The following is a 64,603-nucleotide window of genomic DNA, read 5'->3' on the forward strand; positions in this document are numbered from 1 at the left end:
TGAGGGCTCTAATGTTCTCTGCTACCATTTGGTAGTATGGCTGCATGTGCTCCTATTGATTTACTTGAAAGTTTGAATCAGGACCACAGGCACCATGGGTTCCACAGGTGCAGGGAGGGGAATTGAAGAAGGAGGCAATTGAAGGACTCAACAAAGAAGACTATATTTCAACGCAATCTAGCTACAACTCTTCAGGCTGGAGGTTTTAATGAGAGTTGTCACAGTTATCTGCACCCTAATGCAGGCTCTTTATTCTTGGACCTTTCTGAGAGTTATGATTTAATAGTCAATTTTCCTAGCCCCAGGATCATTACAGACAGCCTTGCTTGATGTATAGTATATCTCTCGGTTTGTCTCTCACCCACTATAAAAAAACCATATTCTGTGAGAAATGACTTTCTCTACTCCGCCTATCTAGTGCATCCATTGAAATACACTGGAATGTTGAGCCAACAGGCCTCGGTTTGTGAATTGGGGTCAGAATTCCTCTCCTGTTCCACCTCTTTCAATTCAGGTTTTAAAATAAATTGCAGTGTTGGCTTGTGAATTGCAGGGATCTTTAAAGAGCAGGAGCCCTGACATCTCCCCTTCATGGCAAAGTTCTTGCAGCTGCTCAAAACTCTGCCAAGTCATTGGAGGTTGATAGTTTCTTGATTAGTCAAAGTGTCAAAGGTTACAGGGAGAAGGCGGGAAAATGGGGTGGAGAGGGATAATGAATCAGCTATGATAGAATGGCGGAGCAGACTCGATGGGCTGAGTGGCAGCATTTGAGAAAAAATAAATTCCTTGCGTTGAGTTAGGGTCATGGTGTAGTCCTCTGAAAGGTTTGAAACCAGCAATAGTGTAACATCCCCTGTAATTTTAACAATACTATATGGGGCAAACGAACTTCTAGTCTTTACAGGTGAAATATATTTCAAAATGCATGGGATAGATAATGTACGAGGATGAAGATCATCTGTAAATGACATGATAAATAAGGGATTGGATAAACTGTAGCTCTCTAATAGCTATTAGAAAACAAAGATAAATGTAAAATGCTAGAAATTGATCAAAACACAAAGCTCAGAAAATGTGATGAAACAGTGAGCATTATTATCAGCAGTTACATTTAGACAATAGACAATAGGTGCAGAAATAGACCATTCGGCCCTTCGAGCCTGCACCGCCATTTTGAGATCATGGCTGATCATTTACTATCAATACCCGATTCCTGCCTTGTCCCCATATCCCTTGATTCCCCTATCCATAAGATACCTATCTAGCTCCTTCTTGAAAGCATCCATAGAATTGGCCTCCACTACCTTCCGAGGCAGTGCATTCCAGACCCCCACAACTCTCTGGGAGAAGAAGTTTTTCCTCAACTCTGTCCTAAATGACCTACCCCTTATTCTCAAACCATCCCCTCTGGTACTGGACTCTCCCAGCATCTGGGACATATTTCCTGCCTCTATCTTGCCCAATCCCTTAATAATCTTATATGTTTCAATCAGATCCCCTCTCAATCTCCTTAATTCCAGCGTGTACAAGCCCAGTCTCTCTAACCTCTCTGCGTAAGACAGTCCAGACATCCCAGGAATTAACCTCGTCAATCTACGCTGCACTTCCTCTACAGCCAGGATGTCCTTCCTTAACCCTGGAGACCAAAACTGTACACAAAACTCCTGGTGTGGTCTCACCAGGGCCCTGTACAAATGCAAGAGGATTTCCTTGCTCTTGTACTCAATTCCTTTTGTAATAAAGGCCAACATTCCATTAGCCTTCTTCACTGCCTGCTGCACTTGCTCATTCACCTTCAGTGACTGATGAACAAGGACTCCTAGATCTCTTTGTATTTCTCCCTTACCTAACTCTACACCGTTCAAATAATAATCTGCCTTCCTGTTCTTACTCCCAAAGTGGATAACCTCACACTTATTCACATTAAACGTCATCTGCCAAGTATCTGCCCACTCACCCAGCCTATCCAAGTCACCCTGAATTCTCCTAACATCCTCATCACATGTCACACTGCCACCCAGCTTAGTATCATCAGCAAATTTGAAAGGAAAAAAAGCCCATATATATTTGGAGAGGATAGGAAGCAGTTGCTTCACTTTTAGTGGAAGGTAAATGTATGTGTCAGTGTGACTGGGGATATAAGGGAAATATTTGTAAGTAAATTGCAGTTAAAAGGTTAATTGGACTAAAAATATCAAAATGACCAAGTTTGCTGGTATGCATTACGGAAAACTACAGAGGGCTTGAAAGGAAATAGCAGAGGTTGAATTCATAATTTTGGATTTTTTAATTGTCTAGCAAATGATAAGCCAGTTAGTCTTAATTTATTTGATCCTTTCTGCACTCATGCCAGCTAGAAAAAGTGCATCTAAATTATGCTGCTTTGTTGGGGCTCATTGTTCCTAAAAGCTGGGTCAGTCACTGAGACCAGGAAGTATAGTGTAATGGGGGGCTGGCTGTGGGCAGGGCTGAGGTTCTGATGTTGTTAATACCAAACGAGAATGTGATGAAGTACAACAGTAAATAAAGCTGTGGAAATGGTGTGTGAATAGCTAATGATTTTCAATATAGATAAGTGCAAGGTGGAATAATTAGATTCTGAATGGTGCAAAGGTGAGAAAACGTTTCGGGTACATGTTCACATCAGTATCTGAGAGTCTAAAACATGAGGTCATTGTTAATAAGTCAACTATTAATACAGATAAGAATTTTGACGTAATTTGGAGATCTGTCTTCTTCTGACCCAATCCTTACTCATATCTCTCTCATGAGATTTCTGAGCTTCTTTTAAACCATTAGACCCTAAGACATAGCAGCAGAATTAGACCATTCGTCCTATAGAATTTGCTCCGCTATTCCATCTTGGCTGATTGATTATCCCTCTCAACCCCATCCTTTTGCTTTCTCCCTGTAACCTTTGACACCCTTACTAATCAAGAACCTGTGAAACTCAGCTTTAAATTTACTCTTCATAGCTGTCTGTAGCAATGAATTCCACAGATTCATCACCCTCTGGGTAAAGAAATTCCTTCTCATTTTTGTTCAAAAGCAAAGTCACTCTATTCTGAGGCTATGCCTTTGGTCCTAGACTCCCACTATAGTAGACATCCTTTCCACATCCACTCTTTCTAGGCCTTTCAATATTTGATAGTTTTCAATGATATCCCCTATCATTCTTCATAACTCCAGCAAGTACAGGCTTTGAGCCATCATATGGTCCTCAAACAACAACCCTTTCATTCTTGGGATCATTCCTATGAACCTCCTCTGGATTGTCTCCAATGGCAGCATATCCTTTCTTAGACATGGGGCCCAAAACTGTTCACAATACTCCAAGTGCAGTCTGACCAATGCCTCAGCTTAATATCCTGGCTTTTATATTCTAGTCTTTTCAAAATGAATGCTAAAATTACATTTGCCTTCCTTACCACCTACTCAACCTAGCAATTATCCTTCAGGGAATTCTGCATGAGGACTCGCAAGTCCCTTTGCATCTCTAATTTGCTCCCCATTTAGAAAATAGTCTACGCATTTATTCCTTCTACCAAAGTGCATAACCATACACTTCCTGACACTATATTCCATCTGTCACTTCTTAGCTCGTTCTCCCAATCTGCCTAAGTCCTTCTGCAGACTCCCTGCTTTCTCCACACTTCCTAACCCTGGACTATCTTTGCATCATCTGCGAACCTGACCACAGAGCCATCATTCTTTTGAAGAAAGACTAGATGAGGTGATTTTCTTTTACCTTCCATCTAGCTTTTACCTCAAAGAATATTCTCTAGTGTGATCTGCAGCCACAGTTAAGTAGGACCATCTACACTTCATGATAGAGTGAGAAGACATTGGTACAAATTAGGTACCTGATTGTTAACTCTGTTCATTGTTCATTATTTGACTTAAATTCAATTTCTCATTGATAGATGCAATTATTCCACCACTAATACTGACAATCGTACACCCCCTTGTACAATTGGATCTTGGATTTCCTCAATTGTAGACACCCAGTCAGTTCAGATTGGCAAAAAATATCATTGACAATCTTCATCAACACATGAGCACCATAGGGACATGTACTTAGCCTCCTACTCTACTCACTTTACACCTATTCCTGTGTGGCTAACTACAGCTCCAACACCATATACAAGTTTGCTGATGACATACTGTGGTGGGCTGTATCAAAGGTGGTGATGAATCAGCATACAGGAGGGAGAATGAAAATTTGGCTGAGTGATGTAATAACAACAACCTTTCAATGTCAATAAGAACAAGAAACTGATTGTGGATTTCAGGAGAGGGAAGCCTGGGGTCCATGAGCCAGTAATCAACGGAGGATCAGAGACGGAGAGGATTAGTAATTTTTAATTCTTGGGTGTCACTTCTCAGAGGACCTGTCCTGGATTACCATATCAATATAATTGCAAAGAAAGCATGAGAATGCCTCTACTTCCTCAGGAGTCTTTGGAGATGGTCATGCACTTTAGCAGCAGAAAATGTGCAGACTATTTTCTAAATGGGGAAAAAATCCAAAATTCTGAGATGCAAAGAGTCCTTGTGCAGAACACCCTAAAGGTTAACTTGCAGGAAGAGTTGGTGATGAGGAGTGCAAATGCAATGTTAGCATTCATTTCAAGAGGTCTAGAATACAAGAGCAGGGATGTGATACTGAGGCTTTAGAAAACCTCACCTTAAATATTATGAACAGTTTTGGGCTCCTCATCTAAAAAACAATGTGCTGGCATCAGAGAGGGTTCAGAGGAGGTTCACAAGGATGTTCTGGGAACGAAAGGGTTTTCATACGATGTTAGTTTGATAACTCAGGGTCTGTACTCACTGGAATTTAGAAGGATGATGGGGGGATCTCATTGAAACCTTTCAAATATTGTAAGGCCTAGACAGAGTAGAAATGGTAAGGATGAATCCCATGTTGGGGGAGTCTAGGATAAGAAGGCACTGCCTCAGGGTAGAGGGTGTCCATTTGAAAAAGAAATGCGTAGAAATTTCTTTAGCCAGAAAGTGGTGTTACAAGTCACTCCCTGTAATAATGATCAGTGAGGCATAGAGGATCTGTATTTACTGGCTCAAGCAATAAAAGCAAGTGGGTTCACAAACTAACTGCCTGTGTGCACCCTACTAGAAGCATTGACCTTCTAACAACAGTCAGTGAAGGGAAAGGTATTACCAAGGAAAGGAGTCCATGCTGGCCAGGCACTCCTCCTGGTCCTGATCTCCATGTGTCCATGAGGTCCTCCTTATCCATGATAGTTGTCCTCTGGTCGCTGCAAGATTATCCCCCCCACGTATTTGGAGCTCCTGACACTAATATTGTTCCTCATCAATTGATCTGGTGGGTCTCCATCCCATTGGCTCAAGGTCACCTGACCTACCCAAGTCACCTTCTTACTGGTTTTTGTACAGGGCTACAACGACCATTGTTTCATGTTTCTGCTCACCCCAGACTGATGTATTTGTGTTTTTCAACTCTGAGTGGTCCAAACCAGTTAAATGAGGGTACCCAGATGGAGTCGAACAAGATTACAGATTGCTTCTTTGGTATGTCTGGCATTTTACATAACAAGTAGCTACTTATCTAAGACTGGTCTCAGGTTTAGCAGGTCATTACCTGAAGTTCCTTGTGTCCACATTCAATTGCTCTGATTAGATTTTCCAAGAGCAAGAATCAGTTCAGAGTCCACAAAATGGGGAGAAATAAAGACAACCGCTTTGTCTGCTTCCCTGTCCTTGATTCATCAAATCCATTAATTGCATACTATAGTTTCTGCTGGACAACATTGGTGAATTTGTGGAATGTGTTACCACAGGAAGTAGTGGAGGCTAACTTTTTGGGTGTATTTAAGGCAGAGCTCTTTAGGTTCTTGATTAGACACAGCATCAAAGGTTACTTGATGCTGTGTCCAAATGGTTACTTAAGAAAAAGAATCTCATGGTTGTAGGAGGTGATATGTATGTACTCTGATAATAAATTTTACCTTGCATTTTCAACTTTGTCATGTAACCCTCTGGGTACCAAGCTCTTGTGATGTGTGATCCCTTGGAAAACTACTCAAGGAGAACTTGCCCAAAAGAAGAAATATCCTTCACAGCTCCCCAGCAATAAAGTAGATAAGCTCAAGTCTTGAACATCAAAGGTTGCTTCATTCCTTCAGATGAGCCTCAAGCATTGGGGGTCCCCATCCCATGTGTGTTAGGGTCAGGTCCGGAGCTGCCTTCCGGGTCTTGCTCCGGTCCCCAGACCCCGGGCCTCGCAGCCAGCCCTCCTGTCACCCGGAGCCATTGGATCATCTTGGCTTAAGGAGGTACACGTGTCGCCTATTAGGGGGCAGGTGTTTATAAGGGGCTCGGGGACTGAGCCTAGTTTGGTGGCGGCAGCGTTGTTGTCCTGCTCTGAAGTTGGTTTAACCTGCTCCGTACCCAGTCTGCCAGCTCGGAACCCTGCTCGGTACCCGGCCTGCCGGCTCGCTCGGAACCCTGCTCTGCCCTGGTTGATGGCCTGCTCTGCATCTGCTCTGTCCGGTTGGTCTTGTTCCCCTGCTTCTCTCATGTGCACTGGTCCTGCTGTTCCATCTTATTTCCCTTGCCCGTGCTGTCATACTGTTGGTTGCCTTTCCCAATTTACTGGTGTATCACGGTAGTCCTGCTGCTCACCCTGGACCCAGCTCCCTTCTGTTCCCTTGCCTCCGTCGGGTAAGCCAGGCTATTGCTGTTACCCCTTGGGTGGTTCTGTCCCTTGCCTCTGTCGGGTAAGCCAGGCCATCTGCTGTTGCCTGGTGGAGGGACTCTGTTCCCCTCCTACCCCTCACCTCAGATGGGTTGTGCTCCGCACCTGCCCAGGTGTCCGTGCCTTGCCCAGGCCTCCATGTCTCCACCTGGGAGGCGGTCCTGCCCAGGATGCGGCCCGCCCTGAGGACTCCTACCCTTTCCACCCATTGCTCCCTGCCCGTACCTGCTCAGGGTTCTGCGTCTTGCCCGGGTTTCCGTGTTCCTGCCTGGGAGGCGGCCCTGCCCAGGAGTTATGCGCCCGCCCCAGGGGGCTCTTCTGCCTGCCTGAACTCTGGGATCCAGCCCCGCCTGCATTTCCCCTTGCATGCCATGGCAACCCCATCCTGTCCTACCCCTAGTACTTCAGTGCCTGTGTCCAGCATTTGGGTCCATTCCATGTCCACTCCTGACAGTGTGGTTCTGAAATGCACAGATCATTGTTGAAGTAATAGAAAGCAGCTGTACTTTTTTTGCTCCGAATCCCAACATCTGCAGTTTCTTGTGCCTCTGTATCAAAACAAACATTAGATTCCATTTGATATCCAATGGCCTCCATTTTACATATGAAGGACCTAAAATTGAGATCTGGAGCAACACTTGGGAGCTTTGATTCATTTCAGTTGTACTGTGTATCAAAATGTTAGGCTGAGGATATATTTAGTTGTTTTCTATTTTAGAGATTTAATGCGGAACAGACCCTTCAGGCCTAACAAACAGCACTACCCAGCAATCCTAGCCCAATCAGAGGATAATTTACAATGGCCAATTAACCTACTAACCAGTATGTCTTTGGAATGTGGGAGGAAACCAGAGCATCCAGAGGAAACCCATGTATTCCCAGAACTCTCACGTCCCGAGCCTTGAAGCAGCACGCTGTTAAACTACCGTGGCGCTCCATATAAACAAGATTACAAGAGGCATAGAAGGGATAGATTGTCAGAATCTTTTTCCAGTGACAGAGTATCAAACACAAGAGGGCATATACTGAAGTTGAAAGGAAGGAGATTTAAAGTGGGACTTTGGGTTATTTATTTTACAATATGTTGATATCTGAACATGTTGCCAGAGGAGGTAGTGGAATTAGATATAGTTCTTATGTTTAACAGGCATTTTGATAGACAATTACCGTGGCAAGGCATAGGATACAGTTCTGATGCAGGCAAGTGGCATTAGTGAAGATGCTCAAGTGGTTTGTATGGACCCACTTCTCTGCTGTACATTTTTATGTCTATAAAATTATGCACAAAAGGAAGGAATACTTTTTTTCTATGAGAATGCTGTGTTGAGTCAGCATTTAGACTTAAATAAGGCAAATCTATTGACTGCTATCTGCTACAATATGTTGTCTCAACCCTAAAAATTTCTATTGCTTAAAGTGGATTGTAACTTTTTGGCAAAGAAGAAAGGCAAGTGTTGAACATGCATCCTTCACATATTTTATGTATTTCAGGCAGTAAAAATAAGATTATTCTAAAATCTAAGTATATAAACTTGTACAGTAAATATGGCATTTCTGCATTGAAGACTTTAAGTGGTTAAACTATCCACAATGCATTTGCATGCATCATTGAACGAGGCACTTGGGACTTCTCAAATTGTCAATTGAAACCGTCTGTGGCTGACAATTACCATCAGTCTTTTGTTACACAGGAAAAAATGTGCATAATTCTCAAGTGTAGGCTTTTGGAGCTGTAACAGTGTGAAGAGGAGGTCAAACATTTCCTCGGAACTGACTGAGAAAATACCATGAGGACTGACACTCATGGGCTGTAGTCATTGGGAACTGAGGATCAATTAATAGAAACTATTGCTCCTTTTTGAAATTTTGAAATTTTGAAGCCAATGAAAATGTGGAGCTCTGTGTCATAACCTCAAGAAGCTGGCAAAATCTGTATCTTATTCTAAATTATTAAACTCTTCAAACATCCCTCTATTTGATAACCTATATTTTTCTTTGTGTTTAGATGGCTCTTGGCCCTCTAACTCTGAAACCTGTACGAAACTAACAACACACCTATGACTCTGTTTCAGGTGTGCATTCAACTTACATTGTCGTGGTTTCTCGTGCCCCACAAACGACCAGGAGACGCAGAAGATTATTCAAGAAGTATTAAACTTTAATTTGCAAATCAAAGCTGAGACAGTCATTGAGCTAGTCGCCGATTGCCCACCGATCCTTGTACATAGCATTTTTTATAGCAATCTCCTGGTTTAGTTGCATTAGCATATCCAATTGGTCTACAGTTGCGTATCACAAGTACATCCACCACTATTGTTTCTACCCATTGACTTAATCATGTTCTAATCTACATCTCTTAGCTACCTCTCATTAACACACCATTATCTTCTACATTCTTAAGATTTCATTCTCCTACTAAATTGGATACATGCATAGCAAATAGCAAACTCAAAGCTGACTACATAGTTTTGGTCACACAGCAAACAATGCAACTTTTATACTCCAATAACATCCACCCAATTTTTTCCCACTTTTTTTCCCCCTTCCTACCCTACCTCATTGGCAACCATGCCTACAGTAGTTGGTTCTTAATCTCTGAAACTGTCCATGAGATGATGAATGCTTTAAAACCATCTCCAATTTTGAAAATCCAGTTTCAAGACCAACCCTTTGACTAAACTTCTTGATTATACAGCTTTCCTCTGTACTTCCTATGTCTGAACTTGCATTCACTCCAGCCCGTCCATCCATACAGGCCCAGCATCCACCTCTGACTTGATGGTGGGGGTACAAATTTTGTAATCTTAGTAATGAAATAAATCTGAAATTAACACAGAAATTGCTGTAAAAACATACACATTAGGAACCACACAGTCCCTCAAGTCTGTACTACCATTCAGTAGTATTGTGATTGAACTATTTGTGACTTCAACCTCCCTTTCTTGTTTTTCCAGGATAACCTTTCACTTCTTAACATGGACCAATCCAACTTGACTCTCTCAAAGAGAGGAACAAAACCTCTTTGTTTTGAGTGATGTCCCCTTATTTTCTAGATTCTCCCGTAATTTTCTCAGCACTTATCTATTTAATATCCCTCAGGATAGTATGCTTCAACCTCGTTACGTCTCACTCTTCCAATGTACAGCAGATATAAGACAAGCTGTTCCAACCTTTCCTCTAAATGGTAAAGCTTTAATAAGCTGCTTCCAATTTTGCTTACCAGAAAAAAAGCACATTTATGCATACTTTCTATTTCCAGCCAAGCTCCCATATTCTTTAACACATTACTCCTACATGATGAGCTTTTATTTTCAGTAAACTGTGATGTAGCAGTATTTCAAATGCCTTTTGGGAATCTAAGTACAGGCATTAACCAGCTCCCCTATACCCACAGCAAGCATTACTACTCCAATAAACATGATTTTCACATAACCACATTGATCTTCTCTGATTACCTTGAACCTTTATATCTGCCTTGGTAGGTCTATAATAACAGCTTCTAACATTTTCCTGATAGCAGATTTAAGATGGAATTTCTTGCTTTCTGTTCCCCTCCATTTTTGAACTTGTAATTATATTTGCCATTTTACAATCTAATGGAATATGCCCTGTATCCAGAGAATTTTGGAAAATTAAAACCAATGTATCAACTAACTAATTAGCCACTTTTTTAAGCTCTGAGGATGTTGTCCTTGTTACGAACCCCGTAACTGGGTCACTTACCAGCAAAGATGGAGAGGTCCGTTGAAGTCTGATACTATTTTTAACAGTATTTATTAGTAAAAAGACACAAAAATAATATCAATGCAAACATACAGATAATATACGTCATCAATACTAAATCTGAAAGTACAGGTATAATAATAATCAATGAGAAATAAGCTCTATCATTGTCTAGGGGATAATGTATTGTCCGATGGAAATATAAAAGTCACTCAGTTCATGCAGGCTTCAGCCTTTGGTTTGCTGGCTTCAGCTGGGTTTGCAATTGTTGGAGAGAGAGAGATTTTGAGAAAAGAAACTTGCCGGCTTTCCTTGATCTGATCTTGATCTGTATTCGTCCTTTAGCGAGGCCGTTCCGTGGAGGACTTGTCATCCAGGGAAGGATGGACACACACACACAAGTCCCCACCGGTCTCATACATTTCTCCTGGTGTGTCTGAAGGGGTTGTTCCCCAGTCCCTCTTTTATCCTTAGTCACGGGGTCTCAGATGTCAATCAGGTTGGGATGATGCAATCCCTCAACCAGCCCACGCTGGTCATCCTCTGAGGGCTTCAATGAATAGTACAGTACTCAATACACAATTCCGTCTCCAAGAGACAATGGCTGTTATCTGTGGCTTTGTCTTGCTGAGGGGCCAGGACACATTCCAAAACCTTGAGGATTCTCTCTCATTTCCTGGGTCCCAGACCCGAATTAATAGCGATCTTGCGATTCTCAAGAAGGAGGGGGCGACTTTGTACCCTTCGGCCCCTCAGAGTTGTGGCACATTCGTAACATCCTTCATCAACCCACTGGATTATGATTTCCCTGTTTTCATTTCTCAGAATGAGAATCCGAATCAGGTTTAATATCATCGGCATCGTTCGTTTGTTATGTGCCGTACCGTATGATGTGGGCGATCCTGGTCTTTCCATCACCATAATTGTTCCTGGCAAATTTTTCTACCGAAATAGTTTGCCATTGCCTTCTGCTGGGCAGTCTCTTTACAAGACAGGCGATCCCATCCATTATCAATACACCTCAGAGCTTGTCTACCTGGCATCAATGGTCACATAACCAGGACTTGTGATATACACCGGTTGCTCACTCAACCATCCACCAGCTGTTCCCATGGCTTCATGTGACCCTGAATCAGGGAACAAAGCAGCTGTTACACCTTGCCCAAGGGTGACCTTCAGGCTAGTGGAGGGAAGGAGCACCTTACACCTTGTTGATTGAGACATATATCTACCCCTTCATCGGCATATGTCATAAAATTTGTTCCATTCCTTTCCCTCCCTTTCATTTCCTGATTTACTGACATTTCTTGAATGTTACTTGACTCCAATATAATGCATACTGTGCAAAATATCTGTCAAATTTTCAGAAATTAATTCCCAACAATTACTTTCTATTGGAACATTCTGTTTCTATTGGAATTTTAATCTGTGTGTTACTTTTCTAATATCTGTGAGAACTTACTGTTTTTACATTTCTTGCCAACTTTGTTTTCTATTTAACTTTCTTATTGATCTTTTGAATTATTCTCGGATTTTTATAAAATTCTATCCAATCTGACCCATTTATCCAGATTTTATGTTTATTCAAGTTATTATCTTTATTTATTTTTAAATGAGCATCTAATGGTGAGTCCTTTGCTTTCATATACTTATAATTCCATTAAAGTTGTAAATAACATCCTTGGACTCACTCTTTTCTCCCTCAGACTGAAAATAAAATAAAATCATGTAATGATTGCTCTTCCCTCTTGATGCTTTTTTTTAGTATCATCTCATTGCATAGTACCAGGTCTATTACAGTCTGTTCACTAGTTGGTTCCAAAATGTGTTTTTGCAAGAAACTATCACAAAACACTCTATTCCTTGGTTAAGCTGTTTTTGCCATCACTATGTACATATTTATTGTTACTGCAGTGAAGTTTCTGTTATTAATTTACATTTCTTCCTATCATGCACTTATTGGTAAGGACCCTGTATATTCCTCTGGTAGATCGACATTTGTCTTTATTGAAGACACTTGAGACTGCAGGTGCTGGAATGTGGAGCAAAAATCAAATGGCAGGAAGAATTAGAGGATCAAGGAACAGCTGTCAGGCAGACGGATAGGAAATGGCTCAGATCAAGATTCTCCATCAGGACTGAGAACGTAGAGATGGCCAGATTAAGTACCGAAATAATGCTTTAATATTATGTTTCACTCCATTTCTTTGAAATATCTCAGGATACTTTTCCACTTTTGAAAATCATTCTTCTGGACACATATGCAAAGAGGCCTCTTGACAGATAATTTAATTACTGTATTGTGGAATCTTGTTAGCATGCAGCTTATTCATTTTGTTCTGTATTTTCAGGGTCTCCTGTATGCTGAATTACATGGATGTCTTCCAGAGGTATTCTTTGTTACTCTTTCTGTAATCAACAAAACCCCAGTGGAATGGGGAAATTGTTTTGCAACATTTAGGAATATTTTTCAATCATAATTTTCTTCATAAGCAAGGGGCTAAGTGATACCAAGATTTATGAAACTCCTTAGATTATTATTCGAGATCCCACTCCAATAAACAATTTGCATTTGACACAGAGGAGATACAAGAGACTACTGGAATCTGGAGGAACTCATCGGGTCATGGAGGGAAATCAAGTTGATAGTTTGGGTAGAGACCCTTCATCCAGACTGAACCTTTTATTTGTTTCTATCAATGGGACCGATTATCCAATCTACCATTTACTTCCTTACTGTTTAAGAGTAATGGCTCAAACGAGGCCACCTGCCAAGCCCCATGGCACATTTCTGACAGACTCTGCAATGAATCATGTAGTACATTGGTCTCATAGTGAATGTGGGAGTTAACATAACTGACTGTCTCCCATGCCAGTGATGCCAGTATTAAAAGCATACTTCCCTAAAGCTGGTTTATCAACTTTGCCTGATGCATGAATTACTTTTATTAGTAATGAATGTGAGAATAAAAACATGTAGGCAAGAAGTTATTTTAATGGAGTAGAAAATTGTAAATTGAAACAAAATCAAACACATTGGGAAGTGAATTCATAAATTTGAAAGTTAGTCCATTAAACAAAAATCAGCAGCACCCTGAATGTTTCAAAACTATTGACCCCATTGCCCAGCCTGCTATTTGTTCACCACTGCCTTAACTGTCGGTAGTTGAGTCCTTTTCCATTTGGAAGGTGTCAGGGGCATTGAACTTGTTTACAGTTCACTGGAAACCATCCAACCTTCTTCTAGGGCAGATGTGTCCTGTACAAGAGGGACAGGTTACACCAGAATTTGAGAGGGACGAATATCCTGGCAGGCACATTTGCAAGTGCTACTAGGTGTGTTTAAACTAGTTTCAAAGTTCAAGATACATCTATTATCTAAGTAGGTACACTGTATACAACCTTGAGATTCATCTTCTTGCAGTCAGAAAACAAAGAAACACAAAGGAACCTATTAAAAACACACACACAACAAAGACCATCAAACACCCAATGTGTAAGAAAAAGAACAAATTGTGCAAACAATAAAAAGTAAACAAATAACACAGAACATAGCCATATAGACCCTGAAAGTGAGTCCACAGCCATGGAGTGTTGGCAGGGTGAGGGTGGGATCTGAAGCATCATTGAGGTAAATGACAGGCTGGAAAGTGATGCAGAAGTCAGTGTATAGGTGTATAGAAGTTGTATAGGTGTGACAGGCAGGAGAATGTTCCAGACTGAGGAAAATCTATTGGATTGAGTTGAATTTATTTCATTGCAAGATATCTGAAAAATAAGGAAGATGGACTAAGAGCATGAAAAGTTACATCAGACTGGGATATTATAGCCTTCAAGGAAACATGGCTAAGTTGCTTAATGATAGAAACTGTGACTATGAACAAAGTCACTGGAGAGATTCTGAAACCAGTGAATATTATTATTATTTCTTTATTCAGCTAAATAAGCAGCAGGCATCATATACAAGACACTTTTGAAAGAAGAGGCCTGCCTGACCTAATATTACATGACATTTTATATGCTAAAGTTCAAAGGTATTCGATTCCCACTGACTTGGTGCCACATTCATGCATATGCAGGCATGTAAGGTCAAATGAAATGTTTCTTCATTTGCCATCAACCCCAAACTGCAGCTCCAGGAAGACCATTGTTCAGAGCTGCATTTTAAATTCAATCTGCAATCCATGTTCAAATCTGAAGACTGGCTGCGATTGAAATAAGTAATTGCTATATACCATAACTCCAGAATATGCCCTAGCAATCCAGGATACAGGTGCTTCAAATGAGACAGAGTTGGAAGAAAGAGAGGAGGGGGAGTCACACTTCTGATTAAAGGTGGTATTTACATAGAACCAGCTGCCGGAGGAAGTTGTTTGATCAGGTACAATAAAAACTTTTAAAGACCATTGGACACGTACATGGATTGGAAAGGTTTAGAAGGCTATGGGCCAAATGGGACTAGCTTGGATGAGGCATCTTGTTTGAGGTTGGGCTGAAGGGCATGTTTCTATACTATACAAATATGACTCTAGGATAACTGCCCCCATATGGGTGAAACAAGTATCTCACCAGCTAATCTGGTCCCAGGCTGGGCTGCAGGAAGTGAGAAATCGCCTGCCCTTTGCACTAGTGGACAAATTCACACGCAGGGTAACCAGGTTCTGTCAGGATCATCTTTAGCTCCTGTACTTTGGAGAGGTAAGGGGGTCTTGATCTGTGCTCTTCTGATAATGAACAGTGATGTTATCTATAACTTAGGCAGTGTTGAGTTTGTGTGCATTGATGAGATAGGGGTAGCGAGGGGATTGATGGAGAATGGTACAAGGCTTGACATATTCAATTAGAAGATAGTAAACTTAGCAATGCATGTCATTCATATTTTGAAAAATAAATGTTTTAAAGGAAGAGACTTCTTGTGCTGTTTTTCATAATTCACCAACTTCTTAAAGGCAAGAGGGAATGACTTTTATGGTAGCTCTGAACTGAAAATTAAATTTCTAAATTTCTCTTAGTAAGATAATTGGGCTTCAAAAGGACTTGGCTGTGTATCTGATCGTAGCCCTTCTCCAAAGGGAGTATGAAGACAGTCTGGAGGTCAGGCTGTTCACTAGTCCACTGCATGGGAAGGCAGATTAAACATAGCTATGCTTGGGGAGTGGACTGCTTTGCTGTTTCCCCACTTGCAACATGTACAGAGAGGAGTATCTGCATCATTAAGATAATTTGACCGCTTAACTATAGACCACACTGGATGGGATGATTGTATGTCCTTTCAGGAAATCCATTATGTCCTGCAGAATGAATTATCTTGCACTGTCTCCACACATTAAGTGTTTTCCTGGTAGATGAATGCCACACAAGGGAGAAATGATTTCTCTCTGTGGGGCATGGAGAAACTGGGTGGACTGCAGTAGGGCAGGAGATCAAAAAGGATATCTAGAAATTGATAAGAAGGTTGTCCAGGTCTTTGGGGTTGATGTTGGAGTCAGAAACCTCTTGCTAAGTGTAGACTCTGGGAAGAAATGTCAGGGTCCGGTCTGGAACCGCGTTCTGGGTCTCTATCCGGTCCGAGGGCTCCGGACTCCGGGTCCTGCAGTTGTCCCTCCCATCACCCGTGAACTAGTTAGGACCCTCCTGGTTCAAGGAGGCACACCTGTGACTCATTGAGCTGCAGGTGTTTATAAGGGGCCTTGGGACTGGGACCAGGCAGGTGGTCGTTTTGTTCTGTTTCCTGTTTCTCCGCTGACTCCGAACTCTTCTCTGCATTCTGTTATACCACCCGGGCTCAGATCCACTCCTCATCGTGCTTCTCTGCCCCGTACCAGTACTGCCAGGTTGGTCCGCTCTCCCACCTTTCCTCCCATGCGCTGGTCCCGCTTCTTCGGGAGCCGCTCCGCTCCGCCTGCCTGAACTCCGGGAGCCGCTCCGCTCCGCCTGCCTGAACTTTGGGAGCCGCTCCACTCCGCCTGCCTGAACTTTGGGAGCCGCTCCGCTCCGCCTGCCTGGACTCTGGGAGCCGCTCTGCTCCGCCTGCCGGAACTCCGGGAGTCCGCTCCGCTCCGCCTGCCTGAACTTTGGGAGCCGCTCCGCTCCACCTGCCTGGACTCTGGGAGCCGCTCCGCTCTGCCTGCCTGGACTCTGGGAGCCGCTCTGCTCCGCCTGCCTGGACTTTGGGAGCCGCTATGCTCTGCCTGCCTGAACTCCGGGAGTCCGCTCCGCTCCGCCTGCCTGAACTCCGGGAGCCGCTCCGCTCTGCCTGCCCGAACTTCGGGAGCCGCTCCGCTCCGCCTGCCTGAACTCCGGGAGCCCGCTCCGCTCCGCCTGCCTGAACTCCGGGAGTCCGCTCCGCTCCGCCTGCCTGAACTTTGGGAGCCGCTCCGCTCCGCCTGCCTGAACTCTGGGAGCCGCTCCGCTCCGCCTGCCTGGACTCTGGGAGCCGCTCTGCTCCGCCTGCCTGAACTCCGGGAGTCCGCTCCGCTCTGCCTGCCTGAACTCCGGGAGTCCGCTCCGCTCTGCCTGCCCGAACTCCGGGAGCCGCTCCGCTCCGCCTGCCCGGACTCCGGGAGCCGCTCCGCTCCGCCTGCCCGGACTCCGGGAGTCCGCTCCGCTCCGCCTGCCCGGACTCCAGGAGCCCGCTCCGCTCCGCCTGCCTGGACTCCGGGAGCCGCTCCGCTCCGCCTGCCTGAACTCCGGGAGCCGCTCCGCTCTGCCTGCCTGAACCCCAGCTACCCTTAAGTGCCATGGCATCCCCATCCTGTCCTCCCCCTAGTACTTCAGTGCCTGCGTCCTGTATTTGGGTCCATCCGGCCCCTCCTGACAAGAAATTTCCCCCGGCTTCGGGAAGTAGAGAGGAACAGAAGCAATGATATCTTGAGAATCTGTTACCTTCAAAATAGTGATGGATGAGAAAGAGCTGATTAAAGCTGTCGAACAATCTGTTTGCTCGTTCACACTAAAAGAGGCTACGGAGACTTATCTTCAGTCTAATTCAAGACGCACAGAGCTGATGAGACCTGATGGCAAACATCAATCTTCGTTCAAAGATTCGGCTTCCTCTTTGCCATTGAACCTCTTAAGAAACTTTCTACTTTTAGACAGAAGGAATGCACCAAAATACATCTTAACCCCTAACACTGAAAATATCAGGTGTAGTTTTATGAATGAAGGAGTATGTCACTAGTTATCATTCATTAAGAGGATTCATTTGATGCTACATTGGAACGTTAAATCTGCAGATCTAATAGCAATGCACACATAAGTATATTTTGTTTTAATTTGCCGTAAGAAACATTAAGTTTTCATATTCCCTCAGCATTTACTTTGCCTTCATCCCTTCCATCTGCCTGAAGTCTTAGCTGGATCCAGAGACCCACCACCCCACCCCAGTCCTTCCTGAACAGAAGCCAAAGATCATCACCACTCAGCTCGATCCCCTCTGTCATTATGGTTGAGGGATTCCTTGCTCCCAGTGAGTAAGACCATGAAACTTCATCCAAGAGTTATTGTTTGGAAGATCATTGGCTCAGCAAATCATCTCAGCAAATCACAGTCTTGAGACTGTGCCCTGAAATTAGTGGACTTCTGGATTGGCTGCAGTGATGCCTGGCTTTGTGAACTTCGGTTCTGAATGCTGTTAATTGTTTTTACTGTTTGTGCCATTTGCTTTTTTTCCCTCTCTACACACTGGCTGTTTGACGGTCTTCTTTTGTTTTCAGTGGGTCCTATTGGGTTCCTTTGCTTTGTTTCTGCCTGTAAGGAGAAGACAACAAAAAGATAAAGATAACAAGTGTATGAAACCTTGGTTTTCAAGAGATATTGAGGCCCTGGTTAGGAATAATAAAAGGAGGTGCATAGCAGGTTTGTGCAATTAGGAGCAAATGAGGTGCTTACGGAGTATAAGAAATGCAAGAGAAAACTCACAAAGGGAATCCGAAGGGCTAAAAGAAGACGTAAGTTTGCCCTAGCAGAGAAGGTGAAGGAAAATCCTAAAGGATTCTACAGATATATTGTTAGTAAAAGAATCGTAAGGGACAAAATTGGTCATCTGGAAGATCAGAATGGTAATAGATGTGTAACCCTTGTGTTCATCTAGGGGAAACAGCCTTTGGCCCCGCCAAACTGGGAAATCACATTTGTGTGGATGTTGTGTAATGTACCGCCCAATTACAAACCCACAACACAAATATCAGACAGTACACCATATGCAATTCAATGATTGAACTTTATGAATCTTAATCTGAATATAGGGTTATTAATGAAAATAAAGGGCCCAATGCAAGAAAAAGTCAAAAGTTCACGTTGGAGCTCACTTAGTAGTCGTTCTTCCACCACCAATCTCCCCTGAGGATCGCTGACCTTCGGACCCTCAGATCCTAGTCCACTCTGTCTGGTGGTCTACCAGCACTCTCCACAAGCATTTTCCCTCTTCATCTCTCCTTGACAAAAGACCATGAAAAAACATCCTTCCAGATTCACAAGACAAAGCAACAATCTCTGATTGGATAACATGCATACCACAGTCCTGTTATCTCCAACCATAACCTAAACATTGTTGCTACAGAGAAACCGCTACCTCAGCAGTGAACATTACAGAGAAGCCATTACATTACAGTGAATCCTTACAGCGGATTACAGATGGGTGGAGCCAAAACAGATGGGAGAAATCTTAAATAATTTTTTTTTCATCTGTATTTACTCAGGAGATGGACAAAATAAGAAGTTTCACAAACAAGGCAGAGAGCCGAACTAGTAGATATAAAAGTAGTATGGTATGTGTGGGCATGTGTGTTTATGTAAGAGTCTAAACATTTCTGTGTTTGTTTTGTGAGATGTGTCCACCAGTTGTGAAAGGTGTTTACTGATGATTTGCGACACCAGTGGGGGTGTGTATATTCATTCCGAGAACTATACTTCGGCAGATGCATTTGTGAGTGTGTATGTGTTTTAACAATATGTCTGTAACCTTGATGTAACAGTTAGATGCAAAGGAATATAACAGGCATTATGTATTCAGACGCATATAATTAGCAGATTGCAGAACACTTTCTCTGTGGTCTTAAATATGTACTGTTTAATTTTTACTCATCATTTATATTTTGCATAGTACGAGAATTAGTGTGGAGATATTTGTGGGAGAGGTTTGACTCATATATATGTCGAGATGGCACTGACTGAGGTCAAGCAAGTCAGGTCAAGAATCCTGACAATGTGAGCCAGGCCTTGTCTTTGATTACAACTGCCCATAAGCCCTTCACCCCCGGGGAGAAGCAATGCGTTTTGTCAGAATTGCCCTCATCAGAACATAAGAGCATAAAAATAGCAGGAGTAGGCCATCTGGTCCACAGAGCCTGCCCCATCATTTAATAAGGTCATGGCTGATCTGGCCATTGACTCATCTTCACCTACCTGCCTTTTCCGCATAACCCTTAATACCCCTGCTATGCAAAAATCTATCCAACCTTGTCTTAAATATATTTACTGAGGTAGCCTCCACTGCTTCATTGGGCAGAGGATTCCAGATTCACCACCCTCTGGAAAAAACAGTTTCTCCTCATTTCCATCCTAAATCTACTCCCCTGAATCTAGAGGTTATGTCCCCTAGTTCTTGTCTCACCTACCAGTGGAAACAACTTTCCTGCTTCTATCTTATCTATCCCTTTCATAATTTTATATGTTTCTATAAGATCTCCTTTCATTCTTCTGAATTCCAATGAGTACAGTTCCAGGTGAATCAATCTCTCCTCATGGTCTAACCCCCTTATCTCTGGAATCAACCTGGTGAAGCTCCCCTGCACCACCTCCAGAGCCAGTATATCCTTCTTCAAGTAAGGAGACCAGAACTGCACGCAGTACTGCAGGTGTGGCCTCACCAGAACCCTGTACAGTTGCAGCATAGCCTCCCTGCTCTTAAATTCAATCCCTCTAGCAATGAAGGCCAACATTCCATTTGCCTTCTTCATAGCCTGCTGCACCTGCAATCCAACCTTTTGTAATTCATGCACAAGCACCCCAACTCCCTCTGCACAGCAGCATGCTGCAATTTTTTACTATTTAAATAATACCTTGTTTAAGGTCGCCTGTGGGAATGCGGAATTCTGGCTCAAGCTCAAGGAAGTGATTGAAATTCACCAGATGCATCCTACGTGCATTGGTAAAAGTGAAGTGTCCAACGAATATGTGGGACACTATAGCCCGGGGTGCAGAATGGTACATTAGCAACTACCAAGAACATCAGCAATGAGGAGAGATACAGTTTAATTCTGCCTGTACATCTTAAAGTTTAAAAGGGACTGGAAGAAGTCAGTTGGTCAGGCAACATCTATAGAGGGAAATGAACAGCCGATGTTTCAAGCCGAAACCTTTCATCTAGTCTCATAGAAATCCTTATTGCATGCTATTTACCGCCTCTATTGCATTGCTACATGGTAGTAATCAGAATTCTAGATAATTAAGTGTTAACTAATAAAAACTTGATACATATTTAACAGAATGTATTCTCCCAATGGACATAGTTTCAGAATAAGGAGAGGTTAAGGAGGAGTTGAAGGAGGAATTTCTTCCCTCGGAGAACCATTAATCTTTGGATTCCCTACACCACAGAGCCATAGAAATTGAGTCACTAAGTAGAAGCAAATCTAAGGTAAGAATAATTTTGGATTATAGAGTATCAAGCCTAATGGAAAACAAGTACAAAAGTGGTTCTAAAGCTTATAAGAGAGGAATTCCAATAGTCGTATGTTCTAGTATATGTAATGAAATCTTGTAAGGTTGTACATGTCTTATCTCATAACTTGTGCTGGACATCAGGATGAGAACGTCCAAGAGGAATGAACGAAAATGACACTGTTCTATTTTAGTTTTGGTGGGGTTGGAGGGGTGTTGTGTTGGATGGCTACAGGGTATAAGTTCCACAGTTTGTTTTGTTGAAAATCCAGAGTGAGCTTGGTTGAAAACTGAGTAACTTCCATTCTACAGTTTCTTCCAGTGTCTTTTCTCCAAAAAAAAACTCAATTCTTGTGAATGTTTAGCACCAGACAAGATGCTGCAGGAACTCAATGGGTCGGGCTGCCTCTGTGGAAGAAAATGGACAGTCAAAATTTTGGGTCAAGACCCCAGTCCTGCTTCCTGCTCAGGCGAGTATCTGGAGTCACTCCAGATGAAGGGTCTCATCCTGAAATGTTGACCATCCAATTCCTCCCATAGAGGCCGTTTGGCCCGCTGAACTCCTCCACCTGTTCTGTTGCACTGTGAAAACATTCCTGTCTTCTCTACAGACATAATATGAACAGTATTTTCTTTCCCATAAAGCTATTTGTATTTCATGCACTTCCTTACAATATAGAAGACAGCCATTTAGCTTATCAAATACATTCCTTCTCTCAGAACATTACTATCAATTTCATTTCCCATTTCTTTCCCTGCAACTTTTTCTCTTTCACAAGCCCTCCATTAACAACACCTTCCTTTTCTCCTACCTGAGACTTACTCTAAGAATAACTACTGCAGATAATTAACCCACCGGCTTGCATGTCTTCAGAACATGAGTACCAAACAATAACATCGGTTGTGTAAAGTCCATATGTACACCACCCAAGGTCAGGATTGAACCTGAATCACTGGAAATATGCAGCAGCAGCACTAAGTGCTGTGTCGTTATGCCATTCTTTATTTCACTGTGTTATAACTCTGTCATTAGTCAGTTAAAGTCAATTTAAATGCTCATATACCCATCAAAACAGTTCACTAATGGTGCCTTCTGCACACTTACACTCAGTGGCCACTTTATTTGGTATCTCCTGTATTTGGTCTTCTGCTCCAGTCACACATCCACTTTGAGCTTCGATGTTTGTGCATTCAGAGATGCTCTTCTGCACATCGCTATTGTAGCACATGGTGAATTGACTAACTGTCATCTTCCTGTTGGTTTGAGCCAGTCTGGCCTCTCTCATTAACAATACATTTTCCCCCACAAAGCAGCCACTCACTGGATTTTTTTTTTGTCTTTTGCACCATTCCCTGTAAATTCTAGAGACTGGTGTGCGTGAAAATCCCAGGAGGTCAGCAGTCTCTCAGGTACTTAAGCCACCCAGTCTGGCACCAACAATCATTTCATGGTCAAAGTCACTTAGATCATTTTTCTTCCTTGTACTGATGTTTGGTCTGAACAACAAATGAACCTCTTGACCATGTCTGTATGTTTTTATGCATTGAGTTGCTGCTGCATGATTGGATGATTAGATATTTTTGTTAATTGGCAAGTGTACATAATAAAGTGGCCACTGAATGTATTACAACATGACAGTCATTGATTTTTCTTCTTAAACCATCAGCCCACAGGCTGTATGCCCAGCTAAACTCTTGCCAATTCACAAATGTTTCTTGCTGGAGCATACAGTAGATATTGACTGTTTGTATTTCATTTTGTTGTGTTTATTACTTTCCTTCTATCCTTTTGCTGCTTTCATAATTCCCCCAGTGTCCTCCAGTTCCACATATTTGTTTTCAGTTTAATGCTGTCGCTTGTCTCAGCTATATAATTAATTACACTAATTCATGAAGCACACAGGTTTTTATCATACAAAATACTTTGAATACCAATTGAATGTCTGTTGGTTTATCCATTTCAGTTCAGTTATTTGCTGCCAGGTTACTTATTATCTGTTCAAATCCCTGGGGGTCCAGCAATCATCCATACGTCCTCCTGAAGGTCTAATGTAGCTTTCATCAACTCTCAGGAGTTTGGCAGTTTGGACAGGAGCTTGGGACTGAGTGTGGAATATTTCAAAGCTTATGCCAAGATGCAGACGCATGCAGAGTTTTCTTTAGCACTCAACTGGTTATATTCAATTTGGAGATTCCAGCTTTTAGTCATCTTGAATTGTCTGATTGTATTCTCCTTATGCACTCATCTGGTAGCCATACATACACAAAGGACTTTTGGCAATTGTGTATTTTCAATAAAAGATTACATTTTTGAATAATTTAAGGTCATATCTAACATTTCTGACATTGCAGAGCACAGGTCAAAATGAGTATGAATTAAAGTAATATCTTAAATTGAAACATTGTTTATCATTATTTTAGGTGGACAGAATTCATACGTAAAGATTTCCCTCCCAACATCAATCCCCCATATCTTTTTGAGCAGTCCCTTGGAATTGAGAATGACCTACACCCAACGGCTCTGTAGATACTAATGTGGCTAATGATGCCACCGTGAGATCTGCATACTCTACTCTAGATCATAATCAGAATTAGGTTTATTATCATTGGTTTATTATATATGGCAGCAGTATGTGCAATACATAAAAAATACTAAAAATTACAATAAGAATATATATATAATTAAATAATAGTGCGTATGAGAACAAAAATAGTAAGGTAGTGTTCATAGGCCATTCAGAAATCTGATGACAGAGGAGCAGAGCTGTTGGTAAAATGGTGAGTGTGTCTTTGGGGTCCTGTACCTCCTCACTGATGGCAGTAATGAGATGAGGGTATGTCCTGGGTTCTGGGAGGCCTTGATGATAGATGCCACTTTTTTTGAGGCATTACCTTTTGAAGATACCCTCGATGATGGGGAGGCTAGTGCCTATAATGGAGATGACTGAGTTTACAACCCTCAGCAACTTTTTCTTATCCAATGAAGAGATCCCTCTATACTAAACTATGATGAAATCCATTAGAATATTCCCCATTCTGCATCTGTAAAGAATCTAGCAAATGTCCAATAGGAAGGTCATGCTGGACCTTCCTTTGGTCCAACCTCTTAATACCATGTTCCCAATTCCAAACCCAAACTCTCCCTGTCCACTTCGAATGTTAATGCGGCAGGGATTTTAAGGGAGCCAGGAAGTTTTCAGTCAGGGTTTTATGCTTTGACATTTGGTAGGGTCACCCATGCCAAACAGATAAAAGCGTAGAGGCCAAAGAGTGGTCCAACAGTCCTCCAGGCTCAGGGGTTCAGATCAACCTTGACTGGTAAAAAAAAAGTCATTCTACAACTGAGTGTGATGGCATTCCCGAGTCACTACCTGGGACTTGGATGACAGACAGTAGTGGAAACGAAGAGGAAGCTCGGTTGCATGATGATGGAAGCAGTAAACACAGCCAGAGACGGAGGAACTTCATTGCTGCCCTAAACGGCAGTGGTGTAACAGGCAGCAAGTAAGTAAGTAAGGAGGTTTTCAAAGCCCTTTCTATATTCTCATAAAGTCATAAACTAGTGGAGAAATACATCATGGAATCAGGCCCTAGATCCTGATGTGCTGACAATGAAACATCATTCCTTTCTGCTGTTTCCTTATTCTTTGTTGATGCTTTCTAATGCAGGGCTCAGATAGTGTCTCTTTCTCAGAATTTGATCTTGGACAGGTAAACAAGATGTCCAAATGGAGCTTGCTTTGGTTTGCTTATCCTTCAGTGATTTGGAGGACTTTACAGACACACTGTTAGTGGATTGATCTGAGTACCTTGCCATGTCTCCTTTTGGCAGCATAAGTCTCGGAAGTATCAAGTAGCTAGTAGACTGTAAGGTTTGCACTGGGCCTGAGGTTTCCATCTCAATATTTTATTCCTTAGTCAGCTACAAGCTGTGCTGGCACACTGATGGAAATGCCATGTTTGAATTATCGATCCTTGCCTTTGCTGAGAGGTAGCTTTCGAGACACAGCAAGATTTCCAAAGTCTCAGCTAACCTTTACTGCCAGAGGTAGATTATTACCCATGGGGATTAGATTGTTAGAGGGCCTACATGTTGTGGATGTTGCTTGTGCTTCAGTCATTAAGTCAACACTGAGTTGACACTGAGCCAAATGTATGCAATGCAGCAATCATCTGCAGAGTAGCTTTCATTCTACTGGACTTCCTGTCAGATCACCGACAAGTGTTAAGAATGGGCTCCTTCACCTCTGCCCCTCTGACCCTCAATACAGGTGCCCCTCAGGACTGTGTCCTAAGCTCCCTTCTTCACTCTTGGTATACCCATGACTGTGTCACCACCCACAGCTCCAATCTGCTAATTAAATTTGCTGACGACACTACACTGATTGGCCTAATCTCAAATAGTAATGAGGCAGCCTATAGAGAAGGCATCACCCTGACACATTGGTGTCAAGAGAACAACCTTTCCCTCAGTGTTGCAAAAACAAGGAGGTGGTCGTGGACTACAGGAGGAATGGAGACAGGCTAACCCCTATTGACATCAATGGATCTGGGGTTGAGTGTGTGAACAGCTTTAAATTCCTCGGCATACACATCACCGAGGATTCCACGTGGTCTGTACACACTGGCTGTGTGGTGAAAAAAGCACAACAGCGCCTCTTTCACCTCAGAAGGTTGAAGAAGTTTGGTGTGGGCCCCCAAATCCTAAGAACTTTCTACAGGGGCACAATTGAGAGCATCCTGACTGGCTGCATCACTACCTGGTATGGGAACTGTACTTCCCTCAATCGCAGGGCTGTGCAGACAGAGTGGTGCAGACAGCTCAGCACATCTGTATTTCTGAACTTTCCACTATTCAGGACAGATGAAGTGCTAAATGCGGGCTCACTTTTAACATTTAAGAAAAACTTGGACAGGTACATGGATGAGAGGTGTATGGAGGGATATGGTCCAGGTGCGGTCAGTGGGGCTAGGCAGAAAGATGGTTCAGCACAGCCAAGAAGGGCCAAAAGGCCTGTTTCTGTGCTGTAATGTTCTATGGTTCTATGGTTTACAAAGACAGACGTGTAAAAAGGGCCCGAAGGATCATTGGAGACCCGAGTCACCCCAACCACAAACCATTCCAGCTGCTACCATTTGGGAAATGGTACTGCAGTATAAAAGCCAGAACCAACAGGCTCCAGGACAGCTTCTTCCACCAGGCCATCAGACTGATTAATTCATGCTGACGCAACTGTATTTCAATGTTATATTGACTATCCTGCTGTACATACTATTTATCATAAATTACTATAAATTGTACATTGAATGTTCAGAGAGACGTAACGTAAAGATTTTTACTCCTCATGTATATGAAGGATGTAAGTAATAAAATCAATTCAATTGAATTCAATTCAGTATTGTGGCTGAGGTGAACATGGTTCTAGAGAGAGGTATTATAGATTGAACTTCCTGTAAATTGGTGGAGGCAAATACATTAGAAGCACTTAAAAGTCTATTAGATAGCCACATGCATATGCAGAGAATGGAAAGGTATGGACATTGTGTAAACAGGAGGGATTGCTTTAGTTAGGCAAAACATCATGGGCTGAAGGGACTGCTCCTGTGCTCTACTGTTCCATATTCTTTCTTTTATTCCTCTGCATGTCAGTTCTCATTAGGATCTTGCCACTTGCTAGATACTTTCCTCTTGCATTTGACTTTCTAAACCTCACACTTGTCTGGACTAAGCTCCATCTGTCATTTCTCCATGCTAGGTTCCAACCGATCTACACTACTTCATTAGGTACACCTGCTTGTTAATGCAAGTATCTAATCAGCCCATTGTGTGGCAGCCACTCAATGCATAAAAGCGAACAGTCATGGTCAGGAGGTTCAGGTGTTATTCAGAACAAATATCAGAATGGGGAAGAAGTGTGATCTAAGTGACTTTGACAGTGGAATAATTGTTGCGCCAGAAGGAGCGGTTTGAGTACCTCAGAAGCAGCTGATCTCCTGTGACTTTCACACACAGCAGTTTCTAGAGTTTACAGAGAATTGTGTGATAAACCAAAAATGCATTCTTAATGAGAGAGGTCAGAGGAGAATTGCTAAACTGGTTCAGGCTAACAGGGTGGCAACAGTACACAAATACGAGAAAATCTAATGCTGGAAATCCAAGCAACCTCATGCACACAATGCTGGAGGAAACCATCAGTCCAGGCAGCATGACGTTTCAGGCCAAGACCTTTCATCAATTCCTCCATGATTCTGTGTATGTTCGTTGGAAGGCAAAAGTAACACAAATTACCAGCAGTTACAACAGTGATGTGGTAAAGAGCATCTCTGAATGCACAACACTTCAAACCTTGAAGTAGATGGGCTACAGCAGAAGACCATGAACATATAAGTACCTAATAAATTGACTACTGAGTTTATATTCTTCTGTATCCTTTGACAACTATGCTCAGTATTCACCACTGTACTAATATCCGTATTGTCTGCATGTCCAAATCATGTATATATACACACGTCCCTGCATTATTCTACATGGGACACCCCGGACTCAGATCTCCAGTCAGTAAAGCACTCCAACAAAACTACCCTCTGTCTTCTATTCACTAGTAAAATGTATGAAATTAGAGCTGTAACATCTTGGTAGAAGCATGACTTAACTCTAGTGATATTTTATAATTGTTTGTTCTCTATTAGTTTAATTGGATGGGCAATCTGGGCAGCCTCACCAAGGATGTGTGACTATCTGTCCAGTTCTCTGCCCCCGCCCTCCTCATCCTCTAGCTGTATTGTAATTTATAATGTTCTTCTGTCCTCAGTGGCCATGTCTGTAATCAGGTTTAAAGACCTGCAATGCAAAGTAAGGAACAGGAGAATTAAATTAATGTCTGCATTTCAGGCTGGGAATCTCATCTGCTGGCAGAGCATATCACAAATCTGGATGTGAACTGCCCATTATTTCTCAATGATTCTCCCAAAAGCAACTCAGACTCAAAATTTCCCCTGGGATACCAAGCTAATCCAATACCTTCTTACGGAGCCATGCACAGAATTATTGAAATGTTCATTTCAATAAACAAATGCTATGAACATTCCACATAATAGGACTCTCAGGAAGATTCAAATTAATACAGTTTTATTATCTATTATAGAATAGGAAATGCGTACACGAATACTGCACAGCTTCAATTGAATGAGATTGTCCCTGTAGTGCATGATGATGAGTGTCAGAGAGTTAGGAAATGAGATTCAGTCTATCCCTCCAATCCCCATCCCAGCCATTACACATTGATCAAATAAATATTTCATGAATGTCAGACTGCTTTTTATATAGATGGTGCTCAGGCTCGCTTGGCTTCCTGTGCTGTTTCCAAGCCGTATCTCAGGATCCCCAGATAGCAGGAAATGACAATGAAACTGAAGCATAACTTGTTAGTCTTCACACTAAATCAGTTCCTGCTGATTCTCTTGCCCTGTGAAGGTCACAGAGGGTGGGGTATGAGGATGGGGGATGTGGGGAAGGTACCTATTATGCTTCTACCAGCCAATGTGCCTGCACCAAATATTTTTAAGACAATAATCAGGTTTAAATTAATCTTTTTTTAAATTGAGAAATACTCACACAGCCAATACTCTGATCTAATTTGGGACATCAACACAAGGTATAGTGTTCCGCTCTCTTTCTACAATGCTTATAGTTTGTTTCTGATTGTCCCTTTGTTCAGAATTCATTTGGTGCATGATTATGTGCTTCAGGTGATCTCCTGGTGTCAACATCAGTCACCCCATACTGACCTCACTCATTTTACCCTGAAGTAATTTCCTGCAATGTAAATTGAAATTCTTGAATACAGAGATGACTAAATTTTGCAGTTACTTTGTTGCTGGGCCTGCAAATGCAATGTGGGAGCAGGGGGTGGGGGGAGAAGGAAGAGTTAATTCTAGTTTATTGACTGTAAAACCCAATACAATCCAATTACTGGACAAGACAGGCTTGAAATAAACCTCCAGCAATCACTGATATCTCATGTGGTGCGAGTGCTCTCTTGCCTCTAGTCTGATATTTACTTCTGACAGAATTGCAAAAAGCCTTCTAATTTACCTACATTTCCATTTCTGTTGCCAGAACACTGCAGAATGGCTTTGCTCCTACATAATCATACAAACGTAAAACAATGTTTAATTTGGAGTCAGTGACTGCAGTTTGCTAGTTTCTCAGTTTCTTTTCAGTGTCTAGTCAGTACCTTTCATGACCTTTAATCTCAAAGTCATGTGCCAAGATTAAGCATTTTAAAAGGAACGATGCATCTTACTTTGTAAATTTGTAAATATTCAGCGGCTTTGTACAAGTAGGGCCAGAGTCGCCTCTACTTCCTGGGGAGGCTGAGGTCCTTAGGGGTACGCAGGCCTCTGCTTCACATGTTCTACCAGTCTGTTGTTGCCAGTATAATCTTCAATGTGGTGGTGTACTAGGGCAATGATATCAACACGGGTGATGCCTACAGGCTCAATAAACTGATTAGAAAGGCTGCTTCTTTGTAGGAGTCAAACTGGACACACTCGAGGCTATGGTAGAACAAAGGACCCTACAAACAATCCTAGCAATTCTGAACAATGTTTCTCACCCGAGCATGCCACCCTGGCTGAACAGAGGAGCAATTTAGTAATAGGCTAAGACAACTGTGCAGCTCCAAAGAGCGCGATATGAGGTCATTCTTACCCTGGCCATTAGGCTCTATAATGAGTCAGCCTACAGCCTGGGAAATGATGACCCCCCCCCCCCCCCCCCCGTTAGACTGTTTGAGGTAACTTATTTTTTTATTCATTCTTACTTCTCTTCTAACATTTGTATATTTATATATGCACTTGTAATGCTACTGCGACACTGTAATTTCCCTTGGGATCAATAAAGTATCTATCTACAAATTCATAGTTGAATTTAGAAGATATAAATAAATTAGCTGGAATACATCACATTCTGGGCTGTATTTATTCATATTTCTGCTTACATTTTGTGTCCTTTAAGGTAATAAATGTTAGTGTTGGCTGCTTGCACTTTTTTGTGGCCTCCTAGGCTAGAACTCCAACATGGATTATTGCAAAGTAATGTGGCCTGGTTTCCTTCTCATCAACAGTTGAAATGAGGTCTTGAGTAGTATTATTGGGAATGGTTTAGACCTAGATTTACAAAAATTATCATACAAAGGAACTACACAATCCAAATATTGCATAATACTACTGAAATTGGTTGAAATAAGAGTCTGCTATTACATTATAATAGTGATGACTTGTTGCATCAGAGCCTGATATGGGAATCCCAATGCATAAGAATGCAACAAGCTGCCGGGAGCAGAGGACGCAACCAGGTCCATCACGGATACAGCCCTTTTCAACTTTGACAGTATTGACAGGAGGCACTGCCACTAGAAGGTGTCATCTATCATCAAAGATTCTCACCATCCGGGTCGTGCCCTCTTCTTGCTGTGGAGGCCAAGTCACTATGTATATTTAAGGCAGAGTTTGATTAGTCAGAGCATGAAGGGATAGAGGGAGAAGGCAGGAGATTGGGGCTGAGAGGAAAAATGGAACAGCCATGATGAAATGGTGAAGCAGAGACGATGATCCAAATGGCCTAATTCTGTTCCTATATCTTTTGGTTTTATGGTTACATCCGGCAGGAACTACAGAAGCCTGAAGCCCTGCATGACCACGTTCAGAAACAGTTACTTTCCTGCACCATTATGTTCTTTGACTAACCTGCACATCTCTCATTCCTATCTCAACAATGGAACATTATGGGTCACCTCTTACGAGACCATGGACTTGCCTCATTTTTTCACACTGATGTCTTGTTTTGCACAGTCATTTTCTTTCTCTTCATTCTCTTGTTTAATTTGTATTCTGTGTGTTGTCTGATGCCTACGATGCCGCTACAAGGAATTTGTTTCCATTGGAGCTGTACCTTGCTATACTTGTGCACATGAGAATTAACTCAATATAATTTAAAGTTCCTTATCTTAGTGCGGCAATAAACAATCTGCTGGAGGAACTCAGTGGGTCAAGCGGCATTTGTAGGTGGGGAAGGAATTTACTATATCTCTTCCCACAGATGCTCCTCCACACGCGGAGTTCTTCCAGCAGATTGTTTGTTGCCCCAGATCCTGTCACCTGCAGATGATTATGCCTTCCAATAGTAGTAGTTTGATACCTAAGTTCCTTTTTCATTTTTAACTGATGTGAACAAAGCTAATTTTCCCAATCGAATGAATTGTTGAGCACCTCCGCTATCTTCCTTCACGGGTGCCAATGAAATGTTTTGGGAGATTGTGCAAGAATAGATAGAAGGGGCACAGGTTTCCCCTCCCTCTCCCACCCTTCCCCCACAAATTACTTGGTGAGGTTATTGGCAGATGCAAACATATTTACCTGATAACATTAAAGCTTTTCCCTCCAAGGGCTGTAATATTTAAATTCCTGCACCTGCTCGTGCTTTGGCTGCTCCATACCAGTATTATGCAAAAAAAGCAATCCGTTCTTTTCACAGTCACCTGAGAACAAAGCATAGAAAGCCAAATTAAAATCAAACAGATGACAAGCTATAGTGAATATTATGGCAGTTCCTTCATAAAATTGACACCACGAAGAGGTGGAGTGGGCTGGTAGTAGTGTCAGTTAACTGTGAAGCAAATCAAAGGGATGCTGTTGACAGTCCACCATAAAGCAATGTTTAATGACATACCGGGGGTGGGGGAAGCGAGTGAAACAAGTGAGCGGCAGGTCAATTAAAGCTGCGAATGTCCACAGTGGCTATTCGGGAACCTTGCTGCAATCTATGATGTGCATGCCATTTTTCACTGCCTTGTGTTAGACTGTACATCTCCTTTGTGCGTGCGCATCGATTCATGGAAGCCTGAGCAAGTGTTAGGATCGCACTGTTAAGAAATTTTGCATGGCATTTGTTGAATTCAAATACAATCTTGCCGGTGTTAATACAACTCAACACATTTGCATCAGGATTTTGAGTTCTTATTAGGTTAGGAGAAACAGAGCATAACTAATAAGGTCTTCGATAAACTAATTCTGCTCTGACTCTAAGCTCAGGCTCTATTTCATTATGTAGTTCTAACATCTGCAACAAAGATTTAAGATAAGAAGCATGAATATCAGATATCTAAGTATGCTTCTCCCTTACTGATCCAGAAACATTACACCACCTCTTGCTAGGTCAATTTAGTTCATTCATGTGCAGCCTATTTGACAGGATCACACAATAGAGTCCCTGAAGTCAGTGCAGTAATCCGCCTGTTGAATGATCACTTAGAATTGGATTTGGGGTTTAAGTTTTAAAACCTTTTCAGTCTGTATTGGTTTAACACCCTACTGTGGAGATTGAATCAATCCATTTACCTCTCCTCAGGTTATAATACCACATCTATTTTCCTCAGACCATATGTTACCTGATATGCGTTTTGTATTTCTGTTATTTCTCCTTTACATGGAATAGTCTAAATATCAGTGTTCCCAGTAAGACCTCTTAAAGACAAAAGTTTGGAATTGCAATATTCATATGAGGTCCAGCTCATGAGATACTGACTTTAAAAAATATACCCCTTGCATATTTTCTCTAAGGTTTGGGAAATTTGGAATGAAATGGAGGCAGGATTGAGTGATGCATCACAGTGACTTTCAAAGCTCAGAGCCTGCCAGTATGAAATAGCAATCAGTTTTCATCTTTCTCTGTTTTGTCCAGGAGCTGATCTGGTGTGAGTCCTTTGTTCCAGTAGGGCTATTGGTACAGGTTCAGACTCAAAGTTAGTGGTACAGAAGAACATAAATCAAATCAAATCAAATTCAACCATATTATTCAACCATGCATGAATACAGCTGATCAAAATAGTGTTCCTCCGGGGCCAAGGTAAATAAAACATACACAAGATAGCGATAAAAAAAACACAGTCACACAAAAAAAACCACGTATATAGTCCAAGACCCTGAGCGACCTGGCCTGAGTAAATTAATTGTCCTGGCAGTGCACAGCCACTGCAATCCAGCCTAACATTCCACCCATTGAACATTGGAGAGCAGCACTGATGGGAGAGGCCGGCCTTCAAGTGAGCAGTGAAACCACGCTACGCTGCCTCAGGCATCTCCCTCCTGGACTGCACCAGGCCAGCCCATGGCTTGAGAACAAGTCCTTGCTACAACCGAGATCACACAGCTCCCATGTTATCTGTCACACCACCAAAGGAAACAGGCCTGTGGCATCTTACATTATCAATGTCCAATAGTGTCTCGTGATTGCAAGATAAACATCCAAGACAATCAACCGTGGTTACACTGTACGCTGCCTTTACCACCAACTCTGATGCCTTTGAGTGCCAGGCAGCAACACGGTCTGCACCCAGGCCCGCTCCTCTGAACTCAGTCCAGCTCCCCTGACATGCCAGCTGGCTCCATCAGCTCCCCTGACACCCTGGACACCCCGGCCAGTTCCTCCAATCAACAAGCAGCTCGCTGATGGGGTAGACCCGCAGCATCAGGAGCTTTTGGAGATCATATGATCATAAAAAAACACATTTAGCAAAGGAAAAAAAAACACCTTTGGTTGCCCCCAAGAGTCTGCTACAACCAAACGTACCGCTATCTTACTGGAAGTCAAAAGAAATAAAAGCAGGATTAGAGAATTTGGGTCCACATATTTTGTCCACAATTCAATGAGTCCATAGGTGATCATTTTTCTTTCATTAACCTTGATAGTCTCAATATTCAAAAGTTAGGTGGTCTCTGCCCTGAACACACTTGGTGAGTGTGACCTTGGCAGATATTTCCAAAGATTCACTACTCCCTGAGTGAAGAAACTTGTTCTTGTGTCTGTTCTGAATGGATAAACCCTAATTTTAATGTTGTAAGTTTTGATTCTGGACACTTGATCTAGTGGAAACATTGTCCCTGCTTCTAACCTATTAAGGTCAGGAAGAATTGTGTATGTTTCACTGAGATCACCTCTCATTCTTTTAAACTCAAGACAGTATAGGTCTAACAACACACTCAAAATGCTGGTGGAACACAGCAGGCCAGGCAGCATCCATAGGAAGAAGCACTGTCGACATTTCGGGCCGAGACCCTTCGTTAAGACGAATGGTCCTGACGAAGGGTCTCGACCCGAAACGTCAACTGTGCTCCTTCCTATAGATGCTGCCTGGCCTGCTGTGTTCCACCAGCATTTTGTGTGTGTTGTTTGAATTTCCAGCATCTGCAGATTTCCTCGTGTTTAAACAGTATAGGTCTAATTTGCTTAATCCTTCCTCATAGGACAGTGTAACATTGATTCGATCACATTTCAGTACCCACAGCATGTATGGAGTCCTAGACACAAGGAGAAAACTCCATCATCTGACCAGCTATAAATTGCGCATGGCATGAATAAAATCCTTCACTGTTATCTTTTGCAAGGGAGGAGGCTAGGGATTAGATATTATTGTCACTGTTTTTTTTTGTGAAGAATGGGTAGAGGGTTTGATGTTCCAGCTGCCGTTTTCCATGTGGGCGATCTGTTAGCTTTCTGTGTGAGGGACAGGTTCAGAGTCTGAGAGTTTTGCTTCTTTTCCTCTTTTGTGCCTGTGGAGAGTTGGTGTCTTTCCTTTCAACAACTCTCACAGTCTTTCTGTGTTTCATGACTATCTGGAGACGACGAATATCAGAGTTGTATTGTACATGCATACTTTGACAATAAACTGAACCTTTGAACCTTTTAAAAATTGGGCAAATATTCAGCAGTTCACACAGCATCTATGGAGAGAGAGTAAAAAGAAACAAAAATTTCATTACAACTGAGAATATCAGAAAATCTGAGGAATCCCAGTTTTGAATCTGCTCTGAGTTTATCTGGTTTAGAACGACAGTGAAGACACAATTATGTTAGAGTATGTTCTCTTTAAGAAGATGGAACTTCATCTGTTTGAGCACTGTGTGGTGCTTACCAACAGTCCTACCAACACGCTCATCGATAATGCAAACACAACATCGAAGGGGATATGGCCAAATATGTTTATTCTTTGTGCACTAACCACATGTCCAGACCACAGCCAGTTGTCATTAATGTTACTGTCATGACACTGATAAGCATTGAAAACCATTCATGCAAAAGTTTCTGCCCATCTGTGCACACCCAATGACTTTTTCTACACTCAGTGGCCACTTTATTAGAACCGGAGTGGAATCTGGTGTAGTCTTCTGCTGCTGTAACCCATTAATGTCAAGCTTCAATGTGTTGTGCATTCAGAGATGTTTTTCTGTGTATCAATATTGTAATGCATGGTTATTTGAGTTACTGTCACCTTCCTGTCAGTTTGAACCAGTCGGGCCATTCTCCTCTGAACTCTCATTAACAAGGCATTTTCACCCACAGAACTGCTGCTCACTAGATGTTTTTTTGGTTTTCATACCATCCTCTGCAAACTCTAGAGACTGTTGCATGTGAAAATCCCAGGAGATCAGCAGATTCTGAAATACGCAAACCACCCCTTCTGGCACCAACAATCATTCCACAGTCAAAATCACTTAGATCACATTTCTTCCCCCATTCTGGCATTTGGTCTGAACAACAACTCAACTTCTTGACCATGTCTGCAAGTTGCTGCCACATAATTGGCTGATTTGAGATTTGCATTAATGAGCAAGTGTACGGGTGTACTCAATAAAGTAGCCACTGAACGTAAATAGTGCTCCACATGGAAAAATGCTTGATTCATCAGTAGGGTGAGTGTTGTAGATGAACAATCAATAGGAAATTTCCTTGACTATGTTTCACCTAATGACTGAAACTTTCTGGCACAATTCTTCTTGCATTGAAACTACAGGCCAGATTCTCCACCTCCCACAGTGTCCTTTAAATACTTTCAGGCAACTTCCTAGCCTCACCACTCAGGTTCTCGAGGTGAAGTTCTATAGGTATGTATAGTATACCTCATGCTTCAAATGCGAGGGATAAGGTGGATAAACAGATGGAAGTAATCTGATAATCCTGCACAGATTAACCTTGTAAATTTAGGTAAATATTGAAGAATACCTTTTGGCTTGAATAGGGGATAGATATTCATAGAATTTCATTTAGAAAATTAATACTATTCTCCACAGCAGAGCAGATCCCTTACCAAGTGTTCTTAGGAATGGATAACTGGAGTAGTTGTCATTATGCAGCCCATCCAAGCTTTGCCTTTAACTTATATTCAGGGGATACATGGCACAGTGGTGCAGCTGGTAGACCTGCTGTTTCACTGCTCCAGTGATGTGTTTCAGTCAGTATCCCATGTGGGCTTCGCATATCTTCACTGTGATCGAGTCGATTCTCCCAGGTGCTCTACTTTCCTCCCACTTTCCAACAATGTGCAGGTGTTTATGTCAATTGACCAATGTAAATTACATTGAGGAGATTACACATAGGATAGATAAAGGGAATGCAGTGGATGTTGTATATTTGGACTTTCACAAGGCCTTTGACAAGGTGTCACATATGAGGCTGCTTACCAAGTTAAGAGCCCATGCTATTACAGGAAAGTTATTAACATGGTTAGAGTATTGGTTGACTGGTAGAAGGCAGCAAGTGGGAATAATTGGATCCTTTTCTGGTTGGCTGTCAGTGACTAGTTGTGTTCCACAGGGGTTGGGGATGGAACCACTTTTTTAATGCTGTATATCAGTGATTTAGATGATGGAATGAATGGCTTTGTTGCCAAGTTTGCAGATGATATGAAGATTGGTAGAGGAGCAGGTAGAGTTGAAGAAACAGGCAGGCTGCAGGACTTAGATAGATTAGGAGAATGGGCAAGAGAGAGGCAAATGAAATACAATGTTGGAAACTTTGGTAGTAGAAATAAACGTGTGGACTATTTTCTAAACAGAGAGAAAATCCAAAAATCTGAGAAGCAAAATGACTTGGGAGTCTTTGGTTAACTTGCAGGTTGGGTTGGTAGTGAGGAAGGCAAATGCAATGTTAGCATTCATTTCAAGAAGTCTAGAATACAAAAGCAGGGATGTGATGCTGAAACTTTATAAGGCACTGGTGAGGCCTCACTTTGAGTATTATGAACAGTTTTGGGCTCCTCACCTAAGAAAAGATGTGTTGGCATTGCAGAGGGTTCAGAGGAAGTTCATAAGGATGATTCCAGGAATGAAAGGGTTTTCATATGAGAAATGTTTAATAGCTCTGGGTCTGTACTCGCTGGAATTTAGAAAGATGAGGGGGGATCTCATTGAAACCTTTCGAATGTTGAAAGGCCAAGACAGAGTATATGCGGAAAGGATGTTTCCCATGGTGGGGGATTTTAGGACAAGAAGACACAGCCTCAGGATAGAGGGACGTCCATTTAAAGTAGAGATGCAAAGAAATTTTTTTAGCCAAAGGGTGGTGAATTTCTGGAATTTATTATCACGGGCAGCTGTGGAAGCCAGGTCGTTGGCTGTATTTAAGAGAGATTGATAGGTTCTTGATTGGACATGGCATCAAAGGTTATGGGGGGGGATGGCTGGAAAATGGGGTTCAGAAGGAGGAAAAAGAGGATTAGCCATGATTGAATGGTAGAGCAGACTCAATGGGCCAAATGGCCTAATTCTGCTCCTATCTCTTATGGTCGTATGGTCTAAATTAGTCCTGATGTAGATGGGTGATAGAATTGTAGGCAATTTGAGGGGATAAAAAGTTACATGGATAATTGGTGGGGGAATGGGACTGCTCATAGACTTGATTGGCCATATGGTCTTCTTCTGTGTAATGTGGAAATATAAAGATAAGGAATGTTGATGGAGTGAAATGGTACCCAAAGGTGTGGAATATCAAGGTTATATTGGGTTTCACAACATGATTTTCTTTTCATTTTCTGTAATTATTTTGTCTAATTGCATGCCGTTTATCAATCCAGAACTTAGCCCATCCAACTTCCATGGGCAGCAACAAACACATTCTCAGATCTGATTTCAAAATGTCAAAAGGTAATTGAACTCTCCCTAGTTCCTGAGATTTTAAAATTTACTTCTGTCATATTCATTCAAGGATTGTGAACTTTGCAGGCTGACCCAGAATTTAGCAATATTGTCCCATTCCTTTTTAGTCCTGATGAAGGATCGCAAGCCAAAACATTGATTGCTTAAAGCTTCAATTGTTCACTGATTAAAGCAATGAGGGTGATTGTATCATTGAAGTGAGTGTGGAGGGTGGAGTACCGGCTGCCTGTCTTTTGATTACTCTGCTACACTATCAGAAAGAGAAGAGCCTGCCACTGCAGAGAGTGTTGCCCAGGTTTTTTCTGCGTTTGTCATATGGACTTGGACCATAACATCTCTTTTTCAGTCTTATAATTTTTTTCGTCTGATCTCCTTGTTTTTTTTTGTGCGGGGAGGAGGATTTAGGGGTCGATGTGCCTGATCTATTTTGTTTGTTTTTTTGTGCGGGAGGGGGTATTTAGGGGTCGATGTGCCTGATCTATTTTGTTTGTTTTTTTGAGCGGGGAGGGGGATTTAGGGGTCGATGTGCCTGATCTATTTTGTTTGTTTTTTTGTGTGGGAGGGGGTATTTAGGGGTCGATGTACCTGGTCTATTTTTGCTCTGTTTATGTGCTGGAGAAGGGATTTGGGGTTGATGTGCCTATTCCATTTTTGTCCGTGTGTCTGTGTTTATTTTTGCGGAGAGGTGGATTTGGGGATTGATAATTGCGCTTCTTTTTTTTCTTTTTTGGTTTCATGGCTATCCAGAGAACTGAAGAATTTCAGAATTGTATACTTTGATAATAAAATGAACCTTTGAGTTCCTCCAGCATTTTGTGTGTGTTACCCAAGATTCCCAGCATCTGTAGAATCTCTTGTGTTTATGGTCTAGTATTTAACCTCCCATCCCGACCTGCCCTCGAGAAGGTGGTGGTGAGCTGATTTCCGGAATCCATGAGGTGTGGGTATATCCACAGTGGTATTAGGAAGAGTGTTCCACAATTTTGACCCAAGATTTCCATCTTGTTTCTCTTCCTTTCTTCAGATGGGGTGACATGGTTACCCAGTGTTTAACTCCATGCTTTACAGCACCAACTGTAAGATCAAAGTTCTCCCTGTTACTGTGTGGGTTTGCTCTGGTGCTTCAGTTTCCTCCAACGTTCCAAAAAGATGTATGGTTAGGCTAAGTGAGTTGTTGGTCTGTTGGTGCTCTAAGTGTGGTGACACTCTTGGGCTGTCTAGCACAGTCCTTTTGATGCCTAGTCCAATCTTCGCTGACATTAAACAACACAATTCACTCTACATTTCTGTTATGTTTTGCAACTTAAAAACGTTAAACCAATTAGAAGGAAAACAAGAGAACCAGGAATACAAGTCTAACTCTGTTCTTTAAGCGAGGCCTGTACATATCACAAGTAGCATTATGATGTAGGCAAATCACGTATTTTACATATAACCCATAATGAATTATTTAAATGAACAAGAATACTGAATCAAACAATATACTTACAGTACTGCTCTGAAATATTAAAACACAATCCTCCTTCCTACCTAGCTATAAATTCCAATTCAATACAGAAAGCATCTCAACTATGTACACAGTATACTATATAATACAATTACTTTAAAAATTTCACAGCAGAGGAAATTTTAGATTGTCCCTTTCAAGGTGGAGACTTTCTTATGCTTGTGGGATAACCATCTTTCCTGACAAGATGGATCACTCTGCTTGGCAGGTGAGACTTGAGGCTGTGAAACAACATCTCTGGTTCTGGGGCCTCCTCCATGGTGGTTGTAGGAGTTGACTCTGAGTCTGCAAGAAGTCATTCAGACAGAAGTAGCCACCTTACTTCTCTTAAAAAATGATGCTGCTCTCCTCAACTGATTGATGTGCTGTCTCAAGATGATATCAAACAAAATCTCCACTGTGTAGTAGAGTGGTCCAGTTCTGTCCTTAATCTTTCTGACTCCCCACTTTTGATCAGCTCTGTAACCTCGTTGCTAGCACTGTTTGTCCAGGAGTGAAACAGTGAGTCTCCTTGTTTGAAGAAGCTTCAATTTGTCTGAGCCGTGTATCCTGCATACTCTTTTTGAGCTTAGGTTTGAGGAAGTAGAAAGGTGGGTTGAAAATTTGGGGGTGTTGTGGATAGTCTGGAGGGTTGTCAGATGTTACAGTAGGATATCAATAGGATGCAGAACTGGGCTGAGAAGTGGTAGGTGGAGTTCAACCCACATAAGTCTGAAGTGGTTCTTTTTGGTAGGTCAAATTTGAAGACAGAATATAATATTAATAGACAGAATAGACTCTTGGCAATGTGGAGGATCAGAGGGATCTTGGGGGGTCCATGTCCATAGGACACTCAAAGCTGCTGTGCAGGTTGACAGTGTTGTTAAGGAGGTGTATGGTGTTGGCCTTCATCAACCATGGGATTGAGTTCAAGAGCCATGAGGCAGTCTTACAGCTATATAATACCTTAGTTAGACCCCACTTGGAGTACTGTGTTCATTTCTGGTCACCTCATTACAGAAAGGACGTGGCTACTATAGAGAGGGTGCAGAGGAGATTTACAACAATGTTGGCTGGATTGGAGAGCATGCCTTATGAGAATAGTTTGAGTGAACTTGGCCTTTTCTCCTTGGAGCGAAAGAGGATGAGAGGTGACCTGATAGACAAGTATAAGATGGTGAGAGGCATTGATCATGTGGATAATCAGAGGCTTTTTCCCAGGGCTGAAATGGCAAACATGAAGGGGCATAGTTTTAAGGTGCTTGGAAGGAGGTACAAGGGGGATATCAGAGGTAAGTTGTTCACACAGAGAGTGGTGGGTGCATGGGATGCACTGCCAGTGACGGTGGTAGAGGCGAATACAATAGGGTCTTTTAAGAGCCTCTTAGATAGGTACATGGAGCTTAGAAAATTAGAGGACAGTGCAGTAGGGAAATTCTAGGCAGTTTCTAGAGTAGATTTCATGGTTGGCACAACATTGAGGGCCGAAGGGCCTGTAATGTGCTATAGATTTTCTATGTTCTATGAGCTCCAAGTGTGAAAGCAATACACAACATAGAAACAACATAGCTGGTGTGTTGTTGGTTGTGGAGTATGCGGCATTACAATATATAAGGAAGAAAGTAGCGGGCTTCTGATTCAGTGTCAGTGTAGTGTGTTCTGCTGGCATTGCTAACAGTGCATTCTTTAGATTTGTAGACAAACATTTCTGTCAAGATATTAGTAGCTAGGTGGTATGGTGCAGATGTAATATGAGTTATTCCATTCATTTTCAGGAATGACTGAAATTGACTGACTGAGTGCTTGAGAACACCTCTCATTGAGAAGAGGATTCTCAACACATGAACAGTGTGTGAGCCTGTAGTGGAGACTATTGGGAACTCTTTGGGCCACTTTGTAGCTGCATCCACTGATACCAAGAAATGTGTACCAATGAATGATCCCACAAAATCTACACAAATCTTCTGCCAGGGCAGTGCAGGCCATTGGCAGGGATGGAGAGGCGCTGCTCTGGGCATTTCTAAATGTGTTGGCATCCCAAACAGTGTATGGTAAGCTGCTCAATCTGCTAATGTGTCCCGGGACAGCAGACAAAGCTTTAGGCCAAGGCTTCCATTTTAATTACTCCTAGATTTTACTGGCACACAGCTCCTCCAAAGCTTCAGCTCTCAGCTTTGATGGTACAAAGACTCGCAATCCCCGCAGAAGGCAAACCAAGTCAAGGACAAGTTGATCCCAGCCATGGTAAAAATGGGGGAGCTGCAGTTTCTGCTGCACATTCCAGCCATGTTGGTTGTCAGTGTAGAGCTGAGACAATGAAAGGGTCCTTTCTAGTTTCTCTGACATATTAGGGAGGCCTTCGATTTGCATTAAGAAGAATATGTCAAAAGGAGTGTTCTATTTTGTAAATTTTTCAGATACTTCCTTTCCCAAGGGTAAACAGGACAATCTATCAGCATTTCCAAGATTAATAGTCCCCTTGAATTGGATCTTGTAATTGTATCCTTCAAGAAACAGAGCCAATCTCTGCATTTGTGCTGTTCTTGTTAGTGTAACACCCTTCTGTGGATTGAAAATGGACACCAGTGTTTGATGATGAGTGATGTTGATGCACCATCAATAACTCTAGGAAACTGGAAGTGAACGATAGGCTTTTATTAACAGCGAAAAAGGGACTAAGACCATGTCGAGACTGAGGGAGGAGCAGTGCCCCCAATCACCTTTATACAGGGGTCTGTGGGAGGAGCCACAGGAGCAGTCAGGGGGGGGGCGTGTCCAGACAGGTATACATAGTTTACCACATTCACCCCTCTTTTGTTTTGAAAGAGAGTCCCCACGGGGCAAAGTTTCTGACAAATATATTTACCGAAGTTTCTGACAAGTATTTTCACAGGTCGAGTCTATCAGGCGGCTGAGTCCGTCACTGCGATCTACGTAGCACCGGTGGTGATTGCACCGGTGATGGTGGTTGTGCTGGCTCCGGCCTGACTTGAGGTGCCAGCCCGTTAGGCATCAGTAATCCCTCATGTGTGTGCGTGGCACCCGGTATGGGAGTGTCAGGAGGAGTCGGTGTAGGGCTGGGCGTGTGCGGTGTCTCATGGGTAGGTGTCTCGTGGGCATATACATTGGTGGGTACGGGGTCCATAGTCACCATGGAGCGTTCAGGGTAGGGGTCTGGTACTCCTGCGGGCACCAGGTGGCGGATTGCAACCGTGTCCTCCCGCCCATCAGGTAAGATCACGTAGGCGTACTGGGGGTTCGCATGAAGTAGGTGAACCCTCTCGACCATCGGAGAGTATTTATTGCTCCTTGCATGTTTCCGGAGCAGCACTGGCCCTGGGGACGTCAGCCAAGCTGGTAGGGTGGTCCCAGTGGCAGACTTCCTGGGAAAAGAAAAGAGTCGCTCATGAGGGGTGGCATTGGTGGACGTGCATAACAGGGAGTGGATGGAGTGGAGTGCCTCGGGGAGGACCTCCTGCCAGTGAGAGACCAGCAGTCCCTTTGACTGAAGGGCTAAGAGTGTGACCTTCCACACTGTGACATTCTCCCTTTCCACCTGTCCATTCCCCCGGGGATTATAGCTCGTGGTCCTACTAGTAGCAATGCCCCTAGCCAGCAGGTATTGGCGCAGCTCATCACTCATAAACGAGGACCCTCTATCACTGTGGATATAGCAGGGATACCCGAACAGAGTGAAGAGCTGCGCAGGGCCTTTATGATGGACGTGGCGGTGGTATCGGGGCAGGGGATGGCAAAGGGGAACCGCGAGTACTCGTCGATTATGTTAAGAAAGTACACATTGCAGTCGGTGGAGGGAAGGGGGCCCTTAAAGTCGACACTCAGTTGCTCAAAGGGGCGGATGGCCTTGATAAGTTGCGCCTTTGCTGGACGGTAGAAGTGCGGTTTGCACTCAGTGCAGACTTGGCAGTCCCTGGTCATCGTCCTGATCTCCTCGAGGGAGTACGGCAGGTTCCGTGCTTTCACGGTGGAAAAGCCGGGTCACCCCTGGGAGGCAAACATCCGCATGGAGGGTGTATAGCTGGTTGAGCTGTGCGCTGGCACACGTTCCCCAGGATAGGGCATCAGGGGGCTCATTGAGCCTTCCAGGCCAGTACAGGATGTCATAGTTGTAGATGAAGAGTTCGATTCTCCACCTCAAAATTTTATCATTTTTGATTTTGCCCCCGCTGTTGGTTGCTGAACATGAACACCACTGAGTGCTGGTCGGTCAGCAAGGTGAACCTTTTGCTGGCAAGATAGTGCCTCCAGTGCCTAATAGCTTCCACTATGGCCTGAGCTTCTTTCTCCACCACGGAGTGCCGAAGTTCAGAGCCTTGAAGGGTATGAGAAAAGAATGCTACTGGCCTGCCTGCCTGATTGAGGGTAGCAGCCAGCGCAAAGTCAGAGGTGTCACTCTCTACCTGGAAGGGAATGGTCTCGTCCACCGCATGCATCATTGGTTTGGCAATGTCCCATTTAATGCAGCTGAAGGCTGCGCGGGCCTCGGCTGAGAGGAGAAATGCAATGGACTTGACCGGGGGTGGGCCTTGTCTGCGTAGTGAGGGACCCACTGGGTGTAATAGGAAAAGGGTAATTGGGTGGTTCCGAACACACACTTGTCCCTGTTATAGGTAAGGTTAAAAGCTTTGGCCGCTTGGAAAAATTGTTGGAGATTGGTATCGTGATCCTGCTGGTCGTGACCGCAGATGGTGATGTTATCCAGGTATGGGAACATGGCCTTCAGTTGGCACTGGTCCACCATCCGGTCCATTTCCCGCTGGAAGACAGAGACACCATTCGTGACACCGAAGGAGACGCGCAGGAAGTGATAAAGCCTGCTGCCTGCCTCGAAGGCGGTGTAGGGGCGGTCCTCCGGGCGGATGGGGAGCTGATGGTAAGCGGATTTTAGGGCTATGGTCGAGTACACCTTGTACTGAGCTATCTGATTGACCATATCCGCAATGCGGGGTAGGGGGTACGTGTCAAGCTGCGTGAACCTATTGATGGTCTGGCTATAGTCCATGACCATCCTATTTTTCTGCCCGGTCCGAACAACAACCACCTGGGCCCTCCAAGGACTTGTGCTTGCCTCAATGATCCCCTCCCTGAGCAGCCGCTGCACCTCTGACTGAATGAAGGCCCTGTCCCCCGCGCTGTACCTCCTGCTTTTAGTTGCCACAGGTTTACAGTCAGGGGTCAGGTTGGCGAACAGCGGTGGGGGTGGGATCTTGAGGGTGGAGAGGCTGCAAGTGGTGTCCGTAGCACGGCTGTTGGCATGGTGCTGGGTGGGATGTGCGGGATGTGCGGGTCGGTGTGTGTGTGTGGTCAATAGTGGGGTATATGACGAAGTCCCACAAAACTGAGGATTTCTGATAGTGATTGGTGGGTGGGGCCCGTCATACTCCATTGTATTTCACACGTTTTTCAGGTGGCTCTGGAAGTCGAGCCCCAATAGCACAGGGGCACACAGTTGAGGCATGACCAGTAGCGCAAAGTCCCGATATTCTGTGCCCTGCACCACCAGTGTTGCTACACAACCCCCCCCCCCCCCCCCGGGTGTCTGTGGAGTATGACCCAGAAGCCATGGTGACTCTCTGGCTTACCGGCTGTGTCACGAGTCCGCAGCGTTGCACTGTGTCCGGGTGGATAAAACTCTCAGTGCTGCCCGTGTCAAGCAGGCAGCTAGTCCTGTGCCCCTCCACCAGGATGTTCATCATTGACCTTGCCAGCTGGTGGGGAGCACTTTGGTCGAGGGTCACGGAGGTGGCGCCGGCCAAGATGGCCGCCCCCATGCCTTGCACATGGCGGGCAGGCAAGATGGCAGCGACCAAGATGACGACCCCCATGCCTCGCATGTGGCGCTGCTCGATCCCGTTCGCAGTTTGGACTTATAGGCTTTGGCGAAGTGGTCCTTCTTTCGGCAGCTGGAGCAGGTAATTTCTTGGGCTGGGCAGCGTTTTCGGGGGTGATTTGAGAGTCCGCAAAAGTAACACTGCACGGAGTTGCAACTGACAGCAGCCGTGGTCGATTCGCCGGTGGGTTGCGGGGACTTCACGGACTCGCGACTGGCAGCAGCTGAGGTCGATTTGCCGGCGGGTTGCGGGGTCTGCAGCATCCACGGGGCCGGCGGGAGATCGCGCACCTGGACAGTGACAGCGTTGTGCAGAGCGGCCTCCAGCGTGTCGGCCAGCTCGATCGCCGAATGTAAGGTAAGATCGGCGTGTTCCAGCAGCCGCTGGCGCACGTACACTGACCTGATTCCCGTAATGAAGGCGTCTCTTACTAGCAGCTCCGCATGCTGTTCCACTGTCAGTCCTCTGCAGTCACAGGCCCGCACAAGTGTCTGTAGGGCCCGGACAAATTCAGCGCTCAACTCTCCAGCCCGCTGCTGCCATGTCGCTAAGCGATGTCTTGCGTAGACGGTGTTCACCGGCCGCCGGTATTGTCTTTTGAGGGCGTCCAGTGCCCCATGGTAGGTCGGCAGGTCCCTGATCAGGAAGTAGACCCGCGGACTGACCCTGGAGAGGAGAACTCTGTGTATCGTGGCAGCCTCGGTCACTCGAATCTCCTTCAAGTACGATTTGAAGCATGCAAGCCAGAGTTCAAAAGCGATGCCGGCTTCGGGAGATTGAGGGTCAATATCCAATCTGTCGGGACGTAAAATTCGTTCCATGTTTTAAATTCGCTGTTAATAAAATTGATGCACCATCAGTAACTCTAGGAGACTGGAAGTGAATGGTAGGCTTTTATTAACAGCGAAAAAGGGACCACGACCATGTCGAGACTGAGGAAGGAGCAGTGCCCCCAATCGCATTTATACAGGGGTCTGTGGGAGGAGCCACAGGAGCAGTCAGCAGAGGGGGGTGGGGGGGGGGGAGCGTGTCCAGACAGGTATACATAGTTTACCACAGATGTCGGTAAACTCTCTCCCACACAAGTACTGGTTGAAATGTTTTACACCCCAAACCAGGCCCAAGACCTCTCTGTCAATCAGTGTTTAATTTTTCTCTGCAGCGTAAGGGATGTGATGCAAAGGCATTCATTTACACAAATCATAGCATGTGACAGGTCCATAGCTTTCTGCCAGAATGCAGATGCTAGTCCAAAAATAAGCCTATTATAGTGATAAAGCCCTTTGTGAGTGGTTAAGGTGAGAAGCACTTTGGACACTTCTTCTATCTCCATCTGTAGGTAGGCCTCAGATAAATACACCTAGGTGAAGTGTTTTCCTCTAGAAAAGCTTGCAAAGATATTCTCTATCCTGGGCAGTTGGTATTGAGTTACTTTCAGTACTGGGTTGATGGCAATGTTAAAATGATCACAGATCCTGACAATCACATTCCTCTTGGTTACTGGGACCACTGGTACTGCACACAGGCTCCACTCGAACTTGGAAAGAATTATTTCAGCCTCCATGTGATCTAACTTACTACTTTATCACGGATGGTATAAGGAACCAGAAGGGCTTTGCAAAACCTGGGTGTGGTATTTTCATTTAACACTATTTTACCCACGATACTTTTCAGTTTTCCATTGCCATCCTTGAACACTGTTGTGGCTTCATCCAGCACCTTCCTTAAGTCACTTTTTGTTGCCATTATTGCAAGGGATGTGGATGGATATCCAATCAAGTTGTAGTTGTCTCAATCAATCCTGCCCCCTTAATGCTGACCCTCCTGTTTTTACCACATGCAAGCCCAGTGTGGCTTACTGGTTGTTGTATTTCACTGTTAACAATGTCATTCCCACGGGAGTTATCTTTTCCACAGTATAAGTTCTTAGTTGGACATCTGCAGGCTTCAGTTTGGTATCTTTGAAATGACTTTCAAACTTGTTTTGTGAAAAAGAGTGTTTGCTCGCTTTTTGCTGTTTGCACAATTGGTTCCTTTTTTGCATGTTGGGTGCTTGCGTCTTTCTAGGTTTCTTTGCTCCGAGTCTCCCTTCAGGAGGACAAATCTCAGAACTATATTCGGTGTACATAATCTAATAATAAATGCACTTTGAACTTTGACTGAAACAGTCGACCCAGTGTCCAATTTCATTTTCGTGAATTTGTCGTTCACTTCAGCCATAAACCATTTTGCTTTTTTATTATTAGTTTTCATTTTGTAAATCTCAAGGCTATGCAGTCCTGTTTCACTCTCATCATTATCAGATTTTTCATCAACAGCACGCTCTTTTTGAAACTGCAACTTGATGTTTTAGTTTTTTCTCTTCCCTGTGCCATCCATTTATTTTTGTCTGCCCAGCATATTCTTTGTATCTGTCCCACATTCTTGCATTTTCTGGAAGTTTCTCTTTTAATTCTGCATTGGTCTGCTGTATGTGAGCCCTGCCACAATGATAACACAGTTTATTTGGCTAGGCCTGTTTCTGTTTAGATATTTCAATTTTGTTCACTCTCATTTTCATTCCTGACAGTTGCATCTCTGTCTGCTGTTTCCATTGATACAGCTATTGAAACTACTCTCTTAAATGTAAGTTTCACTTCTGAAACCTAAAGCATTCTGCAATCAACAATAGTTTCAGACCTAAATTTTCCTGCATTACTTCATGATATCAGCAAAGCTAATTTCTTCTGGTTTGGTTGGAGCAGACAAACTGAAGCAAACTACATGCTGTTTAATCCAATGCACTCAGCAAAATTGGCACTTGTTTCTCAGTTGCTTTAAAATACTGCTCAATCTGTTCAGTGTATAAAATCCAGTTATCTGTTGTGTAATCAAATGTGTCAACCTTTCCGATGTCGCCAGCCATTTCTGCTTTTTTTTTAATGGTTATTGTTATCCAGTACTCACCATTTATGAATCTGTGCATTCTTTCATTTTCTGCCTTTTTTAAAACTTGATCATGTCTTCCCTTTCAAAGAACACTTGCTGCGCTGTTTTTTTTAAACTTGACTGCTCCTTGCTCTTTTTGCTTCTTCAATGGTAGCTGTCTCAGGTTCATTTAAAAAATACCTCATCACCAGTGTTAGGTTTTATAACTTCAAAACATTAAACTAATTAGAAGAAAAACAATAGAGCTGGGAATGCAAGTCTAACTCCATTCTTTACTTTAAGCAGGTCATGCACGTATCATGTGGTAGCATCACGACATACAGGTTTCCCTGCTATCCGAAGGTGGAGCGTTCTTATGAAACCGTTTGGAAGCCAAAATGTTGTAAAGTGAAGAAGCAATTACCATTAATTTATATGGGAAATTTTTTGAGCATTCCCAGACCCAAAAAATAACCTACCAGCTCAAACCAAATAACACATTGTGGTGAACTACATATACCTGTCTGGACACGCCCCCTGATGACTGCTCCTGTGGCTCCTCCCACAGACCCCTGTATAAAGGTGATGGAGGTCTGAGCCCGGCCTCTCAGTCTCCAGGATGTAGTATGGTGGTCACTCACTGCTCGTTCCTTCTTCCAGTCAATAAAAGCCGATACCTTGTTTTTACATCTCAGAGTGAGTTATTGATGGTGCATCACACATAAAACCTAAAATAACACAAACATATAGTAAAAGCAGGAATGATATGATAATATACAGCCTTTATAAAATAGAAATATTGTATGTACAGTGTAGCTTCACTTATCAAAATCGGGAAGACAGCGAGCCAAAATCGATGTGGAGAAAAAAATTCAGTGCGTCCATGCAAGCGCACGTACACACCTACGCACGTACACGGATATGCACGTACACGCATGTGCGCACAACTGGCTGCACAAGGCTTCACGGTCTTGGTAGCCTTTCTCGGGGTAAACACACGTATAAAGCGGGCATCTTTTTTTTGTAAAAGCGAAAATCCTCTTCGGTTAGCGAAACCAGGTACTAATGTAGGTCTTTCGTAGCAGCGAGCTGTCGTAAAGCGAACGTTCGAAAAACAGGGGCCACCTGTATAGAATTCACGTATTTTTACTTATAACCCATAATGAATTATTTAACTGAACAAGAATGCTGAATCAAAGATATACTTACAATACTACTCAAATACTACTGAAATATTAAACACGCAACAGTTTTGATGTATAAAAATGCTAATCTTTCTTTTGCCGGATGGCAAACTTCCATAACATCCCCTCTTTTGGTTTTTCAGTTAATCCTGTTCATTTTCAGCCGTACACCATACTGATTGCATGGCTACTCTTGTCACCAGGTTAATGGCTGTTCCTGGCATTAACAGTGCAAATGTAGACATCGGCCTAATGAAACCCAAACATTACCAAGTTCTAGTTGAGATTCAGTAATTAATTTTAAGATTTGATGCTGCTTTGGAATGAAACAGTCAGAGTTAGAATCAGCTTTATCATCACTGGCATTTGTCCTGAACGTTATTGTTTTGTGGCAGTAGAGTAGTGCAAGGCAAAAAATCACCATAAGTTACAATAAATGAATAAATTGGTCAGAAGGTAGATAGATGAATAGTACTAAAGCAGAAAATTGAGGTGGTGTTCTTGTGTTTGTGGACTGTTCAGAAATCTGATAGCAGAGGGAAAGAAGTACTGGAAGTTAGAGTGCAGAACTCAATGCTACTGATTCACAGCCTGCACAATTTTCAATCTTTTAGTGTTCATTAATTCTTTTCCTGTACGTCTCTCCATATTCAATCACTCCCAGGGTCTATTGATTTTGGATTTTGATTGCTCTGCAGTGATCTGATAATGACCACCATCGATCCTCAGCACAGAGATGTACTACGGTGAGAAAGGATAACATTTTGAGAAATGTCCTTTTGGGAAGGACTGGCCGATTGCTGAGGGACACATCGAATCTTCATGTAGCAAAGAGGCTAGGGGGCAAAGACCAAAATTTAAGACTTTTCAGCACTATACATTTCTGGTCCTCATCTTATGGGCAGAAGCGCATGCAAAGACCCCCTCAGATCCACTTGTGGTAAAGGAATTATGTTAGGACATACAGATGTAAAGTAAGGCTTGGAAATGGGAATGAGGGGGTTGGTGTGCCATGCATTGTAACTAATGAATATCTCACTGTATATTGTTACATATCATCTGCTGTATCATATGACATCTGCTACGTATTTACAAGTTTTATGAATAAGGGATATTATTAGCCAGTTGGCTGTGGTACTTGAGGCTAAAGGTGAATAAACTCTTACTCTGATCATAAGCCATTGAGTTGTGGGAGAAAACTGATCAGGCCTGTGGTGCTGTCATGACTCAGTCAGATGTTAATGCTCACCAACTAGGTGCAGATATAAAGGGGAACTATGTTTCCAGATCCACAGTTCTTCACCAATGTATTAAAATGTGTACAATGTAAATGAGGTCACCTACAGAAACCACCTATTAAGACCTACCTTTATTTTGTGGGTTGAGGTTTGGGACTCTAGCATTTGGTAGAAGGCAACTGTCCCATATTATTTCCTAATAGAGCAGGCAGTGTCTTGCAAAATTGACTGGAGAAGGATCCTGGATACTGCGTGAGCAGAGTCTCATTGTAATGCCTACAGCAGGGAGGTCAAGTAGAAAATAACTGTGCATCAGGCATCACTGCAGTAATTAAAGTGTCTTTTCAGAGCTCTGGAGAATCGCAGCTGCTGAATAGGCTGCAAAAACTGCACTTGAATGCTGCTGCTCTCCTATCGAACAAGAACATTGCCTAACAGTAATCGTAGAATTGACTTTGAGCTGATTGTTTAATATTAACATGCATTTATTGCAGGCTTTTTGAGATTTATTCTGCAGCAGACTATCTGACTCATCATTCTCCACCAGCATGTAGGAGTAATATCCAAAACTAATTTTACTGTCCTCATCACCCCATAGTCCTTGTTCTAATAAATATCCTATTTTCAATTCTTTAAAAATCCAATGATCTGTCTCAAACATATGCAGTGATTTCTTATCTCTGGGGAAGAAATTTTGAGAAAGTTTTTTTTTCCTTTAATATGCCAGCACTTCCATTCAGTAAGTCAGTCAAATATCTATAACTCCTGATCTTCTGTGCTGTCACTTTGATATTCCGCAATTCATTTCTTCCATTCTGTAGCAGTTAAGTTTCAGCCATTGAAAAATATCAGTGTTCAAGATACCCAGTTACAAAAAGTTCTAAGTTATGATCTTCAAATTCCTGAAGTATTTTGTTAGCAAAAAAGAGAAAGAGTTTGGAAAGTAATGTATTGCCTTGATGGGTGGTGTCTTTTGGGGAGTTAAATAGCTTTAAGATTTAGGCTATTCGTCCGATAATTGAATAATGCCTGAACGCAGAAAAAGTTTTTTTGACAAACAAGGGATGCCAAGGTAATTACTCACTCTTAAATCTCTTCAATCTATTACTTGTTTATTAACACACTGGAACAACTGTTACACTAAATTCCAGGCTTTCAATTGTGGTTGAGGTCGATAGAGAAATTACCATTTAAAAACCCACTTTCATATAAAAGAATAATGCAGGAAGCAGGGGTGCCAATTACTGAGCCACTATCCATATGCATGTATTTACTGAAGAGTGGAATAAATACCTGATTCTGGCTGAGGTTATGAGCTTCTGGGCATGCCAGACACACTCCCCTGCAGACACCAATTACCACAGCCCAACTGCTTGAAAGACATTGGATTAAAGCAGCAGATGTTCCTTGCTATTCACCTCTCCCCAAAACCTTATTGGTTCCATACCTCATTCTCTTGACAATTACTTGGGAACAAAGTAGAGAAGGTAACTGTTGGGTTCAGCTGGAAGATTCCTGCTTCTGAAAAAACACAACTGACTGAAAACATTAAGGAGGAAAGACTCATTCAGTGGCTTGTCTTCACTCATACAGCTTCTGGACTGAGGTAAAATCAGCAATTTGTGTATTTAACATTTTTAACATCGAAACTATCCCAAGGTAGATGAAATGGCAGATGAAAGAAAAAAAATGGAATAAAGGAGTTCATGTTAGAGTTTAGTGTAATAATATGGAGTAAGAGAGGCTTCTTTTTACTGAAATACAGTATAAAGAAGGATGAAAATTGATTAAACCCATTCATAATTGAACTGGTTAAAGTGTTTGTGGAACAATTTTATGTATGTCATTTCAATAAAGTGGCCCGCCTGTTTTCTAGAGCAATTATATCTGGCTAGTTAAGCAACAATCTAAAAATATAATAGAATTTCAATCCAAAGATTTAATTGAATAAATAATACAATTGCATTTATCTTTCTCTTTATTATTAGCTTTGATAACCTTTAATTAGGTGATAGATACCTAGCAGGCCAAAGTAGTTTACAATAGGGGGGGAAAAAATTGGAAGCTTTATTATGGGAGATTATAGAATCATATAAAATTCATAATACAGAAGAGACAATTTGGCTGACAGTGCCAAATCTAGTCGAGAAAGAGCAAATGAGCCTAATCTGGCCCTTGTGTGGTTGGCCCAATGTCCTATGGTGCAGACATTTCATTTACTCATTAAGTACTTTAAATGTGGTGAGGTTTCTGCCTCAACACATATGCGGAAAAAAAATTCTTCATCTCCATACTGATCCTCCTACCAATTAAATTTAGATCAATGATATCTACTGTATAGCAAATTTTTTTCACTAATAACATTGATCTTTTATCCTTTTCTTTCCCAAAGGCACTTCTTTGTAGCTGCAAAAAACTTTAGCAGGACAAGAACTGAGCTTCAGAGGCATGATAAAACATATGATAAGCAATTATCTTGACAATTCCTTTGAAGGAAATCAGCTGTTCCTGTTAACCCTACATCTTGTGACTCATGAGCCGTGAATGTTGTTGCAGGTGACCCATTCACCTTGGTCTCTACCATGCATTTTTGGCTTAGTGCATGCAGTAATGTATAGATATTGGAGCTTAATTGGTTGTAATTGCGCAGTCCATTCAATAGTTTTCAAAAGGTACATTTAATGTCGGAGAAATGTAACCGATATGCATCCTGAAATTCTTTTTCTTAGCAAACTTCCACAAAAACAGAGGCGTGCCCCAAAGAATGAGTGACAGTTAAAACATTAGAACCCCAAAGACCTACCAGCTTCCCTCCCACTCACAAGGCAACGACCACCCCCACCCCACCAGCATAAAAGCATCAGCACCCTCCACTGAGCACTCAAGCGTGCAGCAAAGCATCAATAAAGACACAGACTTGCAGTACCACAAAGACTGCTCATTCACTGGGTCATTCGACATACCACAGGCTCTCTCTCTCCCTAATAAGGGAAAAAGAGGTGTCCCCATTTCACAGCGAGAGGGGAGACATAGCAAACAACTTGCTGATTTACGATGCTAAAATTCTGTTGCGACACTCTCTGCGTCCAGAGAGTCGGCATCAAGAAGGCACAGAGCTCTCCGGACACACAATCCCCAGCAGCTAACCCGCTGCTCTCGATGTTCTGTGTTCTCCCGCGATGCTATAGTCAGGGGCACCAGCCTAGAGTCAGCACGTCCCCAGAGCCACTAATATCCAGAACCCTGCAGGCGCGCTCACCTTCCAGACCGCGTCCTTGGGATATCAAAACGAGGCCGGTCATGAGGCCCTGAGAGCGGGACCCATTCCCGCAAAGGACCGAACTCAGAGTGTAACTCCAGGTCAGGGTCTCCGTCTCCGTATGAAGCCCTGATAACCATTCTACAGCTCGTGCAAGGTGGGCAGTGGCAGCACGCTGGGATAGGTGGTAGAGCTGCTGCCACACAGTTCCAGTGATCTGGATTCAATTTGGACCTCCAGCACTTTCTGGGCGGTGTATGCACATTCCCCCTAAATCCACCTGGGCTTCCCCTGCCTGTCTCGGCTTCCTCCCACATCCAAAATATGTGCAGGCTGTCAAGGAGATCTGACCACAGCAAAATCCTCCTAACGTGTAGCTGAATGGTGAGAATAAAGTAGGATTCATGTAGGATTACTGTAAAAGTAAGTGCTTAGTGGTCAGTCGGGGGGGGGGGGGGGGATGGGCCTAAGTTCCTGTTTCTGTGCTGAATCCCTCTATGGGTCCATGATTTTTTAATCCATTACTGCATTGTTCAACAGGATTATCTGACTAGAGGAAAGAATGCCAGTCACCTAGCAGTGTGTCTACCTCTCTCTACAAGACTCATTAATCAAACCATGATGACTGTCAAATAATCCTGCAGTATTTCATTCCTGCTGATTTAATTAACAAATTTGCCTCCTAGGATGAACTTAATTGCAACCTTCTATCTCATTACATTGTTTTAGAGTCACCTCAATCCCTCAGAAGACAGTTCATCTCGTGGTTAGTCATCAGAGTACTAATATGCACAGATCTGCCTTGTTGATAATTACTCAATAGGTATCAGGAAATTTTTTTTAGGACAATTTGTTATTTTCATGGTTACCTTTAAAGTGTTGGATCGCTATTTAATATTTGTTTAATTATTAGAACTTAAATATCTCAGCTGTTGTGATGGGATTGCAACTTCAGCCTTGGGTTCAATGGCCCCAGCCTTTTGTTCATCCAGTGATTTTAACACAGTGGCATGCTACCCCTGCACACAGAACACCACACTGATTATTCTGCAGCTGGGTGTGCTGAGCTTAACTAGCAAGTGCTTGTACTTCATAGCTTAATCAAACAGACCAAGCCATGGATACAGAAAGACTGGGCTTTAAGCTATTTAGACAACTTAACACTTTGAAGTTTTGACTTTTCATTGAAAGTATGCTAAACATGTATTTCATGATTCTTATGCTAATTTCCTCACCAAATTCATCTCACCCATTTTAAGATGATAAAATAAAGTCACTTGGAGCTCAAAGACAATTAATTTACTATCTTATTCTTCCTTTCAATGCTGCAAATGTGGAATTCTTATAAAATATAATTAATGTGACATTGACTCAATGCATCGGTATAATCAAAAACAGAAATTGAGATCTCTTTGGACACACTATACACATCAGTAGCTTAATAGAAAGCCATGATTTAGCCTACAGAGTCAGCAGGGAGGCTGCCGTGTGTACATAAATATTTAGATCATGTCTCTGGATTGCTATTTAGATGAGAGTGAAAGTGGAATCCTCATTAAAATTCATTTTCCTCCCTAAATCATTATGTTTGATTGATTGCATCTGAATTTGCGCTGCATAAAATATTGGAAGGCTGATCAGAATTCCTTATGTTCTGTTTCCTTTTTAATATTCACAGCACTGTTCACTTATTGCCAATGATTAATTTTTGAAAGGTTTTGAGCTTCATTGATTGTTTCTTTTGTCCTAATTTGCTTCATATATCTATAATGGTTTATAATGACCTGCTTTCAGTTGTCAATATGAGAACCCACACTTTTGATACAGAGTGTTAACACTGCGCTTTCATTTATGATTTGTTTTGAAGCTAATTTTCTTTTCACTTACAAAACCATTTTGCATATCTATCACTTCATTGTTCAATACAAATAGGAGTTACGTATTACAGAGTTACATATCTTCAGACCAATTAAAATGCAAATACATCATATGTGCTTTATGATAAATGAAACATATAGTCTGCTCTTTGGAACTTTAAAAATGCATGATTTCTAAACTATTCCTGCTCTGATGAATAGTGAACCCATTACAGCAACTCCATTGCTTCATATAGGACATAGAGAATAAAGCAGTTAGGCCCACAATATTGTGCTGATAACACTAAATATCCTTCTGCTGTGCATCATCCATATCTCTCCATTCCCTTCATATTCATGAGTCTATCTAAATTCTCTTAAACTCCCACCAAACTGCCTGCTTCCACTACTACTCCTTCCAGTCATCAACCACTCTCTGCATAACAAAATCTGCCCCTTATGTCACCTTTAAGTAATTAAAAAAATCTTGATCAGGTCTCCCCTCAGCCTCTAAAGCTCGAGGAAGAACAATGCAAGTTTGTCCACCCTCTCCTTGTGGCTTATACTCTCAAATGCAGACTGCAAACTGGTAAACCTCTTCTGCACTGTTTCCACATCCTTCCAATAATGGAGTGAACAGAACTATATGCAATAGAGCATTATCTGTTTAAAGTTTTATATAGCTGCAGCATGACTTCCTTACTCATATTTTCAGCACTTCTGCTAATGAAAGCAAGCACACAATTTGCCTTCTTTACTACCTTATCCACTTGCATAGCCACTTTATAATCGATGATCAATGGACCCAACATCCCTCTGTACCTCAATGCTGTTAAGGGGCCTACCATTAAATGTAAGTTCCTCTTTCCATTTGACTAGCAACAACTCATACCTGTCTGGATTTATCTCTATGCCAGCCCCCAACCAACCATTCCCTGTAAGCTCATCACCCCCCTTCGAATTCTCCAGCCACCCACCTGCATAAAGGAGTAATTTTCATGAACTAAATAACACACCAACCACCACGTCTTTGGGATGTCGAAGGGGAGGAAATTCACAAATCACAGGGAGAACATGCAAAATCCACACTGGCAACATCAGTTGTAAAAATTTGTACCTGGATCACTGGAGCTGAAAGGTAATGTTACTGACTGCTGCATCATGTAGACCTGTAATCTGCTCGTGATGTGGCTCAGTGAGGAAGCCAAGCTGCTGCCTGCTGCTCCTGAAAACTCCTTAGCTGCTCCTGAATGGCACAGATTTACGCCAGATAAGGCTACGATTACATAGAAGCAAAAAATACATCATGTGGCTCCCAAATGTGTTTTTGCAGCAGCTGTCATCTGCAAGAGATAGCACAGTGTAATGGGATTGTGTTTGAGTCTTTGTAAAGAACTGTGAATTACCTTTAGAGCAGGGGGTCCCAGCAATTTTTGCCGTGGACCCCTACCATTAACTTTGTGGTCTGTGGATCCCAGGTCGGAACCCCCTGATTTAGAGAAAATTTGGACTCGCGGTACCTCAAAGCCTCCTGAGTGAACAAGCAGTTGAGCTCCTGCATAATTTTTGTCATGTCCTTCACTGGCCAGGCAAATCTGGCAACTTACTGATCATCCCAATAGAATTGACATGGAAACACCTCGCTATAATAATTGTGTCCTATGTTATATACAGATGAGTGGATCCTAGTTCTAGAAGGGCCCAGCAATAGATTCCCTTTGTCTCAGGCCAACCTGCGGATTGCCAACACCGGGGTATCTTCCTGTGACATACTGTACGTATCTCTAATGTATTCTGCTCCTCCCTGGTGGTGCCAGTCTCTGAGGCAGAGATGCAGGATGTCAGATGTAATTAACTAATTTATTATGAAAATGAACAGCACCTGTCTCCTCCTCTTCTCACTCCATTCTTCCTCCTATTGGTCCATCATGTCATGCTTTTCTTGCTCCTCCTTCTGTGACTTGCTTGCCCTATTCAAAGGAATCTGAGTGCTTTTCCCCAGAACACTGATATACTTAGAAACTGCTCGGTACACCCTTTTGGTGCTGCCATAGTGCATACGGAAATAATGGTGCATTCCATTGATCAATATAAAGGGGATGAAGACATGAAAGATTATCAATGAGCTCACCTGTCAAATCTGTCACCTCTGCTTATGTGGTACGATGGAGATGGAGAACGGTCTTATTCTGCCTGTGAGAGGGTCCTTATCCTATATGGCTGAGCACCCATGTTTTGGTTGTTTTAAGCGGGGGAGATGAATGATCTGAATCAGAATGAGGTTTATTTTCAATCTACTTGAAATTTGTTGTTTTCCCGCAGCTGTACAGTACAAGGACATTAAAAATTACCATAAATTGAAAATAAATAATTAATCTAGAAAGGGAATAATAAGGGTGGTTTTCTTCTGCTTCTGGTGATCTCAAAATAAGGAAGTAGAATTTGTAGAGCGTTAACTAAAACACAAAAAAAAATCTTCAGGGTAACACCAGTGCACCCTGGTGACATTCTGCGGACTACAAAAAAAACTTCTAACTATACCTCTTTTGGATTACTCTCAATAGAAACTGAAACATGTAATTTCTCTGTAAGCAATGTACTTTTAAATCAATGCAATGATCTACAAATCTCATGACTTTCTTAAGGACTTCTGGGGGCCCAAGCAGGCACGGCACCTTTAAGCAGAATAAGGTTCATTGCCGTAGCCGGAAGTGAAGCCGAGGAGGAGGGTTGGTGGGTATCTATGTCAGGCTGAAATGCGGAGGGATGAGGCCCCCTCTACCCAGTTTCTTGTTTGCAAATGTGCAGTCAATGGAGAACAAACTTGAGGGTCTGAGGTCAAGATTGCTGTATTGGAAGGAAATGAGAGATTATTGTGTTCTATGTTTGAGTGAGACATGGCTTTCTTCCAGCATGCCAGATACAGCAATCTGACCCGAAGGATTCGCAATTTACAGAATGGATGGAACTGCTGATTCTGAAAAGGGAAATGGTAAGCGTTTGGCACGGACTAGAAGGGCCGAGATGGCCTGTTTCTGTGCTGTAATTGTTATACGGTTATATGGTTATATGAAGGTACGAGATTCAGCACTTACTCTCGGTGGTGCTCCGATGTGGCTGTTTTATCAAAACTTTGTTGCTATTGTCACTGTTTTTTTCCTGCAGGGGAGGGGTGAGGAATTTGATGCTATTGTCATTTTTTCTATGGGGGAGTTTGGGGTTTGTGAGTTTTGCTCCTTTTACTTTTTCAGACCAGGGAGGGGAGTTGATGTCTTCTGTTTCAACAATTCCCTTGGTCTTTCTATATTTCATGGCTATCTGGAGAAGACAAATATCAGAGTTGCATTATACATACATGCACACTTTGACAATAAAATGAACGTTTCAACTTGTGTTTCCCGCAACCTTGAACACCTAATGATCAAACGGCATCTATTCTATTTGCCAAGGGAGTTCTCCATAATCCTGACTGCAGTTTACATAGCACTAGTGGCTGAATATAATCAATGCTACATGATGCTTATCCAAACAAGAAACAGTTCCCCCAATTAATTTCAAATCATAGTTGGGGACTTCATACAGGTATATTTCAAGAAAACTTTGCCCAGTTATCATCAGCATATAACCTGTAGCACCAGAGGTCCCCACAAATTAATTTAGAGTCTTCCCCAACCAGCAGCCCTGGATGAGCCTTGAGATCAGCAATCTACTGAGGGCTAGACCAGAAGCATTCAAATCTGATGGCCAAGAACATTATGAGCATCCAGGTATGATCTCAGGAAAGCCATCAAACAGGTGAAGTGGCAATTCTGGACTAAACTTGAATCAGCAAAGGAAGCTGAGTAGCTGTGGCAGGGCTTGAGTACTATCATCTCTTATGCAGTTAGATCAAAAGACTTAGGTGACAGTAGGGCTTCACTTCCAGATGAGTTCAATGCCTTGTACACTTTGACTGTCAAAACTTGGAGGGAACATCACAAACTCCCACAGACCCTGATGAATCTGTGATTTCAGCCTCTGAAGCCGAGTTGTGAGCAGCCTTCAGGACAGTGAACTCATTCAAAGCATCCAGCCCAGACCAAGTACCTGGCCAAATACTGAAATCCTGGGCTAATCAATTGGCTGGAGTGGTCACTGAGATCTTCAAGCTCTCGCTTCAGCAGTCTGAGGAACCCACCTGCTTCAAGCAGCCTTCAACTATGCCAGTGCCTAAGAAGAACATGGTGACCTGCTTCGATGACTATTATCCGGTAGTGCTTGCATCCACAGTGATGAAGTTTTTTGAGAGGTTGGTGATGAAACATATCAACTCCTGCTAAGTGATTTGGATCCATTCCAATTTGCCTACTGGAGCACCAGGCCCACAGCAGCTGCCATCTCATTGGCTCTTCATTCAACCCTGGAACAACTGGAGATTAAAGATGCATACATCAGGATACTCTTTATCGACTACAGCTCAACATTCAATATCATCATCCCCTCAAAACTAATCAGTGTTTCAAGACCTTGGCCTTGGATACTTAATTTCCTCATCCGTAAACTATTGTTTGGATTGGCAACAACATCTGATCGATGATCTCCATCAGCACAGGTGCACCACAAGGCTGTGTGATCAGTCCCCTGTCCTACTTGCTTTACTCTTAATGACTGTGTGGCTAAACACAGTTCCAATGCCATATTCAAGTTTGCTGATAACACCAAATCAAAGGATGAGTCAAAGGTAGTAGCAATCAGCATATAGGAGGGACAGTGAAAATCTGGCTGAGCGGTGCATAACAATAACCTCCTATTCAATATCAACACGTCCAGGTAGCTGGTTATTGACTTCAGGAGGAGGAAACCTGAAGTCCATGTGCCAGTCCCCAATGGAGGGTCAGTGGTGAACAAGGTCAGCAAGTTTAAATTCAATAGTGTTATTATTTCGGAGGACCTTCACAGTGATGTCGTTCAGGGTCTGATAATCGATGCAAGGATGGAACTTGCCATCTTGCTCACAAAATAGAAGCCAGCTCCTGCCGGCGAGGTTGACGGACGGATAAACCCCATGCTCAATGCCTCCTTGATGTATCCCTCCATGGCCACCGTTTCAGGGCGAGAGAGGGAAAAGATCCGGCCCCGGGGAGGACTCGTGCCAGGTAGGAGGTCCATGGCACAGTCGTATGGCAGGTGTGGGGTCAGGGCGGTGGCGTTTCTTTCACTGAAAACTTCAAGGAGATCCGGATATTCAGCCGGAATCCCAGACAGGTCCACATCCCCAGCTGACACAGGAGGGGATTGAGCTGGACCCAGACAGGTCCACATCCTCAGCTGACACAGGAGGGGATTGAGCCGGAATCCCAGACAGGTCCACATCCTTCACTGACACAGGAGGGGATTGAGCCGGAATCCCAGACAGGTCCACATCCTCAGCTGACACAGGAGGGGATTGAGCTGGACCCAGACAGGTCCACATCCTCAGCTGACACAGGAGGGGATTGAGCTGGGCCCAGACAGGTCCACATCCTCAGCTAACACAGGAGGGGATTCATGGGACGGAGCTTGAGCTGGAATCCTAGACAGGTCCACATCCTTAGCTGACACAGGAGGGGATTCATGGGATGGAGCTTGAGCTGGACCCAGACAGGTAGACAGGCATAACGGTCCCCACTCTTCGAGAACCTTCAGAGACCAATCGATCCGTGGGTTATGTCAGGATAACCAGGGGAGACCAAGTACCAGTGGCAGTTCAGGTAAATTAGCCAGACAGAAAGATATTTCTTCATGATGGCTGCCTTCGAGCACTACTTGGAGGGGTTGGGTGGAAAGGTGGATCTGGCCGCTTCCCAGTGGTCAGCCGTCCAGCACCTTGACATTGATCTTTTCTCTCAATTCCTGAGTTGGAACTCCTCACCTTTGAGCGAGAGAGATGTCCATAAGATTCCCAACTGCACTGGAGTCAATAAACGCCTTAAGTTCCTGGGATTGAGACCTCCACGACAAGGAAGGTGCGAGCATTACAGAATTAGGAGAAGCTGACTGAAGAGAGAACTGACCCGTCAGGATTTCCTTCTCTGCTGACGGGTATTCTCTTTTACTGGGCACTAGGAGCATGCCACCCGGACGTGTGCTGGATTACCACAATAGAGGCAGGAACCTGTTCTCCGGCGCCGCTCTCATTCCTCCTGAGACAGACGCATGTGCCCCACTTGCATAGGCTCCTCTGTGGGCTGGGTGCTGGGTGGTGAGGGAGGGCGAGAGGGCGAGGAAAGACAGTGATCAGGCAGTGCATAGGAAGTTTGAAATATTCTTTCCCTGCGCCAGTCAGTTACGCGGTCGTCAACTCGAATAGCCAGATTAATCAGGTCATCCAGACTGTCCTGCTCGTCCCGAACAGCAATCTCATGCCGGACCCTTGCGTTCAGTTCTCGCTGGAAGGCAGTGATGAAAGATCTCTCATTCCATCTCGTCTCTACTGCAAGGGTACTGAATTTGACTGCATACGCTCTCACCTTTCCTCTGCCTTGGCGCGAGTCCAAGAGTCGGTGGGCAGCTTCCTGACCTCGTACTGGAAGATCAAAATCCCTCCTTAACTCCGCCATGAAATGTCGAAATGACTGGGCTGCAGGGTATCCTTGCTCCCATAATGCGTTGAACAGGCTGAGTGGAGGTCCATCAAGAAGATTGATCATGTACGCAATTTTCATGCATCATCACCAAAACGACCAGGCTGGGCTTGGAATGTCAGCTCGCATTGGGTAATAAAATTCCTGCAACCATCGGGATCGCCAGAATATCTGCCTGGAGGTGGAATACTCGGTTCTTGTATGGACGCGGGTGTCTGTGGGGGTCCGAATGTGGGAGTCAGCTCTGGTCTGGGAGTGGCAGTGGGAGCATTCGTAGCAGAGATTGCTGGGGTAGCAGAAAAGGAGGACCTGCGAGATGCTGGGAGTGGGACTGAGGCAGCCTGAAGCTACTGAATTGAGCTGGTGAGAATGTTAATGGCTGTCAGCTGATGCTGGCTGTTCTCAGTAAGTTTGTGGACGGCGGCCATGAGTGCAGAAATCGCAGACACTCGAGTCCAATTGTCTGTGGTGAGCTGTTGAACAGTTGTGGCTAGGGATGATATCTGTTCCTCCAAGTGAGACTGGGCTTGTCAGCACGAGGTTATCTGCCTCATTGCCTCCGTAACTTCACTGAGAACAGATTCCATTGTTTGTAGCTTGTCTCCTACCTGACCAATGAATCTCACAGCCAAGGTCAGGTGCTCTCTCTCTGCTGGGTCCATCTTTGTGTTGCTGTCACCACGGTTCGGATATGGCCCAAGTGCGGAGTGAGAGACACTGAAGTGGGTCGATAGTTCACAAAACTTTTTTTTTAAACTTTTTTTATTGTTTTCAAATAGTTACAAAATAAAAGTGTATGAGATAGTTCACAAAACTTTAATGCAAACGGTGCTCAAGGGGAAAATTAAAAAAATAGACGTTAGGCCAAACAGGGCCATGAACTAAAACTCTCAAATGGGAAACGAAGCCTACACTGCGGCTGAAATAAACATCTAATTATTAAACGAATACCATGAGTCTTCAGAGTCTGTTAACTCCACAGTCCAATTTCTCAGACAAGACTGATGCAAAACAAAAGTGAAGCATTGCTGTGCTCTGTCCAAGTCTCGACAAGCACTATGACAACAAGTATGGAGTTAAATACTATCATGATTAAGTAATAATTAGCTGACACGTGCAAATTCACAAGCGCAATTGCTGTATCTACTGCTCTGCCGAATCCGTGGTGTGACATGTTATCACCAATCCGCATAGATTCTGGTCTTCTGGTTAGGAAGTTGAAGATCCAGTTACAGAGGGAGGTACAGAGGCCCAGGTTCTGTAACTTCTCAATCAGGATTGTGGGAATGGTGGTATTAAATGCTGAGCTATAGTCGATGAACAGCATCCTCACATAGGTATTTGTACTGTCCAGGTGGTCTAAGGCCGTGTGAGAGCCATTGAGATTGCGTCTGCCATAGACCTATTGTGATAAGCAAATTGCAATGGGCCCAGGTCCTTGCTGAGGCAGGAGTTCATTCTAGATATGACCAACCTCTCACAGCATTTCATCACCATAGATGTGAGTGCTACCGGGTGATAGTCATTTAGGCAGCTCACATTATTCTTCTTAGGCACAGGTATAATTGTTGCCTTTTTGAAGTGGGAATTTCTGCCTGTAGCCATGAGAGGTTGAAAATGTCCTTGAATACTCCCATCAGTTGATTGGCACAGGTTTTCAGAGCCTTACCAGGTACTCCACCTGATACAGACATCAAAGTCACTGGGTGCAGCAGGGATCTTCACAGCTGTAGTTATATTCTCCCTTTCACTGCAGGCATGAAAGGTGTTGAGTTCATCTGGTAATGAAGCATCACTGCCATTCATGCTATTGGGTTTTGCTTTGTAGGAAGTAATGTCTTGCAAACCCTGCCAGAATTGTCGTACATCCGATGTCACCTCCAACCGCAAGACGAGGAAGGTTAGAATTAGTTGGCATTTGAGCAAAATAGACAGGCCAAGCATAAGCTTTATTGAGGTTTCACTCAAAAGGATCAACACAGTGAGATCTGGAATGAGAAGCAAGTCACCAGTGAAGCTGGATACTAAATTTTATCTAACTCAGAAACTGTGTGGCCGTTGTGTTGCCTCTGCTGCATTGTCCACTTCTTCACGCTGTCAGTC

At 43.1% G+C, this 64,603-nt stretch overlaps 1 long non-coding RNA gene across 2 annotated transcripts; it reads right to left on the reverse strand.

Annotated features, from left to right (window-relative positions):
• Positions 1-17,717: 17,717 nt before the first annotated feature.
• Positions 17,718-39,701, reverse strand: LOC140725925 (uncharacterized). 2 transcript variants are annotated; one of them, XR_012098524.1, is made up of 3 exons: positions 39,606-39,701; positions 31,544-31,665; positions 17,718-18,211 (listed from the first exon to the last, which is right to left on the reverse strand). It is a non-coding gene; the product is annotated as an uncharacterized lncRNA (long non-coding RNA). The 2 variants fall into 2 exon arrangements; XR_012098523.1 differs by lacking the exon at positions 39,606-39,701 and adding an exon at positions 31,857-31,987.
• Positions 39,702-64,603: the final 24,902 nt, after the last annotated feature.

This window comes from Hemitrygon akajei, chromosome 4 (assembly GCF_048418815.1).
Source record: "Hemitrygon akajei chromosome 4, sHemAka1.3, whole genome shotgun sequence".
NCBI lineage: Eukaryota > Metazoa > Chordata > Chondrichthyes > Myliobatiformes > Dasyatidae > Hemitrygon > Hemitrygon akajei.